We start from the raw sequence: 60,948 nt of genomic DNA, 5'->3' as shown, positions 1-60,948 counted from the left end.
CCAGCTCCTCACACAGGATCTCACTACATAGCCCTGACCTGGAACTCTAGACCAGGCTGGCTTCAAAGAAATCCACCTGCCTCTGCCACCCTAGCACTGGGATTAAAGGTGTGCACTACCATCCCCAGACAGCCAAAGACAGACTTGTGGTTGAGTTTTGCTAGATCCTAAAGCTATCAAGGAAGTCCCAATAGCCCTGCCCACTAAATCAAAATAATTAAACCCATTTCACCAGCAAGGCACAGGAACTCGGAGCCGCCAGCATAGAACCATGACATCATCAGGGAGCAGGGCTGGGCTCCACACTCAGTCATCGGGATATGGGTCAGGTCACAACAGAGACACAGCTACCAGAACCCTTTAGAGCACCAAGCAGATGCTGCCCCACATACATTCAGGCACTCCCTTGGCTCCTATGGCTACCCTCTCTGGACCCAGAATGTAGCAAGAGCAGCTGATCAGCCAGGACCCTGGAGGCTTCCAGCACCTTCCAGCTGTGAAACTCCTCCCATGCTCTACAGGGCTCCAGTTCCTGTCTGTGACAGAGCTCAGACAGGCAGCATTGGAAGGAACATTAGTCAGCCATGAGCAGTAGCAGGGCTAGCATGCATGCCAGAAGCACTGTATGGGCAAGGAAGGCTACAGGGCAGCAGAATGTGCCTGTATGTAACAGTCTCCATAGGTAGCCCAGGCTAGCCAATCTTTCTGCCTCAGCCTCCTGAGTGCTGGAATTAAATACAAGCGTGGCCTAAAACAAAAAAACTTCTTTTTAAAAGGCTTCATTCTCATAAGACAATCTCTGGTAGAGAAAGACACTTAAAGGCTCGGTATCCAATGAGTTAGGGGCTCTCCTGGGCTACCAGGGGAGTTCCAGGCTATTCTGAGCTACATGGGGAGAACCTGTCTCAAAAAATAAAGGAAACCAGCCCCATCAGTTCAATGGGCTGTGTGTCTCTGACTCCTGGGTGTCTAGAAAGATCTTTGAGGGGCTGAGGAGATGGTTCAGCAGTTAAGAGCACTGACCGAAGGTCCTGAGTTCAAATCCCAGCAACCACATGGTGGCTCACAACCATCCGTAATGAGATCTGGCGCCCTCTTCTGGGGTGTCTGATGACAGCTACAGTGTACTTACATATAATAAATAAATTAATTAATTAACTAAGAAAGAAAATTATTTTTTTAAAAAAAGCTATAAAAAAGAAAGATCTTCAGCCGGGCGTGGTGGTGCACGCCTTTAATCCCAGCACTCGGGAGGCAGAGGCAGGCGGATTTCTGAGTTCGAGGCCAGCCTGGTCTACAAAGTGAGTGCCAGGACAGCCAGGGCTACACAGAGAAACCCTGTCTCGAAAAACCAAAAAAAAAAAAAAAAAAAAAGAAAGATCTTCAAATAAGCTGGTCCAGTCCACTCTTGCTTTCCAGAAATCAGAAATGGCAGCCAGCAGGTTTCACGTGACTCACATGAATCCCTCCGGGATGGCAACAGGTATGTACTGGACTATACCTGAGCTCTAAGTGGACCCCCATGCGGTAGGCTGCTTACATGTTCATTCTTGGATCTGACTAATGAGCTGGCTCAGGCGAAGGCACTGACTGTGGCTGAACAGTGATCTAGGTCCTACGCCCATGTTACTGAGAAGACTCCACAGGGCTATCCTCTGACCCACGCCATTCATATGGGTGCTTTCGAAGACGTGTGTGTACGTGCGCGTGCGTGCACACACACACATGCACACACTCTCAAGCAGACACCACCTCGCACAGTAGAGACACACATATGCACACACACACACACGAACAGAAGCACACACATGCACATGAAATGACAGCTACCTAGACAGCTCAGCAGTTAAAGGTGTTTGCCACCAAGCCTGGAGGGCCGGAGTTGAATATCCACGATCTAGGTAGGAGGAAAGGTTCAGCTGCCACGGAGCCAGCCTCCTCTGACCTCCACACTCACAACTGGCTCGCACACACACCCTCGTGAGTAATAAAACAAGTAGAACTTTCTTAAATGTTTTGAATAGGGCATGGTGGTATATGCCTTTAATCACAGACTTACGGGGCACAAAGGCAGGCAGATCTCTCTGAGTTCCTATATAGATAGTAGGAGCTAATTTCAACTTATTTTCAAGCCAGGGTTTCTCTGTGTAGCTCTGGTTGTCCTGGAACTTCAACTGTAGACCACGTTAGCTTTGAATTCACAGAGATCTGCCAAGTGCTAGGATTAAAGGTGTTCAACCCTCACTGGGCCTCCCCAATGCTAGGACCAGAAGTTTGGGACACATCATGTTTACCTTTTAATAACCCAATCCCTCTCTTTTGTTTTTGGAAAGCAGTGTTTATTAGGGCCAGGCCGGATAGCTACAGAATCTACATTCTTACACTATCATACAGCCCAGACTAGCCTTGAATTTACCTTTTTCCTCAATTCCTAGAGTGGGGATTATGGGTGTGGACCCAGACCTGGCTTTAAACTACAATACTATTGTTTCCAGAAAGTATTCCAGGAAGTGCAGGGGAATCCAAGGAAGGATTCTATCTCACCACTCTCACTAAGGGCCTGCTGGGGACAGTCCAGGCACTAAGATGCTAGACTCAACAGGAAAGAGAAACTGTCCTTGGAAGGGTCTTTTGGAAGCTCACAGGAGACCCCGAGAGAAGAATGGATATCCTACCATGTCCAAAGGCTGGGATAACCTAGACCTGAGTTAGCTTTGGGCTATTTTGTTATAAATGGCTGCCATGGAAATGCAGATGGTCCCACCCACTAAAGGTTTGCCCTGTGGGTATCAGCTATGTTTCCCACCAGTTTGTAAATTCATTTCAACCTTCCTGATAGTGTGTAATTTAAGTGTTCTGCTTAGCTGGAGGGCTATAGGGTGAGGCAAAAGTCCAGTTTCCTGGAAGTTCATTTTTTTTTTTCTGTTTTGAAATCCTTAGTGTTGTTAGCTATGCTAGGAGCTGTTTTCCCTGAGGCTTGATTCATAATTCAAACAAACAAACAAAAAACCCAAAGTACAAGCTGCCCAACCTCTTGGATGGGCTTGCAAGGTCTCCACGCCTCAATCCCGATGGCCTTGGACACAAGGCAGGTCACTCTTCCTCAAAAGCATTATTTTGTTGCTCAGAATCAGCCAGAGAGTCACAAGCATGATCTACAGCAATTTCTAGGCAAGACTAAGTAACTTCACAGCCCTGAAAGCCAGCCTTGCCTTTTCTTCTATAAAACTGATGCTCTTAAACGGTTTTTGTTTGGATAACCAACTACAGAGAGCGGTCCCTGTACTGGCAAAGCCCCTTGCCAAGGGATGGCACTAAAGGAAGCAATGGGGCCCGATTAGCTGCTATTTCACATTAGGGACAGAACGCAAGATCACAAGGTAGCTCCGAGAACACGAAGCCCTCCCCACCCCCATTGCCCAGACAAGCCGGGTACCACGAGTTCCTGGTTGCCGTCATGGGAAGACCATGTCTGAAGAGTTAAATATTAACAAACAAAACAAAACGACACCCTCACCACCCACCCCAAAGGGACTATTGTGAGTTCTCAGCCAGACTAGATATGTGAGATTTAAAAACAAAAAACAAAAACAACTGTGTGCGAAACCTAAGGCTCAGCACCAACACCTTTGCCAAGTCTGATGGCCCTAGTTCAATCCCCGGAACCCACCAGCGGGAAGGAATCCCATTAAAGTGATCCTCCGGCCTCCAGAAGCCGTCTTCTGCAAGCAAGCAAGCAAGCAAGCAAGCAAGCGCACGCACGCACGCGCGCGCACACACACACACACACACACGTACGTCTCCATGGTGCGTACAATGTAGTAAAATATAAACGCACCCTCACACACGCCTGCACGGCTCCAGAATGGACCTCCCCACATATATGTGTGTCAGACTCTAAAATTGATCAGGGGGAGTGGTGCTTTGAAAGCAGAACATACCAGAAAAACATACACGCAAGCCTGCACACAATGGAGGGAAAACATTCACTTTATTTTCAGACGTAACAGTATCAGCAGGTAAAACTGTGGCGTACACATTCATTCACGGGGCGTGAGAAAACCAAGGCTGGTGTGTTTTCTGTAAGATACCCACTTCACAGTGTAAACAGGTGAACCGGTGAACCCTTGATCACGGGGTTCACTTACAATCCCAGAAGGAAAGGCACGACTTGGCGAAAAAAAGAAAAAAAAAATAGAGAGAAAAAGAAAGAAGTAACAACAAAACAAAAGGTTTGGATCCTAAAATCAGGTGCAACAACTCAGAGGAGACACTGGGTGAGAGTCTCCATCTTCATTTGGCAAGGGCATTCAACACGGCAGGCAGAATTTTCTACCCAGAGACCGGAGAAATCTCTCCTTCCTCACTAAACCATCGAAAACACTGTTACAACAGCTGTTCAGAATTATTACACGAACAAAAATGTAATTAAAAACAAAAACAAAAAACCCACAGAACCAACCACGAAGACTTCTTGAGCTTCGGGGCCTTCTTAACAGTATAAGAACTCTTAGGTTTAAGACCTGGCAATACTTGGGTGGTCACAAAACTAGCAAAATAGAGAGACTTTTGGCTACAAAAATAAAGATAATTGAGGTAGATAAATTAAAGCCCTCACATCCAAGATTTGCTGGTCTCAACTCTATAACCTTCATGACGGCAGGGGGTGGGGTGGGAGTGAAGGTCTTTGGGTCTTGGAATAACTGAAATAAACAGAAAAGATAGCATGCACGTGGAGTGGAGGCGACCCTCCTGGTGCCACTAGGAAACAGGCAGTTCTCCAATGTAGCGGGCACTGAAGACAACCTCGGAAAATCTCCTGAGGTGCCCACTCTGGTGCCTGTCCCCACCCTGGGGCCTGGGGAGAAGGTGGTTTGTGGGAGATGGAGTAGCGGGGTTGGGGGCATACTCTAGGGGCTCTGAAATATTTAAGGAAGCAGCAGGAGAAATTGTGGATTTTCCGAGGGACCATGGCCAGTGTATGGAAGATGTCCTATCCAAGGGCATAAGGCTGAAGGAAGTGGGTTAATTGAACCACCTTAGTTTTCTGGCATTCTTCTCTCCTTTTCTCTTAAAGTACATTAAAAAAAAAAAAGAGGATGAAGACAGGGTTGGGAGGCATAAAACCAGGTCCCTACATTTACCCGCATTAGTCACCACAGAAGGACACAGCACCCTCACCCCAGGACTGGGTTAGGAGTTGTCACTTTCACTGTGGTCCAATGAGTCCCAACCGTTTCACTTCGAAACAGGTTGATGACAGTCTTTGGAAACAGCCGTGAAGTCACACAAAGCTTCTAGAATATAATTTGTCCCAAGTTAACAAAACTACTTTTCAAAACCCGCTTCTTTCCAAAATGGTTTAAAAACAAAACAAACAAAAAAAAAAGTCTGGCTTTTTATTATTTTTTTTTTTTTGGTTTGTTTTTGTTGTTTTTCACTTTTCCTCCGTTTTTCATCTTTTTTTTTTGGAAAGCAGCATAGCAACTCTCGTGATTGTAGGATTGCCCAAGGCTATGGTCACAAGCCACATCACTTGCATATCAGGAAGAGGAAGGAAAAAAAAAAGGAGGTGGGTTAAGAAAAAAAAACTAAAGAATAAAGCAGATTCTAGACTCCTCTTCCTCCTCAGCTGACGGCAATCTTATTTTCCTCCAGGAAGTGAGGGAACTGGTGTTTGGCCACGCCGTCGGGCACGGCGAGCTTTTCTCCGTTCCCGCTCATGGGCATGCTCACACCGGTCTGAGAGCCGTCGAGCTTGGAAATCGAGCTGTTGCTCACCACAGAGCTGGCCCCCAGCGACACAGGCAGGGTGGGGATGCCTCCGCTCTGGATCACGGAGATCTCGTTGGTCTTCATGGCCAGACCGCCATTCAGGACGCTGGTGTACTGGTTCCACGAGGCAGGGTCCACACTCACCGTGGGAGACAGGAGTTCCTTGGGAAACACCTCGGGCGCTCTCTTTCCCTCGGCACTCAGGGCGGCCATGGGGTTCTCTATGGCCAGCTTCCTTCCCCGGCGGGCGGAGTTATTGTTGGCCCCGTGAGTCATGTAGTGTACCTGTTGGGGGACAGCAGAGAGAGGGTTTCATCAGATGGTCCCCCTGCAAGCCCAAGTCACCTGGCTTCACGCACACACCAGTGGTCAGAGTGTGGTGGGAGGGGCAGCCTGGGCTACAGTCAGATCTTGTATCAGTAAGCCAGAAAATAATAAATGCAGGTATCTGTACAGTTGAGAACATGTTTGTGTGTGGGTACCACACTGCCCGGCTGACACCTTTAATCCCAGCACTCAGGAGGCAGAGACAGGTGATCTCGGAGTTCAAGGCCAACCTGGTCTACAGAAGGAGTTCCAGGACAGCCAGGGCCACATTGAGAAACTGTCTCAATTAAAAATAAATTTTCTTCCTTTATTCTTTTAAATTGTGTGTGTGTGTGTGTGTGCTTGAGTGTGCACACGCACATGTTGTAAGTGTACGTGTACAAGGAGGCCAGAGACATCAGGTTCACACACACACACACACACACACACACAAAGCTGAGTTTATTAGCAGTTGCTAGACCACCGGGCATGGGTGCTAGGAATGCACCAGCCCCTCTGCAGCAGTATGCACTCTTTTTTTTTTTTTTTGGTTTTTCGAGACAGGGTTTCTCTGTATAGCCCTGGCTGTCCTGGAACTCACTTTGTAGACCAGGCTGGCCTTGAACTCAGAAATCCGCCTGCCTTTCCTCCCGAGTGCTGGGATTAAAGGCGTGCGCCACCACGCCCGGCCAGCAGTATGCACTCTTAACCACTGAGCTATCTCACCCACCCCTGGCTGACATTCAAAAGCCTCTTCAGGATCACGCTCCCGGGCAACGGGCAACGCATCGGCCACACATGCTCTCCAGGCCGTCTCTAGCATCCTTAAGCTGAGGCTACTAGCAGCTGCTGGGAAAGGCCTGGCAATGGATACCTGAAAGCAGTTCTGACCCCAGCATCCGCTGCCTGCAGAAACCAAGGCACCTCACCTGCTCAGACCCCTCAACAAGAAAAGCACTCCCGACAGTCACGCAGGGCCAGTGGACTAATTAAGCTTTTTTAGTCCTAAATTAAGGCAATTTCAGTTCCTAGCCTGATGTTCTGGCCAACTTCAGGCGGATTTTCGAGTTTTGAGGTCAGCCTAGTCTAAGAGAGCCAGTTACAGGAGAGCCAGGGATACCCAGAAAAACCCTGTGTCAGAAACCATACAAACAACAAGACAAACAAAGAGACAAGAATCGTTCCTAGCTGAGATTGACCTTCAATACTGGCTCTCCCTGCCCCACAGCCTTCACCTCCCAAGAAGTGGGGCGAGCAAAGCTGGATTAGAGGGTGACAGAGATGAGCTTTAGACAGGCACTGCCAGCCCAGCTTCACCCAGCACCAACGTGCAGTCTATGGATTTTCTGGTAATGCTGAGATGAAACCTGCGTCTCCCCAACACCAAGTGGTGTGAGCCGTCCCACATAGGTGATGAGAATTGAGCTCAGGTCTTCTGCAAGAACAGCAACGCATTCAACCCTGAGATGTCTACCTAGCCCCCCCCCCCGAGTGCACCCTCCTCCAGACTACTGCGATTCCGGGTGACTCACATGTGACTACAACACTTTCATTTGTCGCCAAGTTCAAGAGCATCACAACTTGGGGATAGAGAGACAGGGTAGTGGTTGGGATCACTCATTGCTCTTGCAGGTCCCAAGGTTTGACTCGAAAAACCTACATGGTAGCTCATACAGAATTTACTTTAGTGCCTGCCTGAGAATCGTCTTCTAACCTCCATGAGTACAAGGCTCTGACATGTGTGTGTGTGTGTGTGTATAAATATATATAGAGAGAGACAGAGACAGAGAGCGCACAGGTATGATGGCTCACCCAGTTAGAAGGATTAGAGTGTCTTACACAAAGCAAGACTTTTACCACAACACTTACTGGCAAAGGCAGGAAGATCTGAGGCCAGCCTGGTCTACAGTGCCAGTGCCAGGATAACCTAGTCTTACTATGTACATCAAGCTGGCCTCGAACTCAAGAGGATCCCCGCTTCTGCCTCTGGTATTGCTAGGTTTATAGTATCTGAGACACATGAACCAATGGATGTTCTCTGTGCACACAGACATCACACACCAACGCCCGTCAGAACGCACCTTCAGGTTGCCTTTTGTGGTGAAGGCCCGCCCGCATATGTTACACACGAAAGGCTTCTCTCCCGTGTGTGTTCGCTCGTGGATCTGCAGGGCACTGGCAGACGAGAAGTTCTTTCCACACCGTGTGCAGCAGTGCTGCTTGGCCTGGCGGCGTGGCTGTGGCTGCGATGCTAGCAAAGGCGGCATACCCGAGGGCATGCTGGGGGGTCCCACAAAGGTGCCAGGTACTTCAACTTTGACAAAGGTGGGCTGTGCTCGGATAAATGTTGGAGGGAGGCTGGTACGACCTAATGTAGAGAAAGGGAGAGATTTTAAACTTTTTGTTGTTGTTGTTGGTTTTGGGTTTTTTGTTTTTTTTTTCCGAGACAGGGTTTCTCTGTATAGCCCTAGCTCTCCTAGAACTCACTTTGTAGTCCAGGCTGGCCTCAGAAATCCGCCTGCCTCTGCCTCCCAAGTGCTGGGATTAAAGGCGTGGGCCACCACCGCCCGGCTGATTCTAAACTCTTACCACTTAGCACCCAACTCACTGTTAAAATAAAAGAAACGGGGCTGGTGAGATGGCTCAGTGGGTAAGAGCACCCGACTGCTCTTCCGAAGGTCCAGAGTTCAAATCCCAGCAACCGCGTGGTGGCTCACAGCCATCCGTAATGAGATCTGACTCCCTCTTCTGGAGTGTCTGAAGACAGCTACAGTGTACTTACATAGAATAAATAAATCTTGAAAGAAAGAAAGAAAGAAAGAAAGAAAGAAAGAAAGAAAGAAAGAAAGAAAGAAAGAAAGAAAGAAAGAAAGAAAGAAAGAAACGCAGAGCTGGGCATAGTGGCGCACACCTTTAATCCCAGCACTCGGGAGGCAGAGGCAGGTGGATTTCTGAGTTCGAGGCCAGCCTGGTCTACAAAGTGAGTTCCAGGACAGCCAGGGCTACACAGAGAAACCCTGTCTCAAACAAACAAACAAACAAATGCTCCACAATTGCCTGCTAGATTTTCCTTACAGAAATTATTTTTCAATAGTGGCTTCCTTTGACCTTCTTGTATGTGTGTGCGTGTGTTTTGTGTGTGTGTGTACATGAAGGGCAGCCTTTGGGTGTTGTTTCTCTGGTATCACCCACCTCTTTGAGACAGGCTCTGGCCTGAGTCTAGAATATCGCCAGGGGTCTCTAGGCTATCAGCTTGCCTCCCATCAGCCAACACCAGGTACAAGCACACCCCAGCACCCCTGGCCTTTGCACATGTGCTCGGGAGAACTCAACTCAGATCACCGTGCATGGGAGGCAAGGGCTCAATCGCTAGCCCCGCCCCAGAGTTCTTCATGAAAAGAAAACAGAGCCTCAAACACTCTGGAAAATGGACCTTTTTTTATGGTTTAAAGTATAGGTAACAGAGAAATATGTGTACAGATAGCACCTAAGACTCAACGTAAGATATCACCTTTAAGGTTTGGGCTTATCATTGCAGCTACGTGAGAGGGCGAGGCAGGAGGATCAGAAGAAAGAACCCCAGCTGGTATCCTCCTGCCAACCTTTGAAAAATCCTGATCCGGCAGTGCATGACTTCAACCCCAACACTTGCGAGGTCGAGGCAAACTACTCAAGTTCAAAGCCATCCTAGTCTACACAGTGAGAGAGACCCTATCTTACAAAAACAAAACAAAACGGGATGGAAGGTCAGGGGATGTCGACCAGGAGAGACACCCTAGGTTGGCATCCTGGCAGCACAATGAAGAAAGTCACCTTTAAGCCCCACCTAGGCACTTGGGTTCCAGTTAGGATCAAGGGACCCCTCAGCTAAGGCATCTACAATAAGGCAGGCAGTACCTTTCATATCTCAACTCTTGTTTCATAGCCAGACCTCTAAATGAGGCAAATACGGCTTGATTTCACAGTCCAAATGGGGCCTGCTTCCCTGAACACACAGCGATATGAACACACAGTGATATGGCTACTGTCACCCATGTCCCCATGGGGTCAAAGAAAAAAAAAAATCAAAACAAAACCAACATTTCATATCGGGCACACTCAACCTCCAGGAACCACGCTACCAGCCTACTACTGGGCGTCAGGATAAAGGCGGTTATCAGATCCCGAGACCCAGAACAGAACAGCTAAGTGCCCTTAAAGAAGCTGCTTCAGGCCGGGCGTAGTGACGCACGCCTTTAATCCCAGCACTCTGGAGGCAGAGGCAGGCGGATTTCTGAGTTTGAGGCCAGCCTGGTCTACAAAGTGAGTTCCAGGACAGCCAGGGCTATACAGAGAAACCCTGTCTCGAAAAACCAAAAAAAAAAAAAAAAAGCTGCTGCTTCAGGTTACACTGTCAAGTTCAACCCAGGCTCTTATTCTGGTGACCTTGAGCCCAAAGGGGACATTAAAGGAAATCCAAAGCCTTATCACCTTCGGTGTCAATGCGGCAGCTCTCCACGCCCTCGGCCTTGTGACCCTCGGGAGACCGGGACTTGACACTTCCAGCTTGGCTATTGGCGGGTGACACTGCCTGGTAGCACATGGCCTCCGTGGCATCTGGGCTTCGGCTCTGACACTCCTGGTCACCCACGAGCAAGGAAGAGTCATTGGCCGGGCCACTGTCACCGCCCTCCAGGGAGCCGTTTTCTCGACTGCTCTGCCGCTGCAGGGCCAGCGTGGGAAGAGGCCCTTTCGCCTGTGTATCCAGGGGGGCCAACACAGAGAAGCCCAGAGAGGGCGACGCCAGGTGGGCACTGGGAACCGGCAGGGAGACCGTTGATGGGCCACCGGGAACATCCTGAGAACAGACCTCCTCGGCTTCCATCCCTTCCGCTGCTTCATCCTGGCAGACACCGCTGGCGCTGCCATTCTCACCGACGGCCACGGGCTCGGGAGCCGTGAAGTCACAGGGACTCTCTGGCAGAGGGGTGTTGGGGATCTGGCCACCCATGTGCATCCGGATATGCTGCTGTAACATGACGGCGTTGGTGAACTTCTTCTGGCAGATGGGGCACGAATGTTGGGTCTTTACGGTCGTGTTGGTTCGGTGAACCCCGAGGTGTGTCTTCAGGTTGCCTTTGGTGGAGAAGGCCCGGCCACAGATCTTGCACTGGAACGGTCTCTCCCCTGTGTGGGTACGGTAATGCATCTTCAGGGAACTCTGGCAGCTGAGGACCCGATGACAAATGAGACACTCGTTGGGGTCAGTAGTGGCCTTGTCTATGTTCTCCACTAGTTGCTGCAATTTCAGGGTCTCAGACCCTGACTCTGGGGCCCCAGTGCTCTGGAAGCCCCCAGCCTTTGGGGGATTATGTATCATCCCCACCCCAAGGAGTGGAAGGCCCGCCTCACTTTCTGGAGAAGGCCCTGGCTGCATGTCATTGGGCAAGGAGCCACCCATGAGGTCCCTGGGATTAGGCCCTGACGTGAGCTTTTGAGGTAGCCCTATAGAAGGGGTTCCCGTGACCGGGACAGGCTCAGCGTCTACAGAGAGACTCGATTCATCGGCAGGGACGGGGACAGGGAGTGCATAGTGAGAAGCGGCACTCACTGCCCCTTTGTCCTGGAATTCGGCCAACAGCTGGGGGTTTGCCTTCACCTCGGGGTGTCGTTGTAAGTGGACCTTGAGGTTGCCCTTGGTGGTGAAGCGGTGACCACAGATAGGGCACACGTAAGGTCTCTCTCCAGTGTGGGAGCGAAGGTGAATCTGAAGGGAGCTATCTGTCCCGAACACCTTGGGACAGTACCTACACTTGTGCTTACCGAGGACGACTTCGTCCTTGGCCTTGACATCTAACACCGAGGCAGAGGCAGAGAGGTTCTGGGGTTTCCCTTTTCCTTTCTTGGACTGGTCGAGCGTCACAGCGGAGAAGGGACTCTGCAGGAGCACAGAGCCCGGAGTCTGAGGTAGCAGGGCACTGGGAAGGCGAGACACGAAGTTGGGGAGAACCCGTGTCCCGTCAGGCTTCAAGGTGAAGGACGTTAACCCTGAGGACAACGGGCTGGCTGTGGAGGGGACGCTGGCATGAGGTAGCTTGGCTTGTTTCAAGGCATCGAGCGACAGAGCTGGGTTTGAGGCTTTCTGGCTGAGCAGGGCCACGGCAGCCGACACCTGCTGGGACACGGACACTTGCTGAGACACGTGGCTGCTTAAGGCCTTCAGCGTGTCGGCCCCCGCCACTCCGGAGTGGAGCGCGTGCGCTGCCCACATGTTCACCTGGACGCGGATCTGTTCTGTAAGCTGGATCTGTTGGAGTTGCTGCTGCTGCAGGCACAGGATCTGCTCCAGGACCCAAGGGATGCCTTGGGCAGCGGGCACGGGCGCCATGGGTGCCTCTGCACCCCGCTGGTTCACTGCCACCTTGGTGCCGCGGAGCGCCTGCAGAGTCACATTGGTGTTGGCTACTTTGCCTTTGGGTAAATAGCTTATGTCCTGGGATGTGGATGGCTGGGTAGCCTCTGTCTTCAAGTACAGGATGGAGTCCGTGCCCAGCTTCTTCAAGTCCCCCAAGCTGCTGCCGTTCTCCTGGAGACTGTCTTTATTGCTTGGGCTGCCCAGCTGGTGGCTCAGGGCAGCTCTGGAAAAGTCCTCTGAAGGCACTGGCCCCTCACTGTCACTCATGATGAGGACAGGAGGGGTTTTAGTGCAACTTTTCTTGTGTTCCATGAATTCAGAGAGACTAAAGAACTCGGCACAGCATTTGTTGCAGATGTGAGTGTCCTCCCGCCGGGGCCGCTTCACCGGGGCGGTGGAGTCCTCTGCGGCTTCATCGCCGTTCCCTGGGGAGTTCACTGGAGCACCTGTGAAAGAGAAAAAAGGTAAGCAGGATGCCCTGAGGAGGGATGTGGAGTGACCAGCAGCAATACACAATTTCCCATCAGCACATGTCCTGACTCAGGAGGATTGTATAAGGGACACTAAGTCCCCTATATATAGCCTATAGGACCGAACAGTATAACACAAGCAAGCCTCCAGCCCCCTGCCTGTCTGGCATGACTATCTGGATCGTTTTTTTTAGGATCTCCCTTAGCCCAGGCACTCCCAAGCCTGCTTTGTAGGAGGCTGGCTTTGAACTCCTAACCCTCCCGACCTCTATTTCCAGAGTGCTGAGGTTAAAAGAGTCTGTTACCATGCCTGGATTGGACAGGGCTTTTGGCAAATGTTAAGTGTTTAGCATCACTCCAAGAAGAGGAATTGGGACCTGTGAGTCACAGTCCCAGAGAACAGGGGCCTGAGAGTCAAGACAGAGATGGAGTCAAGGGCCCCCACCAAGAACTGCTGAAACCACAGGAATCTCTCAGCTCCCCCGGGCCCCGAGGAAGAACCCAGACACTAAATCCAGACGTTTACATCCATGAAAATCAATCGACCACTGTTTAAGCCATCCAACTTGTAGTAGTTTGTTACAGCAATACGGAGATACACAGCTATTTTACATAGGAACTTTGTAGCCCAGGTTAGCATTAATTTCACAGCAATCCTACCTCCAGCCTCCCAAGAGCTAGGAATATAGCCACATGGCTCTATGTCCCACTAGACAGCTGTTAAACTAACCCCGTCAATCCCTATGTCTCCCTCGGTGCTGGCTTGCACAGACTAATGGACAGGGTCAAATCATACTGATCTCCACCACGACACAAGCGAAATGGAAATAAACAGAACTTCACCCAACCGCGGTGATGAGCATCCACCACCTTTAGTTCAAGACTAGCCTGGTATATAAAGCAAGTTCCAGCTGTTAGCAGCTTGAGTTGGTGGAGGGCTTGCCCAGCTTGCAGGCGGTTCTGAGTTAAATCCCCAGCACCCACAATCACTTGGGAGTACAGAACACGGGTGTTCAATCTAAGGACAAGGATCATTCTACCGATAAGTCTCCATGAGAAAAGCTACTGACAAAGGCTAGCAAAGATGCAGACAGACTTCATGCCCTCTCAAGGAGAGAGCCTGGCATCGAACTCTTAAAAAAACAAGCTTTTACATAAATATAGAGATAGCAAAGATAGAGATAAGCAATTCCGGGAGGCCGACACCCCCACAACTACAACATTCACTGCTGTCCCATGTTAAACAAAGAGGATCCAAGTTAGGGCTGTTCTGTTTGGTCGTCTCAACTTTGGGACGGTGCAAAAGCGATGTCTGACAGAGTGGAGCTCGGGACTCGGGAGTCCTTCCTCCCTTTATTATTCACCAGTCTGTGGCCTTAAGGATGTGCTTGCTCACGCTATACCATATATGGACGTCAGGACAACCTGTGGGAGTTTCAGTGTTGTGTTCTGAGTCTCACACGGCCAGGCTGATGGAAAAGGACTCACTGCCCTGCCTCATCCTCCCAAGTGCAGAATCCAGGGAAGACTGGATTCAACCTAGAGCCTCACCCCACCACTGATGTGGCCACCAAGTTCAATCTAGCGCAGCCTTAATAAAACCCTCAACTGTTGCTGATTTTGGACTACGGGATAGGAAGAGCATCTGCAGGTACCTGTGGCTAAGGGAGGGACAGTCGCCTTAAATACTGACTGCCAAGGCACAAGTTCCAAATAACTGGACTCACACCTAAGAATGTTTATCAGCCTGGTCTGCAAAGTGAGTTCCAGGATAGCCAGGGCTACACAGAGAAACCCTGCCTCGAAAAAACAAAAACAAACAAACAAAAAAAATGTTTATCAGCTGGCGAGATGGCTCAGCAGGTAAGAGTACTGACGGCTCTTCCAGAGATCCTGAGTTTAATTCCTAGCCACCATGCAGGGGCTCACAACCATCTGTCATGGGATCCAATGCCCTCTTCTGGTGTGTCTGAAGACAGTTACAGTGCACTCAAATAAATAAATAAATAAGTCTTTTTAAAAAGTTCATCAGGGGCTGGAGAGATGGCTCAGTAGTTAGGAGCACTGACTGCTCTCCCGAAGGCCCTGAGTTCAAATCCCAGCAACCACATGGTGGCTTACAACCATCCATAACAAGATCTGACACCCTCTTCTGGAGTATCTGAAAACAGTTACAGTGTACTCACATATAATAAGTAAAATAAATCTTTAAAAAAAACAAAGTTTATCGGGGGCTTGAGATGGCTCACTGAGTGGGAGTAGTGGCTACTCTCTCGCACAGGACCAGGTTCAACTCCCAGCACCTACACGGAGGCCTGTATAATTCCAGTTCCAGGGGATCTAGTGTCCTGTTCGTACCTGTGTGAACTGTATGTATGTGATACACACATATCCATATATACATATCTATAACTACATATACACATATGTATCCACATACACACATACACACCCGTATACACCCTCATACACAAAAGCTAATAAAAAAACTGTCGACATGCTGTGACAAGTCCCTCAGCCTCAGCGTAGTGACCAAATGGAGCCTTGTGGATCACCCAGCAGCTTTCACTGAGGGGGGTGAGGGGGTGCTGGAACCCGAGTTAGGTCTTTCCCCAGTACACACACATGTCCTATGAACACAATGCCCTTTTCTTTCTCAACAGTAAGTCTAGGGGATGGGGGGGTGGGATCCTGCTGGATAGGAAACCATGAAACAAGAACACATTAATCCCAGTCAGTACAAGACACTGCTCGTCCGCCTTCTCTCTCTCTCACAACAACAACAACAACAGAGAGCTGGGAGTTGGGCAGCGCAAAGCATGCACCTGCATTCCATCCTCAGCACAGAGTGAGTCCTGTGATTGTACACTCCTGGAATAATAGCACCCAGCCAGGCAGAGGATAAGAGTTCCAGACCATCCTTGGTGACATAGGAGGTGGCCTCATGATACAGGAGACCCACGATAAAAAATTTAAAATTAGGATGTTAGCCAACTACAGCCCTAGAGAGTCTTAACTTCCAGGTCAGTCTGGGCAACCTTGACAAAGAGAGTATGATCCTGTCCAAATACCGCAACATTCAGGACCCTCCGGAGCACAGCAGGCACGGGCTGCTCACTTGCTGTTCTTCCAGAGGACCAGGGTTCGATTCCTAGCACCTACATGTTTGCTTTTTAACTCTTTTAACTCTAGTTCAAGGAGATTCCACATCTCAAACACTATAACCAGGCATGAACTCGGTGAACATAACAAGAAAATATACGAATAAGACGGGCGAGGTGGCAAGCACTTCCTTTAATCCCAGCATTCAGGAAGCAGAGGCAGGTAGATCTCTGAGTTCAAGGCCAGCCTGGTCTACAGAGAGTTCCAGGACAGCTGGGGCTACACTAAGAGAAACCCTTTCTCTTTTAAAAATAAAACAAACAAAAATCTTTTAAAGAAAACTCGTCTGGACTGGGCAGTGGTGGCGCACGCCTTTAATCCCAGCACTTGGGAGGCAGAGGCAGGTGGATTTCTGAGTTCGAGGCCAGCCTGGTCTACAAAGTGAGTTCCAGGACAGCCAGGGCTACACAGAGAAACCCTGTCTCAAAAATCCAAAAACAAACAAACAAACAAACAAAAAAACAACTCGTCTGGGAGGAAGCTAACAGGTAGCCTCCCTAGATCTGACAGAACTGTCATCTACCTCAGCAACTGGCTGCACACAATTCCCACATTAATTAACAATCACTAACAGCTCTTGGTCTACCAAGTTTCCACGTAAATAAGAAAACAAAACACTAAACCACCCCAAAATAACTTTGTTTTCTCTAAGAGAACCACACAAGAGTCTTTACTGATGGCTGAACTGGGGTCTCGCAGGCCACGCTGGCCCGGATCTCACAAGGCAACCTCAAGCTTGTGGAGCATATGCCTCAACCAGGATTTTAATATTCCAGCACTTCAGGCTTTGCCTCAATTCTTAGGAAAGAAAGGAATTTTTGAAAGGCAGGAAGCAGGCTGGGCAGGGTATGGGTGTGTCAGACATGAATGTCTACAGGGAAGTGAAACACTGGCCTTCTGGGATAGAAAGCGGGGTGGGTACTTTGGGAAGGTCCTTTTCTGTTTGATTGAGACAGGATTTCTGCGTAGCCCTGGCTACCCTGGAACTCACCCGGTATACCAGGCTGGCCTCGAATCCAGAGATTAGCTTGCCTCTGTCTCCGGGAGCGCCAGAGTGTGCGTCACCAGTGACCCTCAAGAAGGTCCCTTTAAACTGGTACCAACTGGATCAGAAGTGCTTCCAGTGAAGTCAGCCTCTGCATAACTCCGCCCTTCCTTCTCACCCACTCTGGAAACAACCAATGCCCTGCACAAACCTGATGCCTACCTAGTTAGGTCTGTCCACCCTCCTACCAGGGTATCCAGATGACCTTGTACTGCTGATCTCCAGCTTCTAGCTCCCTAATGCTCCAAATAAATGCAAGCATCACCAGATCCAGTTTAAGTTTCCTGCAGGGCTGCAAATATAGCTTTATACACACTGGGCCAGCACTCTACCAACTGGACCACATCCCTGTCTGTCTTTAAAAGGCCAGAACACGGGGCTGGTGAGATGGCTCAGTGGGTAAGAGCACCCGACTGCTCTTCCGAAGGTCCAGAGTTCAAATCCCAGCAACCACATGGTGGCTCACAACCATCTGTAACGAGATCTGGCACACTCTTCTGGAGTGTCTGAAGACAGCTACAGTGTACTTACATATAATAAATAAATAAATCTTAAAAAAAAAAAAAAAAAAAGGCCAGAACACAGCATGCCATAGACAGTCATAGCATGCCACAGACAGCCATAGCATGCCACAAACAGCCATAACATGCCATAGACAGCCATAGCATGCCACAGACAGCCAGAATAACATAGAGAATCCCTACCTCAAAAAAGAAAAAAAAAAAAAAAACCTAAATAAATAAAAGTCAAAGAGTTCTCCAACCCTAACCACACGGTGCCACCCTAACCTGTCATTTTATTAACATAATATTAACATTACTATAATATTCCCCTGATATTTTACAGGAGATGGAGAGCAGACAAAGTTGGAGACTCTAAGGGATCCTGTCTGGCACACCCTCTGGTTTGCCCCCACCCCCACATGGGGTATTGAGCCCAAGCCCTCACACCAGCTAAGGGTGTAGCTCTCCCACTGAGCAGTATCTCCAACCCCCAAACTTTAATCTCCGGATTTAGCATGCCCACATGCAATGCAAACACTATGTAAATAGTTTCCAGGCTGCATTGTTTAGGGGAGAAACAGACAGAAACAATAGCCAGCCCAGGGCCCTCTTGGTCATTTCCCAAGAGCTTGCAAAGGGAAAGACAAGAGGGCTGAATTTTTTCATTTCTGATAATTGTTCATACATCACTGTACCTGCTTTCCCTGGTACCCTGCGTCAGCTCAGCACTCAGCTGAGAAGGGAGCTATGGCACAAAAAAGGTTAAGCATCTCTGCTCCCGAAGGATACACCAGCTCGGAGTGATTTACTACCGGGATGCCAACTGCCTTCACTGTATACACAAGCCCCGAAGCCTCTCCCCCTGCAGCCTGACCGCTGCACCAGGCATCCCACTTAAAACTGTAGCCGATGTTTGCTTAGGCAGTAAAAAACTACCTCGTCCATACCACCGTCGGCAAATAATGGGACGGAGTATTTGCCAAGGAGAAAGAGGACCCTGTTAGGAACAATTGCTGGCTATGCTTAAATTAACCTGAAGGGAAGGAAGGCAAAGTCCACAAGGATAACTCCAGCAAGCGTGGCTTCCATCCCCCACCCCGAATTTTAGGAATGTTATCTCTTCAGCATCTAGTTATCCAGTAAGTTGGAAGAATGCAGTAAAGCCAGCAGGGGTCTTTGGATTCAATCTCACCCAGATGAATAGAAAATGCGCTTACTATTGTATAGGAAGAAAGCTAATCAACTAGGAGGCAGAAGACACTCAAAACAGCTCAAAACAAAAACAAAAAGAAAAAAAATTGAAATCTGTGTATCTTGATAAAAGCCTGGTGCCTTGGGCTTATCTGTTACTGGTCCTGTATTAAAGAAAGACAATGAGCAGTTTACCTAAAGCACACAGTATCTTAGACCCTGCCCTACCTCCAGGATAAATGCTTACCAAAAAAACAAAAGGGATTATGTATTACAGATCCAGCGGTAAGGGCTTTCTTTTTAAAACCAGTTTCAAACAGCAAGCCTTAAAATCTACATATAGAGGTCAAAACTTCAAATTAAGTTTCTACTTAATCAAGAGCTGCAGAAATCAAAAGCAATCACGGATTAAACTTCAGGGGCCTGTGGAAAAGGTTTTGAAAGGGTAAAAGGGAAAGCCAGAGTGGGTGAAGATGCTGGCCACAGCTAATGAATGACCCCAGATAGACCAGCCCTCCCCTGTCCTCTGAATGCCCACTCACAAGGTGGCAGCACACGCAATCAATAATTCAAGTTTTTAAGGGCAGGAGGCGCAGAAGATGCTTTATATAAAACATGCCTTACATAAGTAAGGGATACTTGCCTCAACTGAACGAGCTTGCCAACCCTAAGAGAGATCAGAGGTCTCTTCCTGGGAAGAAACAAGGCTGTCTAGAGCCTGCACCAAGCAAGGCTTTAACCTGTGTTAGCTGTGTTTGTTAAAAAGTAGAGATTAGAGTGATTACGGTAACCTCCCAAATTCATCTCCTATTCGGTTTGGCTTTTTTTTTTTTTTTTAAATCATATAACCCCAAGAAAGAAACCCACATGACGTTAGCTTTGAGTTGCTTGCTGGGAAGTCTCATCACCCACAGTTTCTAAAAGGCAATTTGAAAAATCAAATGGGCACCGGATTTAGCAGCACACTCCTCCAATCTCAGCTTCAGAGGCAAAGACAAGAGCATGACAAGGCTGGGATAGGTTAGAAAGCTGTCATGGCTACTACACAGACAGACTTGGGGTGGGGGGGGGAGTCACCAAACCAAAGCAGCTTCAAGCACTCACTATGGCTGTCCCTTACTAAGGAGAACATCCCCTTGCTCTAGGACCAACAACAAACACCCCACGGATTCAAGAAGACTAAAGTCAAGTGGGAGGGGAACCACTGAGAGACCCTTGCCACCCGGGAGCCTTTATTCACGGGAGTGAATAGCTACTTCAGTTGTGAGAATTAAAGATGAGGTCCTGCGAGGTCCCAGGCTGGAGCCTGCCACATAGCAGGTTCCAGTGAAAACTGTCATTCCGGGGATAAAATTACCTCAACATGCCAGGATTCTATAGAAAACTTTTTCACTGCCACTGTACACAAGGACCCAAAAAGCTGGGTGAATAGGGGGGTACACTAGTCCACCTAGGCAAGGTTACACCCAGAATGCAACGCCGATCCTCCTCTTACTGAATCCTGCCAAAATTCTTTTCCCCAAATTCTCATTTGACACTTTACATCCAAAAGGAGAAGATTCAAAAATAACCATGCCTCAGCTCCCCCAAAACGGTTCCCCAGTCCCCTACTTAAACTGGAATCCCCTAAACCCCCATCAACAATGACAAAGTATCGTTTACTGGCCATGTGGAGCACCTCCGAGGGTTAGGGAGCACATTTTACATGCAATTAAATGAATAAAAAAGGCCGTGTGCAAATTAGAAGCCCCCTCCCCCTTTTAGGGGAAGACTGAATTAGCTGGAAACCTTAACTAAGCCAGGCACAGGCAGGTCGATGGAGGATGGCAAGGAGCGGTAAATCACTAAAAACCTGGGATTCGTAATAGCTGAAGGTTGTAATCCAGTTTAGCACAAAGGGCATTTGGAACCCTTTTGAGAAAATGCTAATTTTCCTTTAAGTACTGTAAGCCCCTTCTCCTTGACCACCTGCGGATTTTTTGATCTGCTAATTATTGCCCGGATTTCATTTGCCTTGCTCAAAAAAAAAAAAAAAAAAACCAAACTTGCATTCTCCTACAGACCGACCAAAAGGGATCCAAAAGCTTCCAAAAGATTTATCTAAACTAAGGGTGATCCCAAATTGCAGCCATTAAAAAAAAATTTTAAACAAAAACAAAACTCTTCCCAAAACTACATTCGAGGTCCCCCTACCCGCTGCAAACACATTTTAAGAACTCTTGGAGAAGATTTCCAAACACTGATGTTGATGAGGAAGATGGGGACCCCACAGAGATCACGCGTGTGCGGGTCTCCGGCCCAGCTAGCCTCACTCACCAGGTGTGTGTCGCAGTCCGCACATGGCCGGTCTCCAGAGGGCGCCCGCACGCCAGAGGCCGGGCTCCGACCGCGAGTGATCCGCAGAAAACTCGCTTCCCCAAGGCTGGGTGGCAGTGCGCGCCCAGCGGCCTCAGGGTGCAGCCAGGTTAACCGCGACTCCAGCCAGCGGAGATTTCGGAAGCCCTTCTATAGCAAGCCACCTCTCCATGCCGCCCACCCCCAGAGTCCCAACCACCAGCTAAATAGGAGAAAAAAACAAAACAAAAAAAAAACAAAATACAAAAAACGCTAGTATGCGCTCACCCCAAATGGAGGGGGAAGGGAGGTCATCGCAGGACCAGGGGAGGGGTCAGGGCCGAGAGCTCGCCCCTCCTCTCCAGAGGAAGCAGGCGGGCTGAGGGTTAACCCTTTTGTTCCAGGTGGACCAAGCGACCCAGCCTCTCCATGATCTGCACCCCCACCCCTAGCTCCCCGGGCCAAGGCACAAAGAGTCCATCCCAGCTGCCCGGCCCTATGATGTGGGATGCTCCAACGCCCCAAAACTCACATCCACCCCCTCGAACAAGCAATGACCTTCCAGTTGCCCTGGGGGGCGGGGGGAGGAATACAATGAGGTAGAAGGTCACTGAACTTTGATAAACTCGTTAAGTTTGGGAAAAGTAGGATCCCGCTCCGGGGAAAACAGGAGCGCCCAAGCAGAGCGCGCAGAGTCCGCACACCGCCCACCATCCGCGGAGAGCTGGAATCGAGCGGGAGGCCCAGGGGGACTCCCTCCTCCCAACGTTCCCGGTTTCTTCGGGGACAGCCCGGCGGGCAGGGACGAGGGGCTCGCCCGCAGCTCCCGACCGCGCTGAGGTCCTGAACTCGGTGGAGGCGCAGGCCGGGTCAGCCGCAACCCGACCTCTCCCCTTTCACCTCCCGGGCGTGTGCTGAGCAGTGCCGCCCGGGGGATCCGTGCAAAAAAATAAAGGAGCGGGGGTGCGCCCCAGCGGGGGTGACCATTCACCCGCTGCCCGGGCCCCGGCCCGCACCCTCCCGCTGGCCGCGGTTATTTTTAGATAGTCGGAAATCAAAGATGGCTGGAGGTCAGGCCCCGAAAGGTTAGGGCGAGGACCGGCAGCAGGCGCCGTAGCCCCCGGGAAAGGCGGAAAGAAAAAAAAAAGTAAACAAAATATCTAAAATTACAAAAAATTAAAATAAAAGCTCCGAAAGGGAACTAAACCCAACAGACTCCCCCGCCCTCTACGCTGCGCGGGTGGCCCGTACCCCGGCCTGGGGGTGGGGAGAGGTCGCGCCCCCTCCCCCCACTCGGCCTGGGAGGGGCGCGTGCAACAGATCGCCCTCCTCGGGGGGTCCCCCAGAGGTGCGCCCCTCCCCCAGGGGCCCCCAAGAGAGTAGTAAGAGAGGGTGGGGAGACTTGGGGGTCTCTTTCTTTTAAAAGCGGCGCCACTAGAGAGGGGGTGAAGGAAGCCCAAGTTACCGGCGTAGGTGGGTGCTTATGTATCCAAAGGAGGGAAACCAAGTATGGGACTGTGGACGAGGAGAGGGAAGTTGGAGGGAGAGGCAGAGTGTGGAATCAACTTTACAATAAGAGGGAGAAAACTAGGGGGATTTGCAAAGGGGTGGGCGGGTTGAGGCTCCCTCCGAGGTGGGGGATTGAGGCTCCCTTCCCTCCGCATCTCTCCTTTCCCGGAACAGAGTACGGAATCCCCATTCCAGAATCGGTTCCCGGAACCCGCGCCCTCGAGGGACGCGCGGCAGTGCTGGGAGCGCCCTCCCGGGACGCACGGACAGTCGGGCGCACGGACGTGGCCGCAGCCGCACTCACCGGGTTCCTCCGCCGCCGGCGCCTCGGCGAGGTCCGGGCTCGGTTGCTGCTGAGGCTGCTCGCCCTGGCCCTCCTCCCAGTTGATGTGCTGGGGCTTCGCCTGCTTGCGCCTCGACATGGTGCGCGCATTGGGGCGCCGGGAAGAGCCCTGGTGACTTGCCCCCTCTCCGCCACCAATTCCTGGAGTTGGGAAATTTTAGACCCCTTCGGCCGAAACGCGCATGTCCCAGTAATTATTATTATCAATAATGCATTGCGATTTATCATGAGCTCTGACAGCTGATTGGCCTGGGTCCAAGACCTCAGAGATCATTTAAATAAGCCCTCATTGATCAGGGAGGGGAGAGGCATGCTGGGCCTTGTAGTCCGGCCCTACATGTGACAAAGGCGTGTTCATCTAGGAAGCATAGCTAATTAGCATCCGGGCTCAGATTGGCCGAGGCGTGGATCGACTTGGAGGTGGGGGAATCATCCTTGTGGCCACTATCCGAATTCTGGGACGGAAAAAGGAAAATTGGTTTATTGAAAACCAGGGCTGAACATAAAAGTTCTAGAACCGATGTATCTCGGTTACGCGCTCCACAAAATTATTGTAGTAATTGGCGTAGTTGATAACTACCAGCTGAGAAAGGTCTTTCCGCTCACAGAAAAATAAGTCGGTTCAACTTTTCCCTCTAAAATCAAACCTGAACGAGAGACTCGAGTACCTTTTCAATTTTCTTTTTACGGAAATGTTAAAACTGCGTTTTGAAGTGGCCGGTGGTACCTTCTGTCCATCCCACCTCCCCATCCTACCTAATTTCAAGCTCTTCATACCCACCAGGGTTTGCATCCTTAAAATGCTGAGTAATACTCGCGGGATTCATATTCACGAGCCAGGATTTGTTGTAAACTTCCTGGATTTTCGAAAACACTTCTAAACCACTGTCCGCTAACTGTAGAAAAGGCAGATTAAAAGCAAACTTGCTAGAAATGATTCCAGAATAGCAAGTGGTTGCAGATTCTATCCCTAAAGCTGTTCGGGGCTCCCAAAAAGTACGAGGGTGTTTGTACTTAACTGCTTTCTAAGACACTCTGCAATACAAAACTGTTTTACAGAAAAGCCACTTCCTTCTGAGGTTGTATGGTCCTGATTCAGGAATGCCTAGAATTTTCTAAAAGGGTGTGTATGGATATAAAAATTTATTTCTCAAATCGACCTAAGTTTAATTGGCTAACTTCCTTGCACAGTGTCTGAGCTCACTTTTGAAGAAGTTCAACTAACTGGTCAGCCCCTTCTGTGGCCTTGCCGTGGGACCTGTGGACCACTAGATCCTTACTTGACTCTGCCTTCATTATGAGAGACTGGGCAGACATCAGCCTCTCCTCCATCTTTCTGCTTTGCATTTTCTTGATTAGCTATTTGTCGTTTCCTGTTTCTGAGAGGCTGGTGAGGAAGGAAGGGGGAAACAGGAGCCTGACCTCATGAGCATGCTCACCTGTGCCTGTGGACAACCCAGAGCTGAATAAGTCAGCTGGACCACAGGTTTGATATGCGTAGCTATCCCTGAGCCCTTACAGAAGAAATGCCGGCTTTCCAGTTCTGGCCTTTCTTCTGCAACGTAGCTTGAATTACTTTGAGTGCAACATCTAAAAGAAATAGAACAGCCCCTCCTGCCAGCCAGGGTGGCAGCATGGTGGCCTTGGCGGGGAAGAATCTGTTTTCATGCTGCATAAAAGCACTTTAAGATTCTGATACTGAGTCAGAAGGCAAATTAACACCTGCCTTCTCTCTCGCTGACTAATCTACCAATATTCTCAACACCTTTCTGGGAAGGGAGCAGAGCAGGCGCCATAACTCACAAATCTGAAGGAATGTACAGTTTACAACTCAAGAAAGATGAGCCCTTTAAGGGAAGCATTGTGTAATATAGACCTGTTCCTTTATCTACGCTAGTGATAGTTAGGGCACAGCAGCTGTATCTGCCCTGGAATGAGGTGGGGACCCTTCGGCCACGTCAGTCAGGATAGTAATAAGGAGATGATGAAGATAGCTTTCATAAGGCCAAGGTAGGAAGATCTCAGGTTGTTGGGGAGGTCCTGTCTTAGAGAGAGAGAGAGAGAGAGAGAGAGAGATTAGGAGGAGGAGAAAACAGAACAATAGTTGTGGTTTTTTTTTTTTTCATTTTATTTTTATTTTTGGGGAGATTTTTGTTTTATTCGAGACACAGTGTCTCACATTGTACAGATGGCCGTCAGATCCTGGTCTTTATAGGCTTCACACACACACACACACACACACACACACACACACACACACATACCCTTGGATCATAAGCATAAGACACTATGACTCCCCCACATGCTCCATGTTTATTGGCTGCCTTCATTTCGTGAACCCCAGCCAGGAATCGGCACACAGAAGTGGAAGAAGCCTTTGGAGAGGGCCAGAAGCCGACAGAGGAGGAAGAGTCGAAGGCAAGTTGTTATTGAATAGCTTACAATGCCTTGAGCAGCCAAAAGACCTGGGTGGGGCCAGGTATAGGAAAGAGATAGGACTTAAGGGGAAGGTCTTCTGTCAGGGAACTCCATTGTAACTTGCAAAGCCCCTTTGTTTTCCGGAGTGGCTCCAGGCAGAACTGCTCAGCAAAGGTGGCGGACTGGTAAGTGGGCCTTAAAGCTGTCTGTGAATGCTGAACCTCTACTGTTCAGAGAGAGAGAGAGAGAGAGAGAGAGAGAGAGCACGCATAAGCCCTTTTCATTCCTGTAACCCTCAAGGCTCATATCTCCCTTGGGCACATTTATTTAATTATTTGTGTATTCATTGCCTAGGGTCCTATGCAGCCCAGGCACTATGTAGCCTAGGATGATGGGAAACTCCCATCTTCCTCACCTTGAATGCTAGGACCACAGGTGTCTGGCTCCTTATGGAGCTAAGGATGACCTTGAATATCCACCAACGGTTGGAGAATTGTGCCTTCAGGAACTTTCCAACTGAGATGTATAGGTCTCAGTCTCTCCACCAACCACTGCCTTCTGTCTCTTCCCTTCCACTCTCCCCTGCTCCTAGCCCACACCTGAGCCCCAGTTTCGTCATGCCCCGCCCCCCCAAACCCAGCCTTCCTTCTACATTATGACACTTATGTGTGTGCCCAGCGTCTCCTCTCTGCCTCCTTTGGTGCCCACCATCTAAGAACGATTCTTTCTTTTATAGCATGGACTATAGTTCAAGATTTAGGACAGATTTCTTTTTGTGGGGGTAGGATAGAGGCTAGTGGATGAGACAGGGTCTCAAGTAGCCCAGGCTGGCCTCAAACTTGTGGCAGTCGTCCTGCCTCAGATTCCCAATGGTCTCTCCTTACGCCATGTGGGTCCCTGGGATCAAACTCAAGACATCAGACTTGCAGCAAGCGTCTTTAGCAACCAAATCATCTTGCCTGCCCTTGGTTACGTTTTGTTTTATTTGAGACAGAATGACCTCCAGCTTCATAAGTAGCCAAGGGTAACCATGAACTTCTGATTCTCCTGTTTCCACTTCCCAAGTGCTAAGATAACAGGCCTGCACCACAGTGCCCCATTTGAGCGGTGCTAGGGATGGAACCTGGGGCTTTGTGTATGGTGGACAAGCATTGCACCAACTAAGCTACATCCCCAGCCCCTGTGTTCTTGATTTCTGGTATTTTTCAACATCCCCCGGTTTCTCGTGTCTCTCACTTCATCGGAGCAGATGGATAAGCTCATCCCTTTGTTTGCCTCTCACGTCGCAGCCTCCACCGTGCTTGACAGCCTCAGCACTGTACCTGTGGGAATGGGACACATCCATCCAGCCATCACGATAACGATAGGAGCCAATGGTTATGATGCTGGAACCATGAGTATAAAATAAAGCGTTGAAGGCAACAATGGGAGGGGAGGAGGCGTGTGAAATGATGCAGGCATTACAGACAGCTGAGGGCAATTCCCTAAAATTAAAAGTGGAATTGTCATATGAAAATAGCAACGAGCAAGCAGGCTATCAGAGAAAGAGGGAGAGAACCTGGGCTGTCCATGTTCATAGCTGAATTATTCACAATACTTGCAAGGTAGCGGTGCAGCAGGTGTCCATCCAGGGGTGAGTGGGTGAACACAGTGAAATGCAACACAGTGAACTATTACTCAGCCTTTAAAAGGAAGGGCGGTTTTCAAGCTGGGCATAGCGGCTCTCATCTTTAACTCCAGCAACTTGGGAAGCAGAGGCAGGCGGTTGTCTGTGAGTTTGAGGCCAGCCAGGTCTACTTTGGTGAGTTTCAGGAGAGCCGGGGCTATGTAGTCAGACTCTGCCTCCAAAAAACCCAAAATCTAAAAGCCAAACAAACAAAAAAGGAAGGCCATTCTGACCCATGCTGCACTATGACTGAGCCTTGACCTTAGGATAAACTTAATAGGTCAGGCGCAGGAGACAAGCACTGGAGGTTTTAGAGAGGAGTCCACAGTCACCTCGTGGTTTGGAGATGTGACATTTAAACCAGGCAAGGGGGTCCAGGATTGGAAGATCAGGGATCTGGATGAAGGAGTCGTTTTTGGTTTTTGTTTTGTTTTTTTTGTTTGTTTGTTTGTTTTTGGTTTTTTGATGAGATAGGTTTCTCTGTGTAGCCCTGGCTGTCCTGGAACTCACTCTGTAGACCAGGCTGGCCTCAAACTCAGAAACCCACCTGCCTCTGCCTCCCAAGTGCTGGGATTAAAGGCGACTGCCACTACTGCCCAGCTAGAGGAGTAGTTTTTAACTATATTTATCACAGAGACAAATTTGGGAATGGTTAACCCACTTCACTTTGGCAATCTTTTTTTTTTTTTCTTTTGGTTTTTCGAGACAGGGTTTCTCTGTATAGCCCTGGCTGTCCTGGAACTCACTCTGTAGACCAGGCTGGCCTCAAACTCAGAAACCCACCTGCCTCTGCCTCCCGAGTGCTGGGATTAAAGGCGTGTGCTACCATGCCCGGCGCAACCTTTTTTTGTTTTGTTTTGTTTTGGCAATATTTTTATTCTCTGTATACATAACATCTAGTTAGTGCCTTATAGTTCCTCTTCCTCGTCTTCTTCCTCCTCATCCCCCTCCTCCCTTTCCTCTCCTGCCTCCTCCCCCTTCTTCTCCTCCTCCAGATAGAACCTAGGACCTAGGACCTTTCACTTGCTAGCCTAGGGATCTGAAACCAGGATAACCCACAGCCCCCTCCCCCCTCCTTTTTTTTTTTTTTTTTTAATGAAACAGAATCTCCTATAGACCAAGCTGACTTTGAATTTCTTTTTTTTTTTTTTTTTTTAAGATTTTATTTATTTTACTATATGTAAGTACACTGTAGCTGTCTTCAGACACTCCAGAAGAGGGTGCCAGATCTCCTTGCGGATGGTTGTGAGCCACCATGTGGTTGCTGGGATTTGAACTCTGGACCTTCAGAAGAGCAGTCGGGTGCTCTTACCCACTGCATCTCACCAGCCCGACTTTGAATTTCTAATCCCCTTGCCTCTACCTCCCACATGCTAGGTCTGCAGGGTTGTGCTCCCTGCCTGCATCAGGTATATTCCTTAAGCCTTTGCACTAAAAAGAGTATCTAGAGGCTGAATGTGCTTAACCCTCCGAAACAAACCACACACCCAGAGGCATCGGGTGGGATGGTTCGTGGGAAGTGTCATTATTAATTTATTATCATTGGGAGTAAAAGACCCATTATAAACTGAGTTGTGGTGTGGCCACACAAATGTAGGGATGAGCTAGAAATCATCAAACTGTGTGCTTATGGCAAACAGTATTTGAAGATAACTTGATGGTGTGTAAAGCTTACCTAAATAGGCAGGGCTGTGGTTGTTTTAGACAGGATCTCACAGTGTAGCCCTGGCTGGCCTGGGACTCACCGGGTAGACCAGAGTGGCCTTGAATTCACAGAGATTCGCCTGGCTCTTCCTCCCAGGTCCTGGTATTAAAGATGTCTGACAGAAGGCTCAAACTCTTAGCCTCCTAGGCGCTGAGAATATAGGTGTGTGCCACCTTGTTGGCATTAAGTGGGTGTTTTGGTTTTTATGCGTATGGGTGTTTTGCCTGTATGTATGTATGTATGTATGTATGTATGTATGTATTGCCAGTACAGAATGTTGGGAGTGGCCAGAAGAGGGTGTTGGATCCCTTAGGACTGAAGTTACAGACAGCTGTGAGCCACCATGTGGGTGCTGACGACCCAACAGGTCCTCTGGAAGAGCAGCGATCCTAACCTCTATACCATTCCTCCAGACCCTTGACCCTGGTTTTGTTTTAAAGCAGGATCATATGCAACCCAGATTGGCTTTACACCCTCATAGAGTACCACCGTGCCCACTTTTTATTCTGTGCTGGGGAATCAAGCCCAGGACTCTGGGAATTCTGGGTAAGCCTTTTACTGACTGAGCTACATTCTCCAGCCCTAAAGGTGGCCTTGTTTTTTCCTTTTTTTCTTTTCTTTTTTTCTGTGTTTGAAATAGGGTTTCTCTCTGTGTAGCCCTGGCTGTCCTGGATTTACTCTGTAGACCAAGCTGGCCTCAGACTTATCGAGATCCACCTGCCTCTGCCTCCCTAGCGCCGAGATGAAAGGTGTTCCCACCACATCCAGCTGTCCTAAAGCATTGTTGTTATGAGGACATCTAAAAGCCACTCGTGCGGAAGGGGCTGGAGGGTCTGTCCCTGAGGGTCCCTAAACAGTAAGGGCTGGGAAGAGACTCTGTCTTTTCAGTGGGAGGGGCCAGAACTGAGTGACTGTGCTTCTGTAATGGGATTCTCAGCTATGTTCCAGTACGCACCTCCGAAGAGGCTTGCGGGTCTCAAACACATATGCTCACTCAAGTGTACGTAGGCATGAAGTAGAGAAGGGGCTAGTTTGGAAAAGGGAGGAAACGAGCGAGAGGACAGAGAATAAATATGATTGAAATTATATAATGTACAACCGGGGGGGGGGGGGGCTGGAGAGATGGCTCAGCCATTAAAGGCTAGGCTCACAGTGGGCTATAGTATCACTCACTCTTAATCCTATACTTCAGAGGCAGAGGCAGAGGCAAGAAAATCTCTGTGAGTTCAAAGCCAGCATAGTGAGTCCCAGGCAAGCCAAGGGTACACAGAGAGACCCCATTATAAATTTAAATTAATGAATACATGTAATATTCATGTATGAAACTTGTCATAATTGAAATCCACTAATATATACTAATTTAAATTTAAAAAAACAGTCATGGTGATTCACAAGTGTAATCCTAGCACTCAGGAGGCAGAAGCAGACAGATTAATGCAAGTTTGAGACCAGCCTGGTTTATATATCAGGTTTCATGTTCCCAGGTTTGGGAGTGAGATCCTGCCTCAAAATTCTAGGATAAGCAGGGCACGGTGGTGCATGCCTTTAATCCCAGCATTCTAGAGACAGAGGCAGGTTTATCTCTGTGAGTTCAAGGCCAGCCTGATCTACATAGTAAATTACAAGATAGGCAGAATTACATAATAGAGAGACCACTGTCTCAAAAACAAAACAACAACGTAAATTCTGGAACAAAAAGAAAAGGAAAAGGGAAGCCACTAACATCAAGACTGCCTACGGGTCAGGGAAGGGATGGCATGACCTCAGCACTCAGGAAACAGAAGCAGAGGTCAGTGAGTTGAGGCCAACCTGGGCTACATAGGAAATTCTATGCCAGCCAGCACTACAGAGTGAGCTGCCATTTCAAAACAACCCACCCCCTAAAACCAAACAAAATAACAAAAACAAGTAGCCAGAGAATACTCTGGAGGCTGAACAGGAAGGAGGACACTGTGAACTCCAGGCTAGCCTTGGCTACATGAAGAGCCCCTGTCTCAAATGTCCAACCAAAACCAAAAAGAAAATAAGAAAGCAGTAAGGGCTTAACAATCCCTAAGAAAACTAAAAGGATTACAAGTGTGTGTGCGTGTGCGTGTGTGCTCGAGTACACGCATACACACTTGTTTGTCTGCATACAAAGTCTCAAGGCTGGCCCTTTAAACATCAAAGTCTCCTATTCTGGCTGTCTGCTCATGCCAGCATCCTTCTCTCATGCCAGGAAGCACAGTTGACTGGCCATATGACCACTGCTGCTTTAATTTGGGAGATTCAGGGTCTGACTTTGGAGAATAGTCAGGGAGTCCCATGAATCTGGTATCTGCCCCAGATAGCCACCTGAGAACCTAGAAGGTTCCTCCACTCCTCAGAGATTTTAGCAGCAGAGTGAATAGCTCAGAACTCCTGCTTGTAACTTAATGGAAATGCATTACTATGGGGCTGAATGCCCAGTTTTCTAAGTGTCCTGGCACGGAGCCCTCCTGTTGTGATGATTTAGGGCTGCAGAGTTGGCTAATTGCAAAGGGGACCCCTTCTCTGGTGCCCCCCACCCAAGTGTGTCATCAATTCTAAATCGTTACTGAACAGTTTTAGCTTCCCTGACTCTTTGTGGCTGGTGCATCAATGGCTACGATTGATTGTGTCCTTAAAACAAAGTTAAGTTGGGGAGTGGCTCTGCTGGTAAATGTTTCCATGGAAGCATGAGGACCTGCAGATGCCTAACATCCAGGAGAAAAGCTGAGTCCAATAGCAGGTCTGGTACCCCAGTGCCGGGAGGGAAGAGACAGGAGGATCCACAGGGCTCACTGCTCATCAGCCTAGCCTAGTGTGCTTGCTCCAGGCTCAAAGAGAGATTCTGCCTTAAAAAGTCAAGTGAAGAGAAAAAGAGGAAGACACTGATATCAGATATCAGCCTCTGGCCTCTATATACGCACACCCTGCATATGCATATACACATTCCAGAAACTAAGCAGGGTGACTCCTGTCTATAATGAAGAGGCTGAGTGCTGGAGAGATGGCTCAGTGGGTAAGAGCACCCGACTGCTCTTCCAAAGGTCCGGAGTTCAAATCCCAGCAACCACATGGTGGCTCACAACCATCCGTAATGAGATCTGGCTCTGTCTTCTGGAGTGTCTGAAGACAGCTACAGTGTACTTACATATAATAAAAAGAGGCTGAGGCAGGGGCTGATGAGATGGCTCAGCGGTTAAGAGCACTGACTGCTCTTCCGAAGGTTCTGAGTTCAAATCCCATCTTATGCCTGGAGTGTGTAGAACTGGAAAAAAAGACGCTGAGGCAGAAGGACTGCTGTAAATTCAAGACTAGCCTAACCACATGATCTCAGACTCAGGCTAAGTTCACCTTCATGGTTCCTTCAGGAAAGGACAGTTTTGTTCTCTTCAGAAGCAAGGTCTAAGGACACATGGCTATAGTAATCAAGCAGGCAGAAGCATTCAGCTGCAAGCAAGGGCTCTTGTATTTTCCTTTCTTCCATGTATGTATGTATGTATGTATGTATATATGAGACAGGCTTTCTCCATGCAGACCTCGTTGTTCTGGACAGAAAGCAGCCAAGGTTCCTGTGGTTTGGCCTCTGCTGGTACTGTGTAGGTTCTGAAGAACACGCCCACCTAGAAATCCTGCTGTATTCCCGTTGTGGGATCTTGTGCAAGACCAGACCTTCTGGCTGAGTGACCGAGCCAAAGGGACCATCCCCAAAGCATGCTTATCAGGAAGCTAGAGGATTGTGTAACAGGCCAGAAGGGAAATGTATAGATTTTCAAAACAAGTTGAAGGTTCAATTGATCGGACAGCTTTTGTGTATAAAACATTTTCCATTTTACTCTCTACTTGAGCAACTCAGCTTCCTTCTTAAATATTTTGTAAGTGACCCCCACAATCTGTGTCAAAAGGCTTTTTCTCCCTCCGGTCCCGTCTCTTTTTGGATATCTATAAAGCACAAATGTCACCCAAACCCCAAAGAGGCCCATTCACTCCATGACAACTTTGCCTTTAACAACATCAGTTGGGGGATGTTTGTGTCATTGGCCAAGTTTGGTCATTGTAACCTTGGTGAAAATACTAGAGACCCAGCCTGTCCCCAAGTTTACTATCCTAAGTATCTGCCTGTCTTTACAATATAAATTATAATTGAATATAAACTTGTCAGAGAACCCTACCCGACACACACACAGCATGGGGCAGCTCAAACCCCACAATTAAGAGTGTTAATTTCTATGAAAAGAAAAGGCTGCCATTGCTCACAAAGTCATCCATGTGCTTGGGAAGAGAGGATCATCTCCAGCCATGAAAGGGAAGATAAAATGCCCTCTCCTTTGTTATGATGTGTGGAGAGATTTTCACCCCCTCCACCTCTACCCCAGACTCTCAAGCAAACAAACGACTTTGCCCCAGTCTGCTGAGACAACAAAGGAGAGGGGCACCCCCATGGACCAGAGCCCCGAAGCTCAGCAGGAGGGGAAGAGAGAAGAGGCTAAAGAAATGGGAGTGGAGGACGAAGACACAAATATCGGGGTGACAGAAAGATGGAGGGACAGGAGGCAGAATTACATACTGACTGCCTTAATCCACAGGGAAGCAGAAAGTGGATTTTTTTTTTTTCTTTAAGAGTGTGGTGTGTGTGTGTGTGTGTTTATGTGTGTGTGTGTGTGTGTGTGTGTGTTGGCCCTGGGGATTGAATTTGGAGATTTGAATATTCAAAGCAAGTGCTCCGCTCCTGAGCAGTATCCACATTCCTCCTTCATCCCCCTCCCCTCCCCCTCTCCTCTACCTCTTCCTCTTCTTCCTCTTCCCCCTCTTCTTCCTCTTCCTCTTCCTCCTCCTTCTCCTTCTCCTCCTACTCTTTCTTCTTCTTTGTTTGGTTTTTGCTTTTCAGACCTGTTCTCTCTGTGCTGACTTGGTTGTCCTGCAGGGAATTAACTTTGTAGACCAGGCTGGCCTCAAACTCATTTGAGATCTGCCTGCCACTAGACTCCCAGCCTTTTTCTTAATTTTCTTTCTTTTCCTTTCTTTTTTGTTTTGTTTTGTTTTGTTTTGTTTTGTTTTGTTTTTCGAGACAGGGTTTCTCTGCGTAGCTCTGGCTGTCCTGGAACTCACTCTGTAGACCAGGCTGGCCTCAAACTCAGAAATCCACCTGCCTCTGCCTCCCAAGTGCTGGGATTAAAGGCGTGCGCCACCACTGCCCGGCTTCTTTCCTTTCTTTTAAAGAATGTTATGGTTTTTGTTTTTACTGAGAACTGGTGTTTTGCCAGTGTTTATGTCCATGTGAGGATGTGTCCATCCCCTGGAACTGGAGCTACAGACAGTTGTGAGCTGCCATGTGGCTGCTGGGAATTGAACTCTTGTCTTCTGGAAGAGCAGCCAGTGCTCTTAACCACTGAGCCATCTCTCCAGCCCCATTATGCATGGTTTTGGAGTTTTGGTTTGTTTGTTTGATTTATTTATTTATTTACTTGCCTTTCTTTCTTTCTTTCTAAGATTTATTTATTATTATATCTAAGTACACTGTAGCTGTCTTCAGATGCACCTGAAGAGGGCATCAGATCTCATTACAGATGGTTGTGAGCCACCAAGTGGTTGCTGGGATTTGAACTCAGGACCTTTGGAAGAGCAGTCTGTGCTCTTAACCATTGAGCCATCCTATTTATTGGCTCCAGCCCTATTTATTGGTTTTTCAAGACAGGGTTTCTCTATGTAACCCTGGTTGTCCTGGAACTCACTCTGTAGGCCAGGCTGGCCTCAAACTCAGAAATCTGCCTGCCTCTGCCTCCCGAGTGCTGGGATTAAAGGCGTGTGCCACCACTACCTGGCTTGTAAGTTTTTTTTTTTTTTTAATTACATGTCTATGTACTTACTTGCAAGAACACGCTCTGGCGCTCCCATGATGGTAGAATACTTTTTGACACTGGGCTGCGGTTTTTACTTGTGTCAGCCAGCGGCAAGAGCTGTGACAGATGAATGAGGAACTGTCTGTGACTCCAGCTCTGGGGGACCTGACACCCTCTTCTGGCCTCCTCAAGCAATAGGCATACATGTGGTATTCCTATATACATACACACACACACACACACACACACATACTCACATACATACATACACACATACATATATACATACATACACACACACATACATGCATACATACACACCCACAGGCAAATACGTGCACACATATAAAACAAAGGAAATCTGTTAAAATAGCAATTCTTCTTTTTTAACTTGCCTCGCCTATGCTGAGCGTGCTCCTCCGCTGGCCAATTTCTCCAGCCCTACACTGGCTTCAGAGGTCAGCTCACTGTCACGTTGCTACATGGGCCCCTTACATATTGGCAGCCTTAGTGAACACTCAAAGCCTGGTGTTGTGCTACATGCCTGTAATCCCAGTCCTTGGGGAACAGAGGCAAGAGGCCAGCCTTAGCTGCACAGGCAGTTCCAAGTTGGTTTGGACTAAATAGTGAGACCCTGTTCTTCAGAAAACAAAATAAAGCAAAACAAAACAAAAAAACAAGAGGGCTGGTGAGATGGCTCAGTGGGTAAGAGCACCCGACTGCTCTTCCGAAGGTCTGGAGTTCAAATCCCAGCAACCACATGGTGGCTCACAACCATCTGTAATGAGATGTGACTCCCTCTTCTGGAGTGTCTGAAGACAGCTACAGTGTACTTACATATAAATAAATAAGTCTTTAAAAAAAAAAAAGCAAACATAAAAAGCATATCCATCTTAAAAAAAAAAAAAAACAAAAAAAAAACAAGAAGGAACCAGGTAAGTGGTGTGGGCTCATGTCTTTAATCCCAGCACTTGAAAGGCAAAGGCAGGCAGATCTCTGAGTTTAAAGAGAGCCTGGTCTACAGAGGGAGTTCTGGGACAACCAGGGATACACAGAGAAACTCTGTCTTGAAAAAAACAGAGAGAGAGAGAGAGAGAGAGAATGCAAGAGGGGGGCAGTAAAATGCTTGGCATATGCTTATTGTTGATTGCTGACTCACTTCACACATAGGAGTCAAGCTCCTGCCACTCCTGCTCCTGAGAGATTACCATATTATATTAATTGAGACAGGAAGGCTCCTCTAAGAGTGGGCAGCACAATTCCCTAGGCTCCGGCCCTGGTCTGCACAAAGAGGAACTGAGCACCGACAGGCACCACTGTCTGCTCCTGACTTGGGGTGCAGTTCAACCCTCTGCTGCAGGCCTTCCTCACCAGGGTGGGTGGTACCTTTTGCTTTTTTTTTTTTTAACCTTAAGATTTATCTATTTCCATTTATCTGTCTGTCTGTCTATCCTTCTATCTATTTTTGTTTTTCAAGGCAGGGTTTCCCTGTATAGCCTCCGCTGTCTTGGAACTCACTTTGTAGACCAGGTTGATTTCGAACTCACAGAGATCTGCCTGCCTCTGCTTCTAGAGTGTTAGTATTAAGGTTCATGCCACCACCACTTGGCTTTGATGTATTTTATTTTATTTATGTGTGTATGTATTTTTTTTTTTTTTGGTCTTTCGAGACAGGGTTTCTCTGTGTAGCCCTGGCTGTCCTGGAACTCACTCTGTAGACCAGGCTGGCCTGGAACTCAGAGATCCACCTGCCTTTGCCTCCCAAGTGCTGGGATTAAAGGCGTGCGCCACCATGCCCAGCTTTATTTTTATTTCATGCATATAAAATAAATGCCTGCATGTGTGCACCACATGCATACAGGTGCCCTTTACAGCCAGAAGCAAGGGTATAGTCCCCTGGAACTGAAGTTACAGGTGGTTGGTTGTTCACAATCACGTGAGTGCTGGGAACTGAACTCAGGTCCTCTGTAAGAATAAACCAGTGCTCTTAACTGCTGAGTCACCTCGCAAGCCCACTGGGCCATGAGGCAGAACAAGCCCTTTTTTCCTTCTTCCTTATTTTTGAGCCCATTGTTAAGGAAGCAGAGACTGGAGGCTCTTTGGGACTAACTGGCCAGTCAGCCTAAGATTATTGGTTCTATGAGTCATCCTGTATCCAAAAAAAAAAAAGGGCCGGGCAGTGGTGGCACACAGCACCTGGGAGGCAGATTTCTGAGTTCAAGGCCAGCCTGGTCTATAGAGTGAGTTCCAGGATAGCCAGGGCTACACAGAGAAACCCGGTCTCGAAAAACAAAAATCAAAAACAAAAACACCCAACAGGTTAGAAGACCCCTGAGGAGTGACACCTGAAGTTGACCCCTGACTTGACCTCTGACCCTTGACCCTGACCCCTGACACATGTGCACTTCCTGGGATTCACTGTGCCATGGGGAAGACTCACAGTAGATAAGTAAATAATTATGAATGAATCAAAGCCTGTTATATAACTTTTTGGGTGGGCAAGACATACCTCCTGTATCTGAGGCTGGCCTCAAATTCAGTATATAGCTGAAGATAACTTTGAACTTGATCTTCTTGCCTTACTGTCTGAGTGCTAGGAGGAGTGTGCACCCCTATGTTAATTTATGTGGTGCTGGAGAATCAAACCCAATGCTTCATGCATGTAGAGGAAATACCACATCTACAGAGCTACAGCCCCAGCCCTGGTGAACCCTGGCTGGCCTGGGTTCGCTATGCATCTCTGTTTGATTGCCCTTAAACTCCTTAATTACCCTGCCTCAGCCTCCCCAGCACTTGAGATGGCAGCCCCAGCACCCAAGAGATTTTTTTCAACCTGAAATTTAGGGTGCACTTGTTCCTCTGCCCACCTTGGGGAAGCCTTCCTGCAGGCTGTAAGCTCACCTCCAGCCTGGGCCAAAGTGCAAGCGCCCCTCTGCGGTCAGGCATTCCCAACTGGCCACGGTCAGTCCTTAAAGGGCAGTAAATATTTGCAAACTAAGAACAAATGGCAGGCAGGAACCGGACAAAAGCGTAGATCCATTTCAAAGACTCACTGACAGCTTGGGAGGCAGGGTAGCCCTGTGGCTGGTGGGGGAGGGGCGGCCTCTCCAGGGCAGGAGATGCTGTGATGTGCTCATCAGCACATTTGTGGCGGATGTCTTGGCGGTTAAAAGTATGCGAGATATTTTATGTGGTTTGTGCAAAAAGGCTAGTGATATAAATAATCAGCCGAGAGAGATGACTTGGAAGAAATGGGGGTCTGCCAATAGCCAGACCTAGCCTGCAGACATCTTGAGTATATTTCCCCATTTGCTCTGTGTGCAAGCGCACGTGCACACATGCACGTGGAGGCCTGAGTCGGTGTCCCATGTCTTCCCCAGTCACATGACATCTTAGTACTCCTTTTAAAAATATTTCCTTTTATGATTTTTAGTTATACCTAGGTGCGTCTGTCTGTGTGAGTATTACACACGAGTGCGGGCTAGAGGCATCAGATCCCCTGGAGCTCCAGTTACAGACAGCGCGAGCCACCTGACTTGAATACTGGGTACCAAACTCAGGTCCTCTGGAAGAGCAACAAATGCTCTCCGCTGCTGTCTGAGCTGTGGAGCTGTCTCTCCAGCACTCTCTGGGGTTTCCGTTTGAGGCAGGTCTCTGGCTGAAACCAGAGCTCCCAGATTTGGATATACTGACTGGCCAGGGAGCCTCAGCGTTCCCCGTTCTTCCTCCATGTTGGGATTACAGGGGTAATTCACAGAGATCTGCCAGCTTCTGTCTCCCCGGGGCTGGGATTCATGTCTGGCTTTTTTCCACAGCGCTGGGGGGTCAGAACTCTGCATGTTGGCGCACTGTGTCCCCTGAGCTATCTCCTTAGTCTACATGGACCAGTTCTTTGTGTCATCTGCCATGGAAGTAGGTGCTGTAACCCTAATACACACTCTTTTAAAAAAAAAATGTGCACGCCTTTAATCCCAGCACTCGGGAGGCAGAGGCAGGCGGATTTCTGAGTTCGAGGCCAGCCTGGGCTACAGAGTGAGTTACAGGACAGCCATGACTACACAGAGAAACCCTGTCTCGAAAAACAAAAAACAACAACAACAACAAAAAAATGTGCCCTAGCAACCTGGTGGTGACACATGCCCTTAAACCCAGCACTCGGGAGGCAGAAGCAGGTGGATGGATCTCTATGAGTTCGAGGCCAGCCTGGTCTACAGAAGGAGTTCCAGAATAGCCAAGGCTACACAGAGAAAGAGAGCTTGTCTCAAAAACAACAACAACTACAACAACAACAACAAAAGGCACTAGCTGGGGTCAGAGAGATGGTTCAGGGTAAGAGCACAGCTGCTCTTCTAGAGGACCTGGGTTCGAGTCCTAGCTCCCACACAGCAGCTCACAATTGTCTCATGCCCTCTCCTGGCCTCTGCAGGATGGGTGGCTAACAACCACCTGTAACTTCAGCTCTAGGAAAATCAGATACCATTGGTCTCAGTGGGTACCTGCATTTATGCACACAAACACACACACGTGTATACACACACACACACACACACACACACTGAAAAATAAATCTCTAAATAAATGCATACAGTGTTATTTGTGTGGTGGCAGGCATATTGGGTGAAGGGGCGGCTTGAAGTCAGTGCTCTTACCTGCTGAGCCATCTTCCTGCTGCCCTTAAGACAGGTTTCCCTCACCCTCTATCCTGGGAACCTACTCTGTAGACCAGGCTGGCATCAAACTCACAGAGATCGGCCTGCTTTTGCCTCCTGAAGGCTGGTTCCCACCATTTTTGTGGCCTTTGGTTTTTTGCTTTTTGTTTTTTGAGAAAACCTCTCTCATTCGGTATCCCCCAACTAGAATTCATTATATAGCCCAGGCTGGCCTCAAACTTGTAGCAATCCTCCTGCCTCAGCTCTCTGAGTGCTAGGATTCCAGGTGTGAGCAGACATATCTAGCAACACCTGGTGCTAGGGTCAACCAACTGCAGTGGGCATGGGTGGCGGTAGGATGGACCCAGGAGGAGAGGCTAAGGGGCTGACTCTCTGGCTGACCAGGTCCTTACAGAGGGCTACAATCCACCGTCCTTCCCCGTGGCTCTTGCAGTTTCTGCTGAGGTCTCCCTCCTCTTTTCCTTTGCAGATGAGAGCAGGGAAGGCTCACATGGCTGGTAGCACTAGGGTGGCCATACCTGTGGGTGTTCCCTCCCCAACTCTCCCATCCTATCCCATCCCATCCTCCTCCCCTCCCCCCCCCCTTCTCTCTTCAAGACAGGGTTTCTCTGCATAGCCCTGGCTGTCCTGGAACTCACTCTGTAGACCAGGATGGCCTCATAGAGAAGGTGTGCGCCACCTTGTCCACTTTTTTTTTTTTTTTTTTTTTTTTGAGACAGGGTTTCTCTGTGTATCCCTGGCTGTCCTGGAACTCACTCTGTAGACCAGGCTGGCCTCGAACTCAGAAATCCACCTGCCTCTGCCTCCTGAGTGCTGGGATTAAAGGTGTGCGCTTTTATTATTAAAGGTCCACTTCTATTTTCTTATTTATTTATAAGTAAATGTTTATTAGATTAGTTTTTTAAAATATTTTTACGTATGTGAGTGTTTTGCCTACATGTATGCCTGTGGATCACTTGATGCCTAGGCCAGAAAAGAGGGCCTCAGATTCCAAGATGGATATTACAGACAGTTGCGAACCACCATGTGGGCTCAGGGAATCAAACCTGGGTCCTTTGGAAGAGCAGCCATTGTTTCAGCCCTTATCACAGTCATTTATTTACAGTGTTCTGGTGTGTGCATGTGTAGATCAAAAGACAATGGAGCAATTGCTTCAGGCTAATGTGGGGCCTGGGGATCCAAGCTCAGGCTTGGTGACAAATGTCTTTATCCACTGAGCCATCTCCTCAGCCTTAATTTATTTTTTACCGCAGTGCTGTGGATGGAGCCCGGAGCGTTTGTGTATGCCAGGCAGCGCTCTACCAACTGAGCTAGATCCCTGGCCCCTGGGGTCTCCTTGTGGATCCGTGGGTGGGCTGGGGTAACAGATCTGTACACGGTGGGGGTTGGGGGCACCTCGAGGTGTTTAAAAGTAGCCCCTGCTTTGTATCTGCAGCTACTCAAGGGAAATAAAGTCGTTTGCTTATAAAGAATTTCCATAAACATCTCTGAGGATGTGTATTAGGGGTAATCTTGGGATGCGCATTAAACTAAACAGCATAGTATAAACACACGAGCAGGCTCAAAGAGGAGAATAAATGGCCCAGGTTTGCCCCGACCTCGGCCTTACACAAGGCAGAGAAACCCTGCAGCTCAGGTTCCTTTTAGAAAGAGGCAATGACAAAGCCAGGGAACTAACTGGAGGCAGCCTCCCAGAGCCTGGCTCCCTCTTGCCTCCTCTCCCTCTCCCTCTCCCTCTCCCTCTCCCTCTCCCTCTCCCTCTCCCTCTCCCTCTCCCTCTCCCTCTCCCTCTCCCTCTCCCTCTCCCTCTCCCTCTCCCTCTCCCTCTCCCTCTCCCTCTCCCTCTCCCTCTCCCTCTCCCTCTCCCTCTCCCTCTCCCTCTCCCTCTCCCTCTCCCTCTCCCTCTCCCTCTCCCTCTCCCTCTCCCTCTCCCTCTCCCTCTCCCTCTCCCTCTCCCTCTCCCTCTCTTGCTCTCTCCCTCTCCCTCTCTTGCTCTCTCCCTCTCCCTCTCCCTCTCCCTCTCCCTCTCCCTCTCCCTCTCCCTCTCCCTCTCCCTCTCTTGCTCTCTCACTCTCACTCTCACTCTCACTCTCTTGCTCTCTCACTCTCTTGCTCTCTCACTCTCTTGCTCTCTCACTCTCTGCTCTCTCCCTTCCCTTTTGGAGGTAGTGTTCATATAGGCATTCCGGTGTGGGGTGTGGGTATATGAGGAAGCCTAAAGTAGACATCAGGGGTCTTCCTCTATGCCCCTCCATCTTATTTTGGGAACTAAACTCAGGACCTCCTAAGAGGTAAGTGCTCTTAACTACTGAGCTATCCTGCCAGCCCTCAGCAGCAGGAGGGCCGGCTAGCATGCTCCTGGGAGTCTCCTGCCTTTTACTAAGGCAGGAGTTACACATTTGCCCAGATTTCATGTAGGAGCTAGGAATTTGAACTCAGGACTCTGCTTTCAAGCCAAGTTCTTTCCAACTGAGCCATCTCCAGGGACAGACTCTCGAACTCTCAGGGACTAAGTTTGCTTCTAACTAGAATTGCTATAGCTGCCTGAAGCCACTTCTGCTGAGACACTTGAGTGATGGTGACATGGACCTGTCATTGCAGCTACTCAGTTGACAGAGGCAGGAGGATTGCAAGTTCAAGGCTTGCCTGGGTTACAGAGAGGTGTGAAAACTATGCCTTCTGATACGCTCAGAGGACACTTCTTCAGGTGGCAGGCACTGTGTTCCTGTGATAAAAGACTCTGCCAATGGGCCCAAGAGATGGCTCAGTGGTTAAGAGCACTGGCTGCTCTTCCAGAGGTCCTGAGTTCAATTCCCAGCAACCACACGGTGGCTCATAACCATCTGGAATGGGATCTAATTCCCTCCTCTGGTGTACATGAAGACAGAGCATTCATACATATAAAATAAATAAATAAATAAAGATTCTGCCAAAAGAGACCAGCACTAACCATTAAAAGAGAACATGTTGTCTCATCATCTCCTCCTGCTAGGGAAAATGACATTGTTACCATCTTACAGACAAGGACAAGGACATACAGCAGGAAGAAGTCTATGACTGCCTCAGAAAGTATATACAGCTTGGGAACCATTTCCCATGGCTGTCTACAAGGTCAGCATTGGGAGTACACTAGAAAGCTCATACAAACTAGGTTACTTTCTCCTTTAAAAAATTTTTTATTTATTTATTTTATGTCTGTGAGTACACTGTAGTTGTACAGATGGTTGTGAGCCTCCATCTGGTTGTTAGGAATTGAATTTAGGACCTCTGCTCGCTCTGGCCAACCCTGCTCGCTCTGCTTGCTCAGTCCCTGCTTGCTCTGACCCAAAGATTATAAATAAGTACACACCAGAAGAGGGTGTCAGATCTCTGTATGGGTGGTTGTGAGCCACCATGTGGTTGCTGGGATTTGAACTCAGGACCTTCAGAAGAGCAGTCAGTGCTCTTAACCACTGAGCCATCTTACGAGCCCTACTTTTCCTGTTTCCAGTCTCCTGCCCAATCAGATATCTATTTTGCTGTGTGTTTACTATTTGTTTTTGTTTTTCAGACACAGGGTCTCATTCTGTAGCCCAAGCTGGAACTCAATTATATCAGCCCAGGGTGGCCTTGAACTCATAGCAACCTGCCTGCCTCAGCCTGCCAAGTGTCAGGATTTTAGATGGGAGCCACAAAACCCAAAGTTTCAATGTTCTTTCTTTTTATTTATTTATTTATTATATGTAAGTACACTGTAGCTGTCTTCAGACATTCCAAAAGAGGGCGCCAGATCTCATTGCGGATGGTTGTGAGCCACCATGTGGTTGCTGGGATTTGAACTCTGGACCTTCGGAAGAGCAGTCGGGTGCTCTTACCCACTGAGCCATCTCACCAGCCCCTCAATGTTCTTTCAAAATAGCTTTATATTTCCTTATGTGTATGCGTATGCCCGTGTGAGTAGACACCACACGTGTGCAGTGCACACTGAGGCCAGAAGAGGACTCCTCAGATTCCCCTGAAGCTGGGCTGACAGGCTGTTGTGAGCCGCCTGTGGGTCCTGAGAACCACTTAAAGAGAAACAAAACAAGCGCTCTTAAGTGCTGAGCCATTTCTCCAGCTCTAAGCCTGATTTTATTTTATTTTATTTTATTTTTTTATTTTTTATTTTTTTTTGGTTTTTCGAGACAGGGTTTCTCTGTATAGCTCTGGCTGTCCTGGAACTCACTTTGTAGACCAGGCTGGCCTCGAACTCAGAAATCCGCCTGCCTCTGCCTCCCGAGTGCTGGGATTAAAGGCGTGTGCCACCACGCCTGGCATTTATTTTATTTTTATTTATTTATTTATTTATTTATTTTACCTTGAGTCATGGATCCTCCTATGTCCATCTTTAGGGTACTAGGCTTACAAGAACACGCCACCACACCAAACTTTCTGGTGTTTTTTTGTTTTTTTGTTTTTTTGTTTTTTTTTTGGTTTTTCGAGACAGGGTTTCTCTGTGTAGCCCTGGCTGTCCTGGAACTCACTTTGTAGACCAGGCTGGCCTTGAACTCAGAAATCCGCCTGCCTCTGCCTCCCGAGTGCTGGGATTAAAGGCGTGCGCCACCACGCCCGGCTCTTTCTGGTGTATTTTATTTTATTTATTTTTTTTTTTTTTTGGTTTTTCGAGACAGGGTTTCTCTTTATAGCTCTGGCTGTCCTGGAACTCACTTTGTAGACCAGGCTGGCCTCGAACTCAGAAATCCGCCTGCCTCTGCCTCCCGAGTGCTGGGATTAAAGGCGTGCGCCACCACGCCCGGCTTCTGGTGTATTTTAATTAATTAATTAATTTAGTGGGTTTTTTTTTTGTTTTGAGACAAGGTTTGTCTGTATAGCTCTGGCTGTCCTGGTATGTGTGGTATAGACCAGGGTGGCACTAAAGGCATGGGTAACCACTGCCCTGGCTTCTGGTGTATTTTACATGACTCTTCCAAAACCAACTCTCGGTATATTTTGTTGTTTATGTTATATTTTGATGTACAGATATGTGTGTGTATACACAGAAACCTAGACCCAGAATTGTCCTACATATGTTAAATGTATACACATGAACACAAATGCACACAATTTACATTTCATTTTTTTTTTCCTGTTTTATATCCCTCCCATTTTTCGTGGTTGTTTTGTTTCTTTTTTGAAATTTAGTGTATTATCTACCTATATAGAGAGGGTAGGCATGGGTGTAGGGGTGTGCCACCGTGGACAAGTGGCCATCAGCGGACAACTTTCGGGAGCTGACTCTTACCTTCCACCTCCTCTCTGAGGCAGAATCTCTCCTCACTTTTGCCTCTGGCTGTGGAACAGCACTCCAGGCTAGCTGGTCCCTGTGTGGGCAGTTCTTCCATGTCTGCCTCCTGTCTCGCTGCAGGAGAGGGACTGTGCACAGGTAGACAGACTTATGAGAGAACCACTCTACTAAGCCACCTCTCCAGCTCTCAGAATTTCATTAGAGTAGAATGAAATTAGATTGTTGAAACTTTTTGGTAAGATAAAAATTAAAAAAGTTTTTTTTTTTTTGTTTTTTTGTTTTGTTTTGTTTTGTTTTTCGAGACAGGGTTTCTCTGTGTAGCCCTGGCTGTCCTGGAACTCACTCTGTAGACCAGGTTAGCCTCAAACTCAGAAATTCGCCTGCCTCTGCCTCCCAAGTGCTGGGATTAAAGGCGTGCACCATCACTCCAGCTTTAAAAATGTTTTAAAATTAATGTCGCATTAACATTTCCTAGAGGCCATAGATGGGCACGGTGTCATACATCTGCAATTTGAGCATCTGGGAGGTGACTGCAGAAAGGTCAGGATATCAAGGTCATCCTTAGCTACATAGAGAGTTTGAAGCCATCTTGACCTACAGGAGACCCTCGTCTTAAAAAAAAAAAAAAAAAAAAAAAAGCAAACAAACAAGGGGGTGTGGTGGCGCACGCCTTTTTTTTTTTTTTTTTTTTTTTTGGTTTTTCGAGACAGGGTTTCTCTGTGTAGCCCTGGCTGTCCTGGCACTCACTTTGTAGACCAGGCTGGCCTCGAACTCAGAAATCCGCCTGCCTCTGCCTCCCGAGTGCTGGGATTAAAGGCGTGCGCCACCACGCCCGGCTTGCGCACGCCTTTAATCCCAGCATTTGGGAGGCAGAGGCAGGTGGATTTCTGAGTTCGAGGCCAGCCTGGTCTACAGAGAGGGTTCCGAGGTAGCCAGGGCTACACAGAGAAACCCTTTAAAAAGAAACAAAACAAAATAAACCAAAAACAACAAAAACACCACCACCACCAAAACCAAAAGAAAAAAAAAGGTAAGATAAAGAGAAGCATAGCCCCACCCTCACCCCACCCCACCTCCCCTGGATATAACTTGGTGGTTTGTGGTATATTTACTTTGCTTGCACAAAGCCCTGGGTTCCTTCCCAGGACCCGTGCATGCCTGGCAGTGTAGGCCTAGAAGGTCAGTACTATGAGGACAGGAGAGTCAGCAGCTCAAGGCCGCCTTTGGCTACACAGTAAGTTGAGGGCAACCTGATCTACAGAAGACCCTGCCTCAAAACACAAAGCAGGCAGAGGTTTGACTCCACACCCACCTCGGCTTGTAGTAATTAACTAATTATTTATATTTATTTTCTGTATATGAGTGTTTTGCTTGAGTTTATGCCCGTGTACCACATGTGTGCCTGGTGCCCACAGAGTCTAGAAGATGCTGACGGCCCTAGACCTGGAGTTATGGAAGGTTCTAAGCAGCCACGTGGCAGCTGGGAATCAAACCTGGATCTTCTTCAGAGAACAGTAAGTGCTCTTAACCAAGGAGCCATCTCTCCAGATCCTGGTGTGTTTCTTTTGTTTAAGACATGTTTCTCTATGTAGCCCTGGATAGCCTAGAACTGACTATGTAGACCAAGTTGTTCTCAAATTTACAGAGATCTGACTGCCTCTGCCTTCTGAGTACTGAGATTAACAAGGAGTGTCACCACGCCAGCCCAGTTTAGCTTGTATTTATATCTCTAAGAAGCCACGCCCAGTTTAGCTTGTATTTATCTCTCTAAGAAGCCACGCCCAGTTTAGCTTGTATTTATCTCTCTAAGAAGCCACGCCCAGTTTAGTTTGTATTTATATCTCTAAGAAGCCACAGCTCTCACCAAGAGCAGGGAAGGAGACACAGGAGAAAATGCTGGAATGCTGGAGACTTTCTCACCCATTTTCTTTACGTTTTGGATACATGAGTGCTTCACCTTCCTAAAACCAATCTCTCTCCTTTCTTCTTCCCGGTGTCCTGTCCTGTACCCTGCTCCTTCCTACCTCCTGGTCCTGACCTAGAAAATGTTTTGGAAAGAAACAAAGAGAACAGACACCAGATCACACAAACATTTTTGGTGACTGCTGCAAATGTCCCAGGCCGCGACACCTTAGACATTAGCTTGTCAGGGGTAGGGAGACAGATTAGCTCAAGGCTCAGCTTGTTTCCACAGATCCAGAATATCCCCCAACAGGTACTTATGAAATATTCAGGATACATCAGGTCCCCAGGCCCTGGTGTGAGGCCTGGGAAGCTCATGGTACAAATGGACGGACACTCACGCTTAGGTGATTTCCATCCTGAGCCTGCAGCCTCTTCCCCCTCAGTCACCTCCTGGTGCTTCACGATGCCAGGTCCCCAGTCTATAGCTCTGGACAGTCCATGGAAAGGGCACAAACCATGGTGATCTATGGTCAAGGCCCTGTGCTGCCATGCAGCATGGATTCTGTTAAGAACCACCTCTACCAGCTGGAGAGATATCTCAGCCTTGTAGGTAACAGCGCATAGGAGGGTTGCCGCAGAAGCCTGAAGTCATGAGTCTGATCCCCAGAGCTCACTCCTGCAGACCCTCAGCGTATATACAATTGCTGTGGCATGGCCTCGTGTGCACACACACCGGAGCATAGATAGATAGATAGATAGATAGATAGATAAATAGATAGATGTAATTTAAAAATAAATGGGCTGTCTGATGGTAGTGATAAACACCTTTACTCTTAGGGGAGGCATGGACAGGCAGATCTCTGGCTTCAAGACTGGCTACAGTGTACAGAGTAAGTTCTAGGATAGCCAGAGCTACACAGAAAAATCTTTTTTTCTTTTTTTTTTGTTTTTTTTTTGAGACAGGGTTTCTCTGTATAGCCCTGGCTGTCCTGGAACTCACTTTGTAGACCAGGCTGGCCCCGAACTCAGAAATTCGCCTGCCTCTGCCTCCCAAGTGCTGGGATTAAAGGCGTGTGCCACCACGCCCAGCTTTTTGAAAAATCTTATCTTAAAAAAATAAAATAAAGCCAGCAGTGGTGGCACACGCCTTAAGTCCCAGCACTTGGGAGGCAGAGGCAGGCAGATTTCTGAGTTCAAGGCCAACCTGGTCTACAGAGTGAGTTCCAGGACAGCCAGGGCTACATAGAGAAACCCTGTCTCGAAAAACCAAAAAAATAAAAAATAAAAATATAAAGTTTATTTTTGTTGAGCTGAAAACTGAACTCAGGGCAGGTGATCTGCCACAAGCTTTACCGATAGTCATTTTTTTTTGTTTGTTTGTTTGTTGTGGGTTTTTTTGCTCTTTTTTTTGTTTTTGTTTTGTTTTTTTGAGACAGGGTTTCTCTGTGTAGCCTTGGCTGTCCTGGAACTCACTTTGTAGACCAGGCTGGCCTCGAACTCAGAAATCCACCTGCCTCTGCCTTCCAAGTGCTGGGATTAAAGGCGTATGCCACCACTGCCCGGCTTGTTTGTTTGTTTGTTGTTGTTTTGCTTTGAAAAGGGATCCTGCTAAGTTATTCAGGCAGGCTCTGAACTTGTGATCCTGTCTCAGCCTCCTGAGTGGCACACAAATCCAACCAACCAAAAGGAAATAGATGGAGACCATCAGGACCTACTCGAAACATACTGAGTAAGGGGAAATCACAGGGGAGACCCTGCCCAGCACATTCCAGTTGACAGGAGCTACAGTAAGTATATATTTCCACATGCCAGGCTCTGTGTATGCAATAGGTATAGACAAACAGATTATATCTTTCTACCTATCTATTTATCCACCTGTTATCTGTCTATCATTGGTAATTCTTGTATCCAGCTATGCATCTATGCACTGGCCTTTGAAGGCACTAGAACATATGTGCACATATGCCCTCCCCCTACACACACACACACACACACACACACAGAGGGAGGAAAGATGGCTCAGCAGTTAAGAACACTGGCTGCTCTTCCAGAGGACAGGATCCATTCCCTAGCACCCGTGTGGTGGCTCACCACCATCTCTACCTCTAGTTCTGAGGAGATCCTGGGCCCTCCTGTAGCCTGTGTATGCACTGCACACATATGTGCCGGCAAAACACACACTCACGTAAATCAATTAATTAGTATAAAAAAGAAAAGTATACTGACCCTCACCAACAAACAGTTTGGCGAGCTACCTTGAGAAACTGTGTATCTGAGGGACAGCAGACAGGGAAACGTTGGGTCGGGAATTCCAAGAGGGTGGCCATGTTTTACCAAACACACTTCTGGATTAACTGATTTAGTCTCCAAGGGAAAGCTGCTAATATATTACTCGGGTAGCTTGAATTTAAATCTTAGGTAATCTAAAAAAATAATGTAGGGAGGTGGCTCTGGGGTCAGTCACGCTGCTAATTCCTGTGCTTGTAAGCCTGGTTGTATTTTGGGCCCCAAGAAAAGAAACCAAGGGCTGGTGAGATGGCTCAGTGGGTAAGAGCACCTGACTGCTCTTCCAAAGGTCCAGAGTTCAACTCCCAGCAACCACATGGTGGCTCGCAACCATCCGTAATGAGATCTGACGCCCTCTTCTGGTGTGTCTGAGGACAGCTACAGTGTACTTACATATAAATAAATAAATCTTTAAAAAAAAAAAAAAAGAAAAGAAAGCAATGCAAAACTCAAACAAGTCTAGAAACCGGAAGGCATTAATATTTAGTATCTCAGCCGGGCGTGGTGGCGCACGCATTTAGTCCCAGCACTCGGGAGGCAGAGGCAGGCGGATTTCTGAGTTCGAGGCCAGCCTGGTCTACAAAGTGAGTGCCAGGACAGCCAGGGCTACACAGAGAAACCCTGTCTCGAAAAAAAAAAAAAATATTTAGTATCTCTCTTAAAAGTCATAGCCGGGCACATGCCTTTAATCTCAGCCCTGGGGGTGCGGGGTAGGGGCCAGAGGCAGGCAGCTCTCTGAGTTTGGGGCCAGCCTCATGTACAGAGTGAGTTCCAAGACAGAAACCCTCTCTCAGAAAAAAAACCGAAACAAACCCAAACAAAACAACAAAAGAAACATCCTGGAACCCAGGAACATATCCCAGCCTACACTTAGGTTCTCTGAGAGCTCAGCCTGCATCCATCCTTTTATTACCTCACTCTATTAGGGCACAGTCTGCTGGCCAGAGCAGCTGGCGGTCAGGGTGGTAGACAGGGGAGGTATTCTTTCTCAGTTCTGAACAAGGAGATTGCCCAAAGTTAACTGTCTTTTCATTTAGTTATTTATTTATTTATTTAGCTTTGGCTCTAATGTCATAGCTTTCGTTAGTAAATCCAGTCACAGATTCCCCCCCCCCCCAAATACCAGCATTTTCTTTTTCTTTTTATCTAATTCTTCATGTACATCTAATTTTCTTCCTTTGAGGCAGGGTCTCACAGTGCTGGAATGGACTTGATGTGTAGGCCAGGCTGCCTCAAATCCTTAGAGATCTACTTGCCTCTGCCTCCTGAGTGCTGGGATCAAGGGTGTGCACTGCCACACCTGACTGAAATAAAACCAAATAAGGAAAGTGAGCAGAGAAATGGGGAGATGGAGAGACACAGGTCCAATCCAGAACAGCTCCCAGCAGGGGCAGCTCCAAGGCTGGGAGAGAGCATGGGCTTTCAGTTAGAAACAACAAAAACAAAGAAAAATTCTTAATCATTTAAGACAAATTCAAGGAGGGCCGAAGTCCCTGGCTTGCTTCTTTGTCTTTCTCCCACTTTCCTGGAGTTGAAATTCCACCTAAAACAATGAGAAAGAAAATTCAAAGTTACTTGGGTAAACAGTACAGGCTCCCAGGGACCACAATTCCCTGAGCCTCAGCTTATACAGAGAGGCTCAAACAAAGGGCCTTTGTGCTGGGATCAGCTGCCTCTAACTTAGCATACAGTGGCTGCTTGGTTCTGGAGGCCCCAAAGGCCACATGTCATCAAGGACCCCCCAGGAGGGACTGTTGAAATAAACATCTGGGAGAAGGAGCCAGCACATAGCTGGGAGTTAGCACCCAGGCAGACAGGACGCCTCTGCCCCTTTGCTCCGCCCATTGCCTCCCTTTTACACCTGGCTCTGTGGTTGAACCAGGGGTCTCCCCTTGGATCTCTCAATCTGGGGTCTCCCCTTGGAGTCTCTACCTGGAGAGTCCATCTGGGGTCAGCCATGGTTACTCTCCCAGGAGCAGCAGCACTTGAGGGCCCTCATGTCCTGGGAGCTGCCTTATGCCCTAACATGTTCAGTAGTCTTAAAATGGAGGGTACATTCAGAACAGATGGAAGGGATGGAGGAGGGAGGGAGGGGCTGGAGAGATGGTTCAGTGGTTAAGAGCACTGACTGCCCTTCCAGAGGTCTTGAGTTCAATTCCCAGCAACCACATTGTGGCTCACAAACATCTGTAACAGAATATGATGCCCTCTTCTGGTGTGTCTGAAGACAGCTACAGTGTACTCATCATATATATATAAAATAAATAAAATCTTTAAAAACAAACAACAATAACAAAACAAAACAACAACAACAAAAAAAAACCCAAGGTCAAGGAAAGGTTATAGCCTGGGCTATGGAGGACATCCAGGGGCAGCCTGGGCAATATAATTAGACATTATTTCAAAATACAAAGTAACAAGGGCAAGGCACACAGCTGGGAGATAAAGAGCTCACCTGGAGAACATGAGGCTCTGGGTTCTCTCCACTGGCACTGTAAACAACAGAGCCATGAAAAAATGCTGCCACACCACCGATTTGCGTGCCACTGCCTTTGGGGGACAGTTGTAGCTTCTGTATTTATTTGTACTCTTCCAAAGCTCTTTGGCTCTTGAATTCAGGCATATCCTGGCAACCTACAAAATAGCCACCAAAGGTTAGGGAAACCCTGCTTGGCTTTGAGGTGGACCTGGCTCACTTGTTTCTGGCTTTCATTTGCTATTTATTTTTTTAGGGGGCATGTAGGTAGCGCACATCTGTGTGGCTGTCCTCTGTGTTTGTATTCCCTGATAGCTAATTGTATTCTATTCTATTCATGGTGTTAAGATAAAAGGACCCACAAAAGCAACTTACAGGAAAAGGGCCTTGAATTTACAGAGATCCACTGGCCTCTGACTTCCAAGTGCTGTCTGTGATTAAAGGATGTGCCACCAGACCTGGTTAGGAGAAAAGATCTCCATATCTAATATTTAAGAGGAGTCTAGTATATAGAACTACACAAAGAGGCAGGCCTGGCAACACAGGCCTGCTTCCATTCTAGCCTCTCTAGACAGGAGGATCACAAGTTCAGAGCCTGACTGAAAAACTTAGAGGATCCCATTTCAAAACAAACAAACAAACAAACTGGACTGTGAGTAAAGCTTGTGGCAGATCACCTGCCTAGCAAGCCCAAGGCCCTGAGTTCAATTCCCAGCTCAACAAAAATAAATTATCCTTTTGTTCTTCCTTCCTTCCTTCCTTCCTTCCTTCCTTCCTTCCTTCCTTCCTTCCTTCCTTCCTTCCTTTCTAAGATTTATTTATTTATTTTATGTATGTGAGTACACTAGAGCTGTAAAGATGGTTGTGAGCCTTCATGTGGTTGTTGGGAATTGAATTTTAGGACCTCTGCTCACTCCAGTCAACCCTGCTCAACCCCGCTCGCTTGCTCTGGTCAGTGTACATAAGTACACTGTAACTGTAGCTATCTTCTGACACACTAGAAAAGCGGGTCAGATCTCTTTACAGGTGGTTGTGAGCCACCATGTGGTTGGTGGGATTTGAACACAGCAACCTTCAGAAGAGCAGTCAGTATTCTTACCCATTGAGCCAACTCACCAGTCCTATTTTATGTTTTTCAAGACAGAATTTTTCTGCATAGTCCTGGAACTCAGGTGGCCTTGAACTCAGAGATTTATCTGTCTCTACCTCATAGGTGCTGGGGATAAATTTAAATAAATGTGTGTGTGTGTGTGTGTGTGTGTGTGTGTGTGTGTGTGAGAGAGAGAGCATGTGTGTGTGTGAGCGTGTGTGTGTGTGAGTGTGTGTGTGTGTGTATGTATGATTAGTAGATAGTGTGTGTATGTGTGTATATGTATGTTTGTGTTCATATATGTATATATGTTTATATGTGTATGTGTGTGTATATACATGTATGTGTATTTGTATGTGTATGTGCACATGTGTGCGTGCTCACAGATCATGCCACATATGTAGAAGTGAGAGGACAACTAACAGGACTCAGTCTTCTCCTTCCATCATATGGAGCCTGGGGATTGAGTTCAGGCTTGGCAGCAGGCAACTTTATCCACTGAGCCATCGCACCAACCCCAAAGTCGAACTCTTACAACCTCACAACAAAAAGACAAACAACTTCATCAAAAATGTAAGCTGTGGGTCTGAATCATGTCTGTTTTCAAAGATAATTCACAAATGGCCAGAATCAGACCAAAGTCAAATTACACTGAGGTCAGATCGCGCGTCCTCTGAGAGAGAGATGAACGGGCACGCAGCTCAGTGGTCAAATGCTTGCCTTGCACGCACAGAGACAAGGGTTCAATTCACAACACTGAAACATACGTACACACGCACACACGCATGCACGAATGCACCCACACATACACACCAAACAAATAAAAATACAGCACAGACTATAAAACACAGTGAGAACACGGAGGATGGAGAAACATTTACAGCTGATAGGAATGGAAAATGAAACCATTGTGAAGAAAATTGCCAGGTTTCCCAAAAACCCTAAAATAGATGGACCATTTGATTTAACAGTTGCATCTCCAGGTTTGCTCCCCAAGGGATTGAAAACAGGTTCTCAAAAGCTGGGTGTGTCCTGCTTACACCTGTAATCCAACCACTCAGGACGATGTGACAGAGAGTTTCCAGGACTTGATGTGAGTTCTAAGCCAGCCTTAGGTACGGGGCAAGACCATCTCACAAACAAACAGCAACCCCAAACAAATAACCCTAAACACACCCTCAAGTGCCCATACATACATTGTTGAGATTGGCGTCGTTCATAGCGAGTAGCCAAAAGGACCGATCGAATGAAGTCAACTTACACTATAGAATGTTATTTGCCTATCAGAAGGAATGGAGTGTTGAGGTGCAGTACAACGTGATCGAATTTCGAGAACATTCTGGAAAGTCACAAAAGCCAGACACAAAAGAGTTGCGCATTACATGCATTTTGTTCTACTTTTTGAGACATGGTCTTACGGTGTCTGATTCCCCTGCCTCTGCCCTCCCTGAGTGCTGGGTTACAGACATGTGTCTCTGTGTCTTTTCTGTGGATGCTGGAGCTGAGCCTACGTTCTCACACTTGTATACTAAGTCCATTGCCCATACAGCCATCCTGTAGTCTTTCCTGTCCGTTTTTTAGAATTAGCCTTTAGTTTTAGAGGCATGGGACTCTGCTGCAGTCTTCCAGTCGGCGTTAATTAGGTTAATTCTAGAGGTGCAAAGGAGAAAGAGCGGGGCTGGGTTCAGGGGCAGAGCTCTTGTCTTGGAACTCACTTAGACCAGGCTGGCTTTGAACTCAGACATCTGACAACCTCTGCCTCCTGAGTGTTGGGACAAAAGGCGTGTGCCGCCGCCACCACCTGCCCTTGCCCCGAGTTTTTCCCCAGCAGAGGAGGAGGAGTGGAGAGAAGGAAGCTGAAGAAGGAATTTCTCCAAATGACAGTGGCCCTGAGTGTAAAGATGTGCTATTTCTCAATATTTGACTTTTGGGGTCCCTTCCCCCACCCCAATGCTGGAGTGCAAACCAGGCTTATCATCGGGCTGGTGAGATGGCTCAGTGGGTAAGAGCACCCGACTGCTCTTCCCAAGGTCCAGAGTTCAAATCCCAGCAACCACATGGTGGCTCACAACCATCTGTAACAAGATCTGGTGCCCTCTTCTGGAGTGTCTGAAGACAGCTACAGTGTACTTACATATAATCAATAAATAAATCTTTAAAAAAAAAAAAAAGAACTGCATCCCAGGTGCTAAACAGATGGCTCAGTGGTTAAGAGCACTTCCTGCTCTTCCAGAGGTCCAAATTCAGTTCTCAGCATCTGTGTGAGCAGGCCTGGCCTCCTGATATTTCAGCTCCAGAGGATCTGATGCCCTCTTCTGATCTCTGCAGACACCAGCACACATGTGCCGTACACACACACACGCATCATTCACCCAATTGTTAGGGCCTCTGTGCCAGGCAAGAACTCTGCCAGCAAGTGCCTTCATCCCCTGTTCACAGAATTAACTCATTTTACTTTTCCTTCAGGGTCTTATGTGTCCCAGGAATAATATAAATCTTTTTTTAACACAGAGAAACCCTGTCTCGAAAAACAAAAAACAAAAAAAAAAAGTGCATATGAGGCAAATGCTCTATCACTGAACTACATCTCCACATCTCCAGTCCTTGAGACAGCATCTCACTATGTGGGTGAAGCTGGCTTCCAGCTCAACTCTGATGATGGTGATGATGGTGATGGTGGTGATGATGGTGAAGGTGTGTGCATATGTGTGTGTGTATGTATATGTGCGCGCATGCGTGCGCCACGGCCTCTGTATAGTCAGAGGACAACCTGCCTGATCAGTTCTTTGCTTTCACTGTGTGAGTTCTGAGAACTGAACCAGGTCCTCAGGCCCCTTTACCCATTGAGCCATTTCCCTGGCCCTGGCCTCCAACTCCTCATCTTCTTGCCTTAGGCTCCCCTGGCACACATAGATGTTCTGAGCTCTGCAGGCCTCCACTTGGCAGAGGGTAGCCCTGATCCCCTGGACTGGGGAATGGAGTGCCAGTGTGCAAATGTGTTCTTCCGTTTCTCTCGCCACACACGGAATCAGGGTGTCAGGTGTCCTGAGTCTCATAGGCATCAGAGGCAGACCCCCGGGCACCTCGAAGCAGAGGCAGCAATTGGAGGTTCCAGGCCAGCCTCGGATACACAGCAAACTGGGGGTGGGTGGGGACAAAACAAGGAAACACAAGCACCTGGCTTCAGATGTCACATGCAGAAGATCTTTGCCACCAAGCCAGATTCAGGGACTGTCCACATGTGTCCCTGAATACCATACCATACCATAGACTAGTCTTGACAGCTAGGCCACAAAGATACCCCTATCCAGGTCCCCTGCTACCTACGAGGGCCCCACATGGCCCTGCACTTCCCTCAGTGACTCTAAGGCATCCAATAAGAATGGGGCACAGATGAGGCAGAGACCACATTTTAATAGTCTGGGGAGGTGGCATCCTCACAGGGCGGTGTAAAAAGAGCAAAATGATTTTGGATAAACCCTGAAGAAATTTTATTGCCCAGCCCAGCGTAAATCAAGCCCTCTGCAAATGCAATAAAACAACTGTTTAGTCTGCGTGGCCCATACCACAGACCTCAGGATTCTGTGTTCTGATCTTATTGCTGCAATAAACTGTCTAGACAGCAATTAACAAACTACTTTTCCCTCAGATGTTTGGAGGGCCAGTTAAGCGGCTTCAGCACTTACAAATACAGCCGCTTCTTCCTGGCCCCCATAATGACTGGGTAGGGAAGAGTGGGCAGGACTGGAATCTGGCCAGAAGGAGCCTCCTGGAGGGCTCTTCTCTAAGGACACCCCCCCTCCCCCCCCCACACCCCAAGATGATGTTCTCATAGATGCTCCTTAAGCCTCAGGTTGTCATTCTGAAGCCCTGAGAGAGGACCGTGACTAGAATGGATCTTACTTAAAGGGTTTTAATGACATTTCGTGTGTGCGTGCATGGGTGCCACCATGTGTGTGTCCATCTGAGGACAGTTTGAGAGTCTTTTTACATCGTGTGGGGCCCAGGGATTGGACCAAGTCATCACCAGTCTTAGTGGTGGGTACCTTTACCTGCTGAACCACCTTGGGAGCCGGTTCACCCATCATTCACCCAATTATTAGGGCCTCTGTGCCAGGCAAGAACTCTGCCAGCAAGTGCCTTCATCCCCTGTTCACAGAATTAACTCATTTTACTTTTCCTTCAGGGTCTTATGTGGCCCAGGCTAGCCCCAAATTTACCATGTAGCTGAGGATGGCCTAAATCCTAGTCTTCCACCTCCCAGGTACTGGCATCTCAGGTGTGTGCCACACTGGTTCTTTGGTGCTAGTCAGACCCAGGGCTTCCTACATGCTTGTGAGCATCCTACCAACAGAGCTTCATCCCTGCCCCAGAATTAGTTAGTTAGTTTTAAATATGGAACACTTTCATTTGTGTGAAAACACAGAGCCATGCTGATCTTCTCTGTATCCCTCCAATTTCAGCGTCTGTGCTGCAGAAGTGAGTACCAGTATTTTTTTTTTTTTTTTAAGTAGGCAGCATGAGCTGTCTAAGCTAAACCCCTAGCATCCTGTAGAGCAGAGGCAGAAGGAACCAGGTTTTGTTTTGGTGTTTTGAGACAGTTTCTCTGTGTAGCCTTGGCTGCCCTAGAACTCGCTCTGTAGACCAGGCTGGCCTCAACCTCATAGATCTGCCTGTCTCAGCCTCTTGAGTGCTGGGATTAAAGGGATAAAGGTGTGTGTGTGTGTGTGTGTGTATGTCTGGAATGATGATGCAAACTTTTAATCCCAGCACTTTTGAGGCAGAGGCAGGAGAATCTGTGAGTTTGAGGCCAGCCTGTTCCACTTAGTAAGTTTTGGGATAGCTAGGGCTATGTGGAGAGATCTTGTCCAAAAATAAATAAATAAAAACAAATGCCAGGCAGTGGTGACACACGCCTTTAATCCCAGCCCTTGGGAGGCAGAGGCAGGCGGATTTCTGATTTCTGGCCAGCCTGGTCTACAGAGTGAGTCCCAGGACAGCCAGGGCTATACAGAGAAACCCTGTCTCAAAAAAAAAAAAAAAATTTATATAGGTGCTTATGGGTGGATTGTGTGTGCGTGTGTGTGAGCTTGTGTGTGCATGCTTATATGCATGTGAACACATGCCTGAGGATCCAGAGGAGGACTCGAGATTCCTAGAGCTGGATTTACAGGCAGTTGTGAGATGCCTAACAAGGGTGGTAGTATCTGAACTCAGGTCTTCTGTAAGGCAATATCCATTCTTTTTGTTTTGCTGTTCTTCTTTTTCTTTCCTTTTTTTCCTTCTCTCTCTCTCTCTCTCTTTCTTCTTTCCTTCCTTCCTTCCTTCCTTCCTTCTTTCCTTTCTTTCTTTCTTTCTTTCTTTCTCTCTTTCTTTCTTTCTTTCTTTCTTTCTTTCTTTTTTTTGTGTTTTTTTGTTTTTTGAGACAGGGTTTCTCTGTGTAGCCCTGACTGTCCTGGAACTCACTCTGTAGACCAGGCTGGCCTCGAACTCAGAAATCTGCCTGCCTGCCTCTGCCTCAAGAATCCTGGGGTAAAGGTGTGCGCCAGGGCTGGTGAGATGGTCAGTGGGTAAGAGCACCCGACTGCTCTTCCCAAGGTCCAGAGTTCAAATCCCAGCAACCACATGGTGGCTCACAACCATCCTCAACGAGATCTGGCTCCCTCTTCTGGAATGTCTGAAGACAGCTACAGTGTACTTACATATAATAAATAAATAAAATCCTTAAAAAAAAAAAAAGAAAGAAAATGGTCACCAGAGGCTCATAGGGAGAGGAGCCATTGTTTAAAAAAAAAAAAAAAAAGGGGCTAGTGAGATGGCTCAGTGGGTAAGAGCACCCGACTGCTCTTCCCAAGGTCCGGAGTTCAAATCCCAGCACCCACATGGTGGCTCACAACCATCCGTAACGAGATCTGACTCCCTTTCTGGAGTGTCTGAAGACAGCTACAGTGTACTTATATATAATAAATAAATAAATAAAAATTAAAAAAAAAAAAGGTGTGCGCCACTATGCCCAGCTGACAACATTATATGTTCTTACCCACTGAGCCATCTCCCCAGCCCCTAGAATATTTTAATTCTACGTAATGATGAGTTTCATTGTGATAATTTTATGTGTGTACATGCATCTTATTTTATTTTATTTATTTATTTATTTATTTATTTATTTTTTGGTTTGGTATTTTATTTTGGCACTTTGGAAATAGAAGCAGACGGATCTCTCTGAGGCTAGCCTGGTCTACATAGCAAATCCCAGGATATCCAAGGCTACATAGAAAGACCCTGTCTGAATGATTTTTTGGTAGACATTTAGTGTGTTTGTATGTGTGTGTGTGTGTGTGCTTGTATGCCTGCACATTTGCTGGTGCACCGGGGCCATGGCCAACATTTAGAGGTCAGAGATCTATTTATGTAACTCATTTCTTCTACCATGAGATAGATCCAGGATTAAACTATGGCCCATCAGGCACCTCTTCCCAGCCCAGGAGGCGGTACTTTAGCAGGACAGTCTGTTATGTGAAGCTCCTCCAGGCAGGTAGGTGCCTGCTGCCTCTGAGTCATCCTCAGAATGGGGGAGGGGTCCCGCCCAAGGTTCTGAGCTGGAGTAAGAGGCTGGGACTGGTAACTTCTGTTCTGTTAAACAGAGCACAGTACAGACTCTAAGGGACTCCTCAGCTTCCGGCCTGACAGCACAAGGTTCAGACTGTTCCAGCATGCACTTAGCTTTCAGATATCTGAAGACAGACCAAGCGTCCGGGCGCTTTTAGATGAGGACGAGGCAGGGGCACTCATGGGAAGACATGAAGAGGGAAGCCGCTCACATGTCCATCGTTCACCTGCTGCGTGAGCTTCTGGGTGTTCCCAAACCACAGCGAGATAATGCTGCACCCAGACCGCTGCCTGCACACCCTGAGCTGGGAGCGGAACACAGAGATTGCTCAGGGACTGAACGCAAACACCAGCCACCTGCCAGCTGGACCCGCTCCGGAAAGGCTTGAAACCCTGAACCCTGGTCCCAGATTGACAGCTGAGGCTGCTTTGAGGCAACTCCTGCCTCTCAAGTGGTGGAGTGGAGATGTGTGCCACCAGACCCAGCCTGACCTGGTTTTGTTTTTTTTTTTTTAAATAATTTCTTTATTATTGTACACTGTAGCTGTCTTCAGGCGCACCAGAAGAGGGCGTCAGAACTCATTCCAGGTGGTTGTGAGCCATCATGTGGTTGCTGGGATTTGAACTCAGAACCTTTGGTAGAGCAATCAGTGCTCTTACCGGCTGAGTCATCTCACCAGCCCCTGATCTGGCTTTTGAAGGATAACATATCTGTGTGCCATTAGTGACATTAAAACTTTCACCATGAGCCAGGCGTGGTGGGACACGCTTTTAATCCCAGCACTTGGGAGGCAGAGGCAGGCGGATCTCTGAGTTCGAGGCCAGCCTGGTCTACAGAGGGAGTTCCAGGACAGCCAGGGCTATACAGAGAAACCCTGTCTCGAAAAACAAACAAACAAACAAACAAACAAAAAACTTTCACCATGGATTTGCTGTAGTGGCCACACCTTTAATCCCGGCACCCAGAAGGCAGAGGCAGGTGGATCTCTCTGAATGCCACTTTGTAGGGGAAAAAAAATGTCTCAAAAAAAGATAACAAAATTTAAAGCGGGGCCAGGGAGATCCAGCTGAGTTGCTAAGTTGCCTGCCAAACACACTTAAGGAGCCCAGTTGGTTCCCAGGACCTGTCTATGCCACAAAGCCCACTTGTGTGCCTGCTGCGGGGTGTGTGTGTGTGTGTGTAGACAGGAGGATCGGGGCATCTCACTCACTGGCTATCTTAGACTCATTGGTGAGCTCCAGGCAATGAGAGAGCTGGTCTCAAAGTATGTGGTATTTCCGAGGCTAACCCCTGAGAGTGCCTTCCATCCCCCACACGCTCGTGGTCACACATACATCTGCACTCACAAGTACATTTAATTCATCTTCACACAAGAAAAATAAACTAGTTCATTAAAATGTCAGAAAACAGCCGGGCATTATAACCACAGCATTTGAGAAGTTACAGCAGGAAGATGAGAACTGAGGGTAGCCTGGGCTACAGAATGAGACCTTATCTGAAAAGAAACACATCTACACAAAAGAAAAGAGACAATTATTTAGGGACCAAACCTCAGGGGTGGTGGCTCATATCTGGATAAAAAGAACAAGGCACTCCCTGAGGACTCACTGAGGTAGCTTCCAGAAAATGCAAAGTAAATTGCTGGTGAAGTGAGTCAGAGAGAGGCCGTCAGCGGGAAAGGAGACCGGAAGGGGTTAACTGGAGAACATTCTGGAATTGTGGAAATGGCCAGTAGCCTGTCTTGTTGCTGATTACAAGTGTCCAAGCTTGTTGATATGTTCCTATGAATACTGTTTAACTGTTGGACCTTTAAGAAGTCGGAGGCAGGGAGATGGATGCTCAGTCAGTAAGATGCTTTCTGGCAAGCATGAGTTCCCTAGTCAAACTCAGGTGAAAAGCCTGGTGTGAAGCCAGGCAGTGGAGGCACACTCCTTTAATCCCAGCACCATGAAGCCAGGGGCAGGTGGGTCTCTGTGAGTTGTGG

The 60,948-nt window shown here is 48.0% G+C and overlaps 1 protein-coding gene across 3 annotated transcripts; it reads right to left on the bottom strand.

Annotated features, from left to right (window-relative positions):
* Positions 1-5,628: 5,628 nt before the first annotated feature.
* On the bottom strand, positions 5,629-23,111 carry Sall4 (spalt like transcription factor 4). Of its 3 annotated transcripts, none has more exons than XM_021155715.1 (4): positions 22,985-23,111; positions 10,552-12,921; positions 8,163-8,449; positions 5,629-6,060 (listed from the first exon to the last, which is right to left on the bottom strand). In XM_021155715.1, the coding sequence occupies exons 1-4, from the start codon at positions 23,109-23,111 to the stop codon at positions 5,629-5,631; spliced, it is 3,216 nt and encodes a 1,071-aa protein (XP_021011374.1). The 3 variants fall into 3 exon arrangements, with proteins under 3 accessions (XP_021011374.1, XP_021011373.1, XP_021011377.1); XM_021155714.2 differs by having other exon boundaries at positions 22,994-23,111; XM_021155718.2 differs by lacking the exon at positions 10,552-12,921 and having other exon boundaries at positions 22,994-23,111.
* Between the last annotated feature and the right edge of the window lie 37,837 nt (positions 23,112-60,948).

Source organism: Mus caroli, unplaced genomic scaffold (assembly GCF_978045245.1).
Source record: "Mus caroli unplaced genomic scaffold, Mus_caroli_1 scaffold_2, whole genome shotgun sequence".
Classification (NCBI taxonomy): Eukaryota; Metazoa; Chordata; class Mammalia; order Rodentia; family Muridae; genus Mus; species Mus caroli.
The sequence above is the reverse complement of the archived record's forward strand: the minus strand, read 5'-3'. Positions and strand labels throughout refer to the sequence as shown.

Bases quoted from the DNA above. Each gene is read 5' to 3' on its own strand.
- Sall4 (XM_021155715.1), bottom strand. From the start codon at position 23,111: ATGTCGAGGCGCAAGCAGGCGAAGCCCCAGCACATCAACTGGGAGGAG. The intron at 12,922-22,984 runs GCTGCGGCCACG...TCTCTTTCACAG, and splicing joins GGAGGAACCCGGTGAGTGCG to GTGCTCCAGTGAACTCCCCA. The intron at 8,450-10,551 runs GTGATAAGGCTT...TCTCTACATTAG, and splicing joins CTGCCGCATTGACACCGAAG to GTCGTACCAGCCTCCCTCCA.